At 42.5% G+C, this 72,089-nt stretch overlaps 1 long non-coding RNA gene across 1 annotated transcript; it reads right to left on the bottom strand.

The window, feature by feature from the left end:
- Window positions 1-20,887: 20,887 nt before the first annotated feature.
- On the bottom strand, window positions 20,888-71,549 carry LOC135320560 (uncharacterized). The gene is made up of 10 exons (XR_010379739.1): window positions 71,390-71,549; window positions 71,033-71,226; window positions 49,320-49,505; window positions 46,624-46,848; window positions 43,419-43,590; window positions 41,240-41,423; window positions 39,856-39,979; window positions 37,885-38,045; window positions 34,333-34,428; window positions 20,888-22,938 (listed from the first exon to the last, which is right to left on the bottom strand). It is a non-coding gene; the product is annotated as an uncharacterized LOC135320560 (long non-coding RNA).
- Between the last annotated feature and the right edge of the window lie 540 nt (window positions 71,550-72,089).

Here is a 72,089-nt window from a genome sequence, read left to right as displayed (position 1 = left end):
TGAATGCCGTCCTGCAGCTAGCTTGATGGGAACACAAAGTTCCTTTTCAGTTGGAATCTACACTACAAACATATATATGAGGAGGTACTAGCTCCAACTCGATTTTACAGTGAAAACTGCAGGCACTTCAAACAGACACAAGGAAACAGACTGAGAAATCACTGTAATTGTTTCCCAGCAACCTGTTCCCTTTGTTCTAGATGAACGAAAGTAGATCCACATGCTCATTTCTGAGAGATAATTGTGTGTGGAATCAGTCCTTCAACAAACTTTCGGGAACACAAATTTCTTTCCCTTTGGAAACTACCAAACATAAATATATACAGGGAGGCACAAGTTCCAACTCAGTTTGATAGGGAAAAGGGCAGGATATTGAAACCTGCACTAGGAAACAGACTGAGAAACGAGAGTAATTGTTTATCCTGCAAAAACTTCCCCTTGTGCTAGATGAAAGAATGTCTCTCCACATGCTCTGTTATGAGAGATTAGTGTGTGTGAAAGCCGTCCTTCAGATTGCATGTTGGGAACGCAAATATCTTTTCAGTTGGAATCTACTTTTCATACATATATATTGGTGGGTTCAAGCTCCAACTCGGTTTTACAGGGAAAACTGCAGCCATTTCAAACAGGCACTAGGAAACACTATGAGAAAACAGAGTAAGTGATTTCCCTGCAACCCGTTCCCTTTGTGCTAAATGAACGAACGTCTCTCCACGTGCTTTTTTCGGAGAGATAAGTATGTGTAAAAACCTTCCTTCACCTAGCTTGTTAGGAACATAAAGTTTCTTTACATTTGGATACTGCACTTCTTACATATATTTGGGGAGATAATAGCTCCATTACGGTTTTAAAGTGAAAACTGCAGGAACTTCAAACCGGCACTAGGGAACAGACTGAGAACCCAGATTAAGTGTTTTCCCTGCGGCAGTTCCCTTTGTGCTAGTTGAATGACCGTCTCTCCACAAGCTCAGTTCTGAGAGATAATTGTGTGGGAAAACCGAACTTCACAAGGTTTGTTGGGACCACAAATAATCTGTTCAGTTTGAAACTACAGTACATACGTATATATAGGGAGGTACTATCTTCAACTCGGTTTTAGATTGAAAACTGCAGGCACTTCAAGCAGACACAAGGAAACAGAGTGCGAAAACTGTGTAAGTGATTTTCTTGTAAACGTTCCCTGTGTGCTAAATGAACGAACGTCTCTCCACATGCTCAGATCTGAGAGATAAGTGTGTGTGAAAGCCGTTCTTCACCTAGCTTGTCGGTAACATAAAGGTTCTTTTCAGTTGGAAACTACACTACATACCTCTATAAGGGTATTTAATAGCTCAAACTCGGATTTACAGTGAAATCTGCAGGAACTTCAATCCGGCACTAGGAACAGTCTGAGAAACCAGAGTAGGTGTTTCTCCTGCAATTCGTCCCCTTTTTTCTAGATGAAAAACTTCTCTCCACATGCTCACTTCTCAGATAATGGTGTAGGAAAGCAGTCCTTCCCCTAGCTTGTTGGAAACACAAAGATTGTTTTCAGTTGCAAACTATACTCGATACATATATATGGGGATGTACTAGCCCCAACTCGATTTTACATTGAAAACCGCATGAACTTCAAACAGGCACTAGGAGGCAGACTGAGAAACCAGAATATTTCTTTTACTAGAAATCACTCCCTTTAAGCTAAATGAACGAACGTCTGTCTATATGTTTAATCCTGAGTGTTAAGTGTGTGGGAATTCTTCTATCTTCTATCTTGTTTGGAACACATTTTCTTTTCAGTGGGTAACTACACTGCATACATATATATGTGGAATTACTAGCTCCAACTCGACTTTACAGAGTAAACTTCATGAATTTCTAAAGGGCACTAGGCAAAGATTCTGAGAAACCAGTGAAATTTTTTCTACCTCAATCAGTTCCATTTTTGCTAGATGAAACATCGTCTCACCACATGCTCTATTCTGAGAGATAAATGATTTTGCAAGCCATCAAAAACCTTACTTGTTTGAAACACATTTTGTTTTCAGTGGGTAACTACACTACATGAATACATGTGTGGAGGTATAGCTCCAACTCCGTTTTACAGTGAAAACTGCATTAATTTCCAAGCGGCACTAGGAAATATACTGTTTGTCCAGGGTAAGTGTTTCTATTTGAACCCTTTACCTTTGTGTAGATGAACGAATGTTTCTCCACTTGCTCAATTCTGAGAGTTAAGTGTGTGGGAAACCTTCAATCACCTAGCTTGTTGAGATCACACAGTTTCGTTAGAACCGGGAAATTCACTGCTTACATATATAATGGGAAGTACTATCTCCAATTCGGTGTTACAGTGAAAACTTCATGAACTTCAATCTGGCACGAGGAAAACATACTGAAAACCCAGTAGAAGTCTTTCTAGTAGAAACCATTCCATTTAAGCTAGATGAACGAACTTCTCTCCACATGCTCATTTATGAGATTTAATTGTGAAGCCATCAATCTCCTTGCTTGTTGGGAACACACAGTTTCATTTATGTGGGGACTACACTTCTTATATATGTATATGGATGTACTAGCTCAAACTCGGTTTTATCGTGAAAACATCATGAACATTAAACCGGCAGTAGAAAACATACTGAGAAACCCGAGTACGTGTTTCTACAAACCCGAGTACGTGTTTCTACAAACCCATTCCCTTTATGCTAGGTTATCGAACGTCTCTTCATATTTTCAATTCTGACTTTTAAATGAGTATGAAAGCCGTCAATCACGTAGCTTGTTGGGAACACACAGTTTCTTTTGTGTGGAAAATTAAGCTAAATAAATATATTTTGGGAGGTACAAGCTCCAACTCTGTTTTTCATTGAGAACTGCATGAATCTCCAACCGGCACTAGGAAAACATACTGAGAAACCAGAGCAAGTGTTTCGACTGCAACCCATTATTTCATGCTAGATGAATGAACGTCTCTCCACTTGCACAATTCTGAGAGTTAAGTTGTGTGAAAGTCTTCAATCAGCTAGCTTGTTGGGAACACACAGTTTCTTATGAGTGGGTAAATTCACTACACTTGTGTAAATGTGAAGGTACTAGTTCCAACTGGGATTTACAATGAAAACTGCATGAAATTCAAACCAGCACTAGGAAGCTTACTGAGAATCCAGTGTAGGTGTTTCTACTGCAAACCATTCCCTTTATTATACACAAACGAATGTCTCTCCACATTCTCAATATTCAGAACTGAATGAGTGTTGAAGCCATCCTTCACCTACCTTGTTGGAAACCCAGAGTTTCAGTCCAATGGAAATTACCCTTCTTTCATATATATGGGGACTTTCTAGCATGGACTCGGTTTTACACTGCAAACCGGTTTTATTTGAAACCGGCTTTGAGAAACATGCTGACAACTCAGAAAATGTGTTTCTGTATATCACTTAACCTTCAATGCTGGATGAAAAAACGCCTCTCCACAGGCTTACTTCTGACATCTGAATTTGTTTTGGAGACGTCCTACACCTATCTTTTTGGAAAACCAGATTTTCTGGTATAGGGGAACTACGCAACTTACATATCTAAGGGGAGGCACTTGCTCCAACGTGGTTTTCCACACTAAATCGCTTTTACATTGAAAACGGTGTTAGGAAACATGCTGAAATTTTAGAGAATGTGCGTCTATAATACCTCTGCATTTTATGCTGCATGAAGGAACTCCTCTCAACATGCTCAATTTTCATAACTGTATGAGTGTGGAAACCGTATTTCACCCAGCTTGTTGGAAACCCAGAGTTCCAGTCCAAGGTAAACTACGCTCCTTCCATATATATCGAGACGTACTAGTACGAACTCGATTTTACACTGCAAACTGCCTTTACTTGAAACCGGCTATGAGAAACATGCATAGAAATCAGAGTATTTCTTTCTGTATGTCCCTTAACCTTCAATGCTGGATGAAGGAACGCCACTCCACAAGCTCACTTCGTATATCTGAATGTGTCTTGGAGCCATTCTTCAACTAACTTGTTGGAAACGCAGAGTTTGTGGTATAGAGGAATTAAGCTGCTTACATATCTAAGGGGAGGCACTTGCTCCAACTTGGTTTTCCACAGCAAACCGGTTTTACATTGAAAACGGTGGTAGGAAAACTGCTGAGATTACAGTGTGTGTGAAGAATACCTCTGCATTTTATGCTGAATGAAAGAACGTCTCTCCACATGCTCAATTTTCAGAGCTGTATGATTTTGGAAGCCGTACTTCACCTAGGTTGTTGGAAATCCTGAGTTACAGTTAAGGTAAACTAAGCTGCTTTCATATATATAGGGACGAACAAGCACAAACTCGGTTTTACACTGCAAACGGCTTTTAGTTGAAACCGGCCTTGAGAAGCATGCTGAGAAATCAGAGTAAATGTTTATGTATGTCACGTAAACTTTAATGCTGGATAAAAGAACGCCTCTTCACAAGCTCACTTCTGACATCTGTATTTGTGTTTGAGCCGTCCTTCACCTAACTAGTTGGAAACCCAAAGTTTCTTGTATAGGGGAACTACGCTTCTTACATATGGAAGGGGAGGCACTCGCTCTAAAGCGGTTTTCCACAGCAAACCGCTTTTACATTGAAAACGGTGTTAGCAAACATGGTGAGACATCACAGATTGTGTGTGTAGACTACCTCTGCCTTTTATGCTGCATGAAGGAACGCCTCTCAACATGCTCAGTTTTCAGAAATGTATGAGTATGGAAGCCGTACTTCACCTAGCTTGTTGGAAACCCAGACTTTCAGTCCAATGTAAACTTCGCTGCTTTCATATATATGGAGATGTACTAGCACGAACTCAGCTTTTCACTGCAAACCGCTTTTACTTGAAACTGGGTTTAAGAAACATACTGAGAAATCAGAGAACGTGTTTGTACATCTCACTCTGACTTTTATGTTTACTGTGAAATGCTAGTTTCAAAAAAATTACTTTGCTTTGGTAAACTGTTTTGAATCGTGTTCCTCTGCTTTGATATGTAAATTGGGTAGTTCCCGTATTCCAGAAACTCTGGTTTTCCAACATGTTAGGAGAAGGACGTCTCCAACACAAATTCAAATGTCAGAAGTGATCTTGTGGAGAGGCGTACTTTCATCCAGCATTGAAGGTTAAGTGACATACAGAAATACTTATTCTGAATTCTCAGCATGTTTCCTAATGCCAGTTTCTAAGGAAGAGTGGTTTGCTGTGGAAAACCGCTTTGGAGCGAGAGCCTCTGCTTAGATATGTAAGCAGCGTAGTTCCCCTAGACCAGAAACCCTTGTTCTCGAAGAAGTAATGTGGAAGAATGGCTTCAACTCACATTTAGATGTCAGAAGTGAGCATGTTGTGAGGCGTTCCTTCTTCCACCATTGAAGGTTAAGTGACATACTGAAACACTCACTCTGATTTCTTAGCATGTTTCTGAAATCCGTTTCAAGTAAAAACGTTTTGCAGTGGAAATGCGAGTTGGTGCTAGGACGTCCCCAAATATAAGAAAGCAGCGTAGTTCCCCTAGTCCTGAAACTATGGTTCCCAAAAAGTTAGGTGAAAGACGGCTTCCATACATATACAGATTTGAAAATAAAGCATGTGTAGTGGCATTCTTTCATCCATCATAAAAGGCAGAGTGACATGTAGAAACACATTCTCTGATTTCTCAGCTTGTTTACTAACGCTGGTTTCAAAGTAAAAGTGGTTTGCTTAGGAAAACCGCGTTGGAGCAAGTGCCTCCGGTTAGGTATGTAAGTAGCGTAGTTCCCCTAGACCAGAAACTCTGGGTTTCCAACAAGTTAGGTGAAGGACAGCTCCAACACACATTCAAATGTCAGAAGTTATCATGTGGAGAGGCGTTCTTTCATCCAGCATTGAAGGTTAAGTGACATACTGAAACACTTACACTGATTTCTCAGTATGTTTTTCAGAGCCGGTTGCAAGTAAACGCGGTTTGCAGTGTAAAACCTTTTTGGTACTAGTGCATCCCAATAGATATGTATGTAGCGTAGTTTCCCTATCCCAGAAACTGTGGTTTCCCAATTAGCTAGTTGAAGGGTGGCTTCCAAACTCATACATATCTAAAAATTGAGCATGTGGTGTGGAGTTCTTTCATACAGCATAAAAGATGGAGTGACATATAGAAACACTAACTCTGATTTCTCAGCATGATTCTGAAAGCCGGTTTCAAGTGAAAGCTCTTTGGAATGGAAAAGCCTCCTGGAGATTGTGCCTCCCCTTATATATGTAAGTACCGTAATTCCCCGAGGCCAGAAACTCTGGGTTCTCAAAAACCTAGGTGAAGGTTGGCTTCTACTCACATATGTTTCCAAAATGGAACAAGTGTAGAAGCATTCCTTTATCTTACCTAAACAGCAAGGCTTCATCTCAAGCACTTACCATGATTTCTCTGCATGTTTACTTGAGTAGATTTAAAGCTAAAAGCATTTTTCGCTCAGAAACCTAGTTAGAGCTTATTCCTGCTGTTATATATATCGGTCGGGCAGTGCCCCAACACCACAGTTCTGTGCTTCCAGCAGTGTTGGTGAAGGATGGCTTCCACACACTTTCGGTTTTCTCTTCTCCTCACTCTTCTGCTTAGACATCAGTGCAGGTTGTGTATTGTGGAAGCCAAGGATTTTTTTTTCATTTAGGATCGGCCTCGGAGAAAACTGAGACCTGCTTCTGCTTCTTTTCCCTGCTAGATTTCCCCTTGGTGCATTTCAAATCCTCAAGAGTGAGTTCCTTTAACCAAGTAATTATTCAAAAAAATGAGCAGGTTTCCATAAGGCCATTTCTTCTTTTATATTCTTGCTTTTTAATACCTCTCTTCCATCTCTTTATCTCCAGTTGTCTTATTTCTATGTCCTTTGGTTTGGGCTGATGGCTAATCAGCATTAGTGTAGAAATTGTTGCTTGATATTACTGATCTATATTCTTTCCATGGATATTTGATTTATCATTGGATTTTAGGGAAGATAGTTTCTTTAAAATAATTCTGGTAAGTAACTTATGGGGGATACTGATTCTCTTGGCCTAGAATTATAATGCTTAATTTCTGAATAAGTGATACTTTCATAGAGCTCAAAATTCCAAAGGTTTGTGTGCCACCACTGTCCCGAAGCCTTTTATACTTTTCTTTGGGGGCACTCAGAACTGAGTGTGTGTGTGTGTGTGAGTGTGTCCTTCTGAACTTAGTTTAGCCTGAAATGAGCAAAGACAAGTACCCCCCATTTTACACAGATGACTTTCACAAATTGATACCTTTTAAAAATATATGAACTGTAATGTTGTAGAATTTTAGAAGAGGCAGTGACCTTCAGGGCTGTCAGCAATGGAGGCAGAACAGTTGGAGGGACAGCAGGTGCTCGTGCTCAGAGGCTGAAGTCACACAACATCCGCGGCCACCTCTGGTTAATCTTATAGAGTTGTTGCTGTCTGCAGGCATTCAGGGCTGTGCCCCCCTCCCCACCAAACATAAATATTAGGAAAAGTGTTGAGACTCAGTATAAGAAACAATAAAGAATTAGTAAGGGAAATTGAGTTTATTGTTTTTAAAAAGAAAAATTAGCATCCAGGTAGTTTAATTTCAGCTCCTAATAGACTGATGTGTTGACATTCACAAGGATGCATAAACACCTGCAAGATCTTGGGTCAGCACCGGAGACTCTGAAGCAGCATTCACCACACACAAAGTTCACTGCTGCCCTTGACAGCCTTATAGAATTACTTGATTAAGAAAAGGCCATAGATGTTAAATATCATCATTTTGAGAAACCAGTTCTTTTGAAATCTTATATACAAATGTAACTGAATTGGATAAAGAAATGCTAAATGTGTAATAAAGTATCCAAAGAGGTAATGATTACTGAAAACACCACAAATTGAAGAGGACCACAGCATAATGTGCATATATATTTTAATGATCTGGAAGAATCAGCTCAGCAGTATATTCAAGACATCTAGAGATGATGTCAAAAGGGGGTGTCTTTGGATAGCTTTTTGTGAATGTTAGAGTGAAGTCAGGGTCAGGTACACAAATTAGGTTTAAAAGCAAAAGGTGAACCAGATTTCTTTTCAAAAATCTATTGTGTCTGTTTAGAAATCATCAAATCCATGGGTCAAGGTAAGAAAGGAAAAAAAAACTAGTGACCACGTGACAGTTTCAGGAGCTGGTAGTAAAATGACAGTTGACAATTGTGTAAATTAGATATGATCTTGTTGCCCAACTGACCCAAAGATTTTTAGTCCATGTGCCAAAAATATATCAAGGAATAAATAGTGATCTATGTTTTGTCAGATCTTTTATCCCCCCTTCAAGCCTGCATTGTGATTGGGAAACTAAGAACTTCTACTGCAGGGAGGGGGATTTTCAGAAATGGAATGTCCCCCAACTGAGAAAATAAAGAAAATGTAGCCGTACACTGTAGAGACACAGGGAGATCTGTTGAGCCAGATGACACTTGCTTTACTGTCAAATAGTAGGAGGTGCAGGTTTTGATGAATTGGGTACCATGTTGCTGCTTTTCTCAAGGTATTGCCCAAGGCTCTTGAGAAGCGATGAATTGGGGCCAAGGAATTAGCCTCCGATTGCCCTTTGCCATGGATGTTGTCTGTATTCTCCAATTTTAAGCTTTAGCTTAGACAAGTTGTAGCGTCTTGCCAAGTGAGCTACAGACAGGAAGTGAGTCTTGAAGCATACGGCTCTTTCTTCCTCAGTGCAACAGAGAACAACTGCATTGGAGCATCCTGAGATGTCATCGATGGTCATTTTTCATGTTAGGAATCAGTAAGGATGCTATGTCCACATGTATGAGGAGGGTAAGATTTCAGTCTCTAAAGTGGTAATGATGGGTTGACCTTTTCACTTAAAGAGTCTCACATCAACAAATGGGTGTCTGTTCTGGACCAAGAAGAAGCAAGTGTTTGAAAAAGAATAGCTTGAAAGGTCAGTGGGACATGTCAGGCATCTTCTTCATGTCTTCAAGTTCGGGTATCAAAAATGCTTTTCCTATCCTGAGTGATACTGACAATTTGCCGTGCTCTGTGCCTCATGAATACCAAAGGATTTCCTAAATAATATATCTAGAAATGGTAACATTCTTGATATGTGTTAAACCGGGGGAGATGAAGGAATTAAAATTAGTTCCATATACTGATTTTTTTAAGGACATCAATTTTATAGAAACTTTTGAAGAATTAAAGTGACAGAAAATTTCAAAGCACTTTTCCTTCTGGTAAGAAAGGGTTCTGTATTCCTTTACTGATGAATGTAACATAGAATCAGTACTAATATTGTTTGTATTGTACTTAGTGTTTACAGAGTGATTCACAGATATTCTCCTATTTCATCTGTGCAATGACCTCTGGAAGGTAAGATTTCCTAGTTATGCTTTTTAATGTCTATTTTTAGCTCTGTCTAAAAGCAGATTGATTGAGCTCCATTTGCTCAGTTTAGAAGGCTGGACTGATTAATTGTGTCAGAACATTCCAGGAGGCAGAGGAAAGGAAGATACATGGGTTCTACATGATGGAAACTGCTCCTGAAATGATTTGACCAGCAGCCTTATCCATTTTTCCCAAGGCTGGAAACAGAACACAACCCAAGACATGGAAAACAGGGAGCCCATGTGACCACAGCCTTGGCATGTATAGTCACGGCTGTACTCCTGTGCCTTAGAGAGGAGGATGCTTTTGGTCTCTGTTCTACAAACTCTGTTTTGCTTCATCTCCACAGTGTCTTGTTTTATTGGCATATGCTGAAACTTGATTTACATTTCATAGCATTAAAACAAAAATCAAGATCTCTTTATCATTTATTAACTATTTGGTAAATAGTTTTTGGTGAATATTGAACTTTATTATTAGGTCTTACCATGGCAATGTACAACACCTAGTTCCCCAGATAACAGCAGTGGCTTAAACATGCTAAAATTGTATTTCCCTCTTACATAAAGAAGTCAAGCAATCGGTAGCCCAGGGCTGGTTTGCATGATGGCCACTGGGTCAGAGAACAAGATGCCTGTTATCTTCAGCCCATCAACATGATGGCCCAAATTGGCTGCCTGAGGGTCAACCATCAGGTCCAAATTCCAGGAGCAGAAAGGAGGGAAGAAATGTGCTTTAGTTCCCTTTTGTGATGGTTCTGTAAAGTCCCTTGTAGCTTTCCTGCTTTTATTTTGCTTTAGACAGAGGGCTGAGAGACAGCTTTCTATGAGGTAAGCTCAATTCAGGACCAGCAATCTCCCTTGAGGGGAGGGGAGGGAGTGGGCGGGAAGGAACCGATCATCCTGCACATGGTGTAAGACACCACGATGAGCCGCCGGGGGCCTCTGCAGTCCGTCCATTGCTTCGGGCTGCACTGAGCAGTTGGTAACGGTTGAGATTTTCACATAGAGGTGCGTGTATGCTGGACCAATTGCTCGGTTCATTTAAACTAGTGGCGACCATAGCACGTTGGAAAACACATTTGTTCTCACCTTCTAGCCAGTGACCCTCCCGCCAGGTTTCTGTCCTGCTGTTCATTTCCACGTTATTTTCCAAGACTTCCAGAGGAAATGTAAGCAGCCTGATGCTCAAATGCTTTTCTGTGTGATTCCCCCCTTGTTCTTTGCAGGAACAATAATTTGCCTAGAAAAGAGTGGACGAAATTCCAACCCTCCATTTCTTTAAAACTCTGAGATTTGGTGTTAGGAAATAGAAGAAAATTCGAGAAACACCCTTAAGAAACATTATTCTTTCAAATGTGATTTGGAACAGCAAAGGACAATATATTTTATAGAACAATTTTTAAGACAACTGAATTGGCAGTAAGTTCACATAATGAAACTTCCAACAAGTCTTTATATTTCTCCTGGAAATTCCTTGGTTCTTGGTGTAAATTATTAATAATTAATATCAGCTTTCTATTCTTTCTCTTCCTGTAGTTGTAGAGTTCACATGAAAATAGCTCCTTGTGTCACTGAGAAAGCCTCCTGGTCAGCCTTCTAGTTAAACAGCATGTGTGCTTTTCGGTGGCAGGTGTGCTAAATAGTAGTTTTCAGGCACTTGAGGGATGCCCATCACACCAGCACTGCGGGAGCCTATTTCTCACCCACGACCAGGTGAGACCCTCCTTCCTTCCGCTGCCTCGCCCAGGCCCCAGCATTCTGGTTCTTTCTCATGACCCATTTTCATAAAGTTCAGCCCTGCACCAGCCGAGCAAGTCTTGGTTTCTCAAAGACCAGGATCTTAGTTCTAGGCTTTCTGTTAAAGGACAGTGTATAAAATCAGGAAACTTTATATGTCTTTTGAGGCCTCAGGATCTCTGCAATTAAAACAAGAACTTGAGTTACAATACTATTCTTTTCCAATTCTGAATTTCTAAAACTCCACACAATAGCTTTTTTATTAAGTAGCTAAATATTTCTCCAGAATATATCATTCGAAGATTCACAAATATCTGTTAATTTATATTTAAAGATGCTATATTTAAGAAATGGAATAATTATTTACTTTTAAAAAATAATTTAAGTCAAGAAATATTTGATACTGAATGTTTACTATGAGTTCAAGTATGTAAGCTTAATTTTTGTGGTACTGTCGTTAAAACACACAACGTGAGAGTTGTGGGTTAAGTTTTATCTGGGGCAAAATGAGGACCAGAGCCCAGGTGACAGCATCTCAGAGAGCTCGGAGGAACTGCTCTGACGATGAGGGGGAGCTCAGCATTATATGAGATTTCATTGTATGCGGACGTGCAGTCAAGTATACGTTAAGTCCGAGGCTGCTGCTAGTCGAGGAACAGGTGTCTCTGTTAATGATTTTAGTGCTTTTCTAGATAGGAGGAAATGCAAGAATTTGGGCTCATAAAATTTCCTGAAAATGTCTAAATATCTGAAAGATTTTCTGCCCATTTTCCCAGAGCACAGAGCGCCCCATTCCTGAACTCCACACAGAACTACTTTCAGAGGGTGTTGAATGTCAGCAGCTGCAGTGGCTCATGACTTAATCAAATCAGAGGCAGATGGCAAGTGCCAATTTTTAGTTGACAATATGTATATATTTTAGGAAAAAATTTGCTTTTCAACCCTACCCCTGTTTTACTTTTAGTTAGAGATCACCTGATAACTGTTAGATGACTTAAGTCAGACGAGGGGTTGAAGGAGTCGTCTCTTGAGCCAGCCAGTGCTCTATGTCAACCTCCTTGATCACATTCAATTTTCTTTCTCTTCAAACAGCATGCATCTGATTTTATGAAGTTTGGAGCCTGTCCTGAGCACATGGGGTCTGGAAGTGGCCCTGTTCCTGTGGTCTTTGTTTATTCTGTGAATTATGGTGTGAATCTTTATGTGCCCAAGCTTCATCATAATTTCAAACTTAAAGGATTTAAATATGGGAGATGGATGCCAAGTTCTGGGAATAGATTTTCAGGATAACAGACAGGATTGGTAAAAACTAGGGAGAATGGATACAGCCTTTAAAAAGAAATGTTATTTTACAATTTCTGGCAGATAAATTAAAGTGCTTGTTGGGATTCTGTCAGGAATGTTTAATTGGGAGACCTATCTCCCATTTTTATGAAATAAAATAATTTTATTATTTGTTTAGTGTCTACTGCCTAACAAATAAGTATCCCCTATGCATATAGTTTTATCATTTAATCTCTACAAAGATTCCCTGGAGAACACACGTGTCACAGGTGAGGGAACCAAGATCATCCAGGGTATGTGGCTGGAAGGCAGATGGGCTGGATGGCTTACCCTCCTTCAGGCTGAGACAGAGGCACCAAGGTTTATTGACAAGCTTGTTGTTGAAGTTGTTTATTTAATACTTTGCTTCCTTGATGAAGTGGATCTGTTGAAATTGTTTATGTCTGGACTATCTTCCCCTCTCTCCTCTGCCTCAGGACTTCTCCTCATAAATAGTATGAATTCAGCCTGAACTGATTCAGGAAAATCAGAAAATAAAAAATTAGCCCACACAAATGTCTGATAAGTCTTTGTATTTCAGTACTTCCTAAAACTCTTAGAAACACAAGGAAGGTGTGTTACCTCGGGGACTGAGTGCATTTGAAGTGTGAGGAATGTAAGTGTGATCTGGTAAAGGCACAGGCTCTATAGACAGTGATCCCTGTTTGGATCCTGGCTCCCCTAAGTACTGGAAACATGACCACCCAGAGCCTCAGTTTCTTCAAGTGTTAAGTGGGCAGATGGAGCTCACCTCCAAGTGGCCAGGTCAAAATGAGATGGTACGAGTGACTCTCAGGCAGAATGCTTGTCAAAATGCTAGTTGCTCTTGCTGCTTTATAATGTCTCATTAGGTAATTCCGTTGTCCATTGGCTTGCGAATACCTCCTCATTTGATTTAAAAAAAATAGCATGCCCTAAAAATTTTAAAAATAAGGAATGAAGATTTACTGATTAATGCTGGTTGTATTTTTATAGGTCATTTATTAAAAAAAATGTAGGAGTTCCCTAAAGAGAAGTTATTCTGTGTGCCTAGAATAAGATTCAGTTAAAAATGATTTTCCTTTAAATGCTTTTCAGAAATTTTCTGTGATATTTTTCTTGAATAGTAGTTGAAGATTTCTGAGAAGGTTTTACATTTAGAAAAGTTTATTCTTGTAATAATTGACACGTTAAATAAATGATTCAAACCCTGGACAGCATAAAGCCCTGGCTTTTTTTTTTTTTAATATATATAATTTTGGTGGTTAGTGCTATGACATATTATTATTTATTAACGGTTTTGATTTTGCTTCTGGGTTGTCCTAGGTTTCGGCACATGTGCCTTGGAAGGTCTCTCGGGCAAAGATGCTTATTTAAGAAGGTTGTCATTGTAAATGCTCTCAAGAGGATTAAACAAATTCCACAGCAAATAAATGAACATGTTTGGAAGGTTTTCCACCCTCATGTAATTTCCAGAAAACAGACATGATTCACTTGCTAAACCAAACACACAGGTACAGTAATGAGCCTGGCTCACATGACTGGACAGCACGGAGGGAGCCTCATCTATTGGCGTGGGTTACGCTGCAGGAAGCGCAACTGAAATTTTAATTAGAATTTATTTCCAGCGAGTGCTGCTTCCGCGTTTTTCTCCCCAAATTAAGGAAGCGCCCTCTTTGCCTGGCCATCAGTCTGCAAAGCCACACGGCTCACACACTCCCCTGTTCATCAGAAGGCTGGTGGAGTCAGTTTACTTGGACACACTTAGCTACACTCGCAGCGGGGATCATCAGTCTCTTCTGTGTGTTCACCTCCACGTGCAGAGGAGAAAATCGACTTTTGCTGCCGACAAACCCTAATTGACTACCAGTTGTTTCAGAGGGACTGTGATGTTGAAAACTGGTATCCCTTTCATTTTTATATGTTGGATGCTGACAAATTGCACGGCCACACCCCCACTGTAAGTACACCCACCAGGGAGGGTGTCGGAGTTTGAATCTGTGTGTTTTAGTATTCAGATCCTGGCACTGGTCAGCTTTCAGTGTTCTCGTTGGGTTTGGGAGACTATTTCTCAAGCGATTTCTTTGGCTACCAATAAATTTGCAAAGCCGTCTCCTTCAGTGGAGTTCCGATGAGTTGAGTTGGGAGGGGCATGTGAAATTGAGGAGGGCAGAGAGGTGCAATGAAAACTAGCCACCATCTGGTTACCTCTCATTTTTTATGGGCCAAAGATGCTTGTCTTCTTTTCTTTCCTCCTCCATCCATCCCTTCAGGTCAGGGAGTCGTCTTCAAGAATTTCATCCTAAAATGTAAAGTAATGATGAAGGCAGTGTGTTTCTTTGGTTGATTTCATTTGATTTGCGTTCATTGTTAAAGATTTTCTGGTGAGGTTCTTATGAGCTCTTAAAAGCTGGAAGAGCAGCACAACCAAGGAGAGAAAGTCAGAGGAACGAGTCTGCGGCCCCTGTGAGGTCTGCGGGATGAAGGCAGGAGATGGGGCAGAGGCAGCACCGTGGCCTCCCCTGCAGCCCTGAGGGCAACGTGCGCATGTAAAGCCAGCGTCTCTTGTCACCATGTGTTCTAACAGGACTCCCACTAAAGGAATGCGAGATTTGGGGAGGCCTTACCTTTTACCCTCTGGTCAAACATCTTTAATGCTGACTGTATTTATTCAAGATGACACAGAGATCACCTGCAGAGCGTGAGGGAGTGGTGCTTGCTTCCTGTCTTGCCCGCCCCAGGCTCACTCATCAGATACCTGATTCTCGCAGGCACTGCAGTGCCCGTTGGGGGAGCTCTGCTCCTGGGGGTTTCTGCTCCTGTGGGGGGAGCTCTGCTCCTCGGGGAGCTGGGCACTGGAGTGCGCACATTGGAGCCGGTCGCACCAGCGCTGATACCTCTCTACGTGTTGTGCCTTTTGTGTAAGTAGTAGAGGTGGGATCCAGAGTCTTCCTGTGTCTACGGAGCTCTCCAGCAAAGCCAACTTGGAGGAAAGAAAGAAAATGCCTACTGTTCCATGACTGTGTCCTAAGGGTTTAAAGCTCATGCGGAGCACACGTGAGATCTCATTCAGTAAATACTCTGGGGTCTTTTCTCTGACTTGTCATGAATTTGGCATTCTCTTAATGTTATTTCTCTTAAAACATGTCTAAGCAACCATTTTTGTGTGATGGTTATTGTGCGTAAGTGTCCTGAAGAAGCTGTTGTGGATGGAAGTGTGGGCATCAGTGGTACCAGAATGTTTGGTGGCCCTGGGGGCTGCCCGAGCTCCACAACATTTGTTACCAGCAGTCTTTCAGATTGCATCTTATTCCAGAGCTCACTGGGGCTCCCATCTCTCACTACGTATCTTGAGAGAATATTTGTTCAGAGGGTAGGGGACAGGATGCTTCCAAGTCTGGGTTCTGGGATTCCCTGTCTAAAGGTGGCACTGGCACAAATCCTTTATTCATGGAGTAATGAAGCCCCCCAGTCTCGTGGCTAATTGGGACTCCCTGTCCTTCTTCATGTTAGGAGCCGGAGGGCTTGGGTTAGGCCCCCAAACCTGTTTTGGTGAGCTTTCAGCCCTATCACACCACCTGTGTTGTCCCGTTTCAGTCACATGACTTTGATTTTTGCTGGTAGGTGTGACTCCTGGACAGTGCCTGGGACTTCCAGGTTTCCCCTACAGTAGGGACACTGAAGAAAGTTCACCCCATATGGTGTGTTCGGGGGCCTCGAGGACAAGTAGGGACCCATAGACAGATATCTGGATGGGTGGTGATCAGGCCCGAGTCTTGGAAGAACAGAGATTCCATTACTGTTTTAACAGTGAAATTGAGGGAGTAATTCTGGAATGTCTGATGCAACTGAGATTAAAATTATTATATGGTTTTATTGTTAGCAGGAGTGGTTTTTAACCCTTAGACCCAGTCCCCCCTATTTATAATAAATATTTTGTAACAATTCTTTTCTGGTGCCCGGAAGTGAACGTCATAGAAAATGTAACCTAAGTATAAATATGATAAACAAATAGGTAGATGGAAAGATGTGGTGCCTAAATTCTTATATTATGGGGTATTTTATATTCTATGCTAATTAGTGACCTCTCAGGACAAAAGGCACATACAAAGGGAGTCACTTCTAATAAACTATTTTTTCAAGCCTTACCTAAATGGGAAACAAGTGGCTTCAGAATGTTAGAGCACCTCCCATGTCCCCGGGGAAATCTCCTTGTCAGAGTTACAATTGCTGATGGTGTCCTGTGCTAAGTGCAAGCAGATGCGGTTCGGAAGCTGCCCGGAGGCTGACTCCGGGGATTCCTTCTCCGTCGCAGCAGTGATGGAGCCTTGCCTTTGCTGACCTCAACCACAGAGGCGATTTTGAATCTCTGAAAACTGCCATACCAGTGTTTATCACAACCCTCACAAGATACATTGAATAAAGTAGAAAACTTTAAGTGTCTCCTTTAGGATAGAAATAGGGTATAAAAGAAATAAATTAAAAATTCTAGTGCCCGAATAAGTGCTACATTACACTGGCTGCATCGTAAGGTTAGAAAACTTCATTACCACTTTACATACCACATCTTGCAGTTAGATTTTATTTATTTTTTTTCCTAAAGAAAAAACAATCATTTGATGAGTTCTTGTGTCAGAGGTGACGAGCAGAAAGCAAGTGTAAAACCAGGAATCGTGGTGCTGGTTAGTCTAAGGCCATCTACGTCACTGTGCAGATCATCTTTACTCATTTTACTGCACTTTTTGGAATCACCTTCTCACTTGGAAAAACCCCTGTGACAGTTGGATTTGTTAGTAAAACAATTCTTTTTCTTACCTAGAACATCAGTGATGTTTTCAAGATGATAAAAAAAATTTGCCCATGGCATTTAAACAGTTGCTTGTTCTCGTAACTCATGGCTCACGGTCTCGTATTTGTCACAATTGGAGAACTGTGTTTTCTTTGTGCAAATTCTCATTGCTTTGGTGACGCAGGGACACTTGTCCTTACTGGATGGAGTATGATAGTAGTTTTTTGCATTCTCTCCCTAAATCTGGAGTCCTGTGTTATGTTTCCTGTTAACTTAAAAAATAGGAATATTGTTATTTACCTAAATATCTAACCTCACACCAGTGGTGCATATTAAATTGGTCCAAATGGGAATTCCAATATTAAATGAGACAGTAATTTCACAACCCACTTTTCCAAAAATTTGGATTGATGGTTCAATTATACCAGGGACATTAGCTGTTTTAATTGAATCAATCATTGCTTTCTTCAATAAAATTTTCCATTCCATCTGCTCTTTCGGTTTATTGTTCTTCAGTGTTTCATTTGCTTTCTTTCCCAAAAATATATGATTTTGGCTTTTGTCATTGAAAATCCTTGCTGGTTTTGCTACCTCATGCTGGAGAGGAAGGCTTGTGACTGTTTTATAGTCACTGGTTTCATGGTTGTATGAGTGCTTAATGCCACGTTGCAGGGGTGTGGAGACCTAATGAATTGTGTACATAAAAGGCTTATTATACACTGAGTGCAGGGTTAGTGTTCGCAGCCCATGTCATCAGTATCATAATTAATCCATTACAATCATCCTCTATTAATCAGTGTTATCCTTCTAACGTCTCCAGGAGAAGAAATGTAGTAGTCTAAATGCAAATCTTTGCCAAACTTTGTCAATTCAAAACCTTTAAAGCTTTGCTGTCAATAGGACTGTGTGCTTTCTGTCCCTAATTCTACTTCTCCTGACCCAGGACGCAGTCTCCACATCTGATGATCCGTGAGACACTGGATTCTTGAACCCATGGCTCTGTGTGTTCTGAGACATCTGGGGACTTCAACACTGTTTTAGGGTCTTTGGTTCCCACCTCTTCATAGCATTGCTGAGATGAGATCTGTGGGTTCACCCTCATTCTTGAGTGTATTGTGCATTTTTTCTAGAACCAACACACGCCATCGTGGCAGCACTGCTTTGACCACGTGCTGGGACAGCGTGTGCCTGTCAGTTCTTGGGTTTAAATTTTCTGTTCTAATTTCTATAATGGGGTATATTGACAGATACACTCCATGTAAACAGAAGCTCTGTGGGGTTTTCAGCAACTTCTAAGAACATAAATATTCCTGAAGCAGCTAATCTTCCTCCCAACAAGTGACGAGCAAGCCGGCAAGTCCTGGGTGCCTGTGGCGGCCAAGCTGTGCAGCCCAGGCTGCTCACCGAGGAACAAGGAGAAAATTTTAAAAACCTACTTCCATGCTGTCTTTCACAGAATCTCAGAAATGAACGTTTTAATATCTAAAGAGGGGTGATTTTTTAAAATAAATTTTTTATTTTTTTCCTTTTTCAGTTTTATTAGGTAGAATTTTTACAGTTCAAATTCACATACACATATTGCATGCAAATACATGTATAGAGCATACTGCATTTTTTGTTTACATATATGTACTAATTATTGTTTCTAAGAACAGATTAGAGCTTTAGATTTTTAAAATTAGTTACCAGAGGTTTAAGGACATCTACAAAAGAATAAACAGAATATGGTAATCCAATCACAAAGGACAGTCAGATGTGCTTGCATATATTTAAAAAATCAAAACAATATTTAGTTCATTTGTGGTCTTATTATTATTGCTATTAATTTTAGATTCCCCATAAATGAAGTCATATGGCATTTTTCTTTCTCTTTCCACCCCACTTCACTTAGAATGACAGTCTTCAGGTCCATCCATGTTGCTGCAAATTGCATCTTTTATGGCTGAGTAGTATTCCATTGTATATATGTATCACCTCGTCTTTATCCAGTCATGTGCTGATGGACATTTGTGTTGTTTACATGTTCTTTGTTCTATGTCCCTTCTGGCAACAATTACGGATTTTAAATATTTTCCACCTTAAAATCCTTCCTCAAGGAGATGTGGTAACTGGAATCAAAAACAGTTACAGCACAGGGTTGTGTGTGATGGGCCCTGGGGGCTTGGTAGAAAGGTTGGCAGAAATGATTTCAGATTCTGATCAAATGAGTCCTCCTCTTGTAGCCCTGCTGACCGCCTCTCTCACGGCCTGCCCTACAAGTCTGACCAGTCCCTTCTGTGAATCCTACTGTATTGTGCACAAATTTTGTCCAATTGGTGTCATCCAGTAGGGACCTTAAGTGAGGCACCCAAGCTCCTGTGTTGATTTCTTCCATCAGCCCTTAAATTCCTTGGGAGCCAGGACTGTCTCATTGCCCCAAGGATCCCTAATACCTAGTGAGATGCCTGATAAAGCTGATACTTAACAAGCACATGGGTCAAATGGAAAAACCTGATCAAAAAAAGGCCCTCATTTTTCAGACATACCTACTTGAACACATAGTGTAAAATGACATGTCTTCTTGGATTTGCTGTCAAATACTTCAACAAAGGAGAAATAAAAGAACAAAGGTCTGAATAAAGGAAATATGGAAAAGTTTGTGAATTCCTTAATCTGGGTGATGGGCTGATTGTACTATACTTACTGATGTATACATAAGTTAGTTTATAATTTTACTGTCATTAGCTGAATGGCAAGTATTAATACGTATTAATTGAAATCCTTAGAACTGAATAAACTTACCCCACACAAAATCATTAATATCCTAGTAGTTTTTCTTTCAGAAATCTTTTCCCACAAAGACAGGAAAAAAGGGAAAGGCAGATCCGTGGAGTATTTCCACGTTTTCAAAAGACCAAAGGCCGATACAAAAGAAGAGATTGTAAAAAAGATAAAGAGGCTGAAATTAATGTCCGGAAAACCTAGCTAACAATCCTAAATGGCCCAACATATCTAACCTCAGCACTGCTGCATCAAGAATTGGGCAAATAGCACCTAGTGGATTTTGTTTTTAATAAATAAATAATGATCCAGTTCCTACCACAGGCAATTATGAGAAGACTGTGTATAAGTTCTAACACCAACTAGTGTACAAATCATAATTTCTACTTGATTCAAACTGCTTCTTCTATAAAATTTGAATCTTTTTATTCTTAAGACAGATTTGTGGCCTATGACCTAGTGATAAAATTTTCAACTGGCTTGTATTAAAAAAGTTCACCATAGTGAGAGTTTATTACATCAGGTATTCCTTTTTGGGAAACCCATGTGCCTTGTTACCATCTTTCATAAGATTTCCTGTGGAAAATTCAATCCTTCATTCAGGAAAAGGCTGAGCAATATATTTCATGGAAAACCTTCATAAACTGCAACACAAGAAAATGAAAATGAAAGTGAGCAGCCCGTGAAGCCGGCAGACACACAGCGGACAGCTGTGTTCCCGCCTCGAATTTCTGTAACCAGCAGGGAAAATGTGCATTTCAAGAAATAGACATAAACACTTTTCAGGACCTGAGCACACAATTTCCCTTTCAGGGTTTAGTGGGCTTCCATTTAATTCTATGAGAAATGTTTAAAACAACAGAACAACACCTGAGATAGGGTTTAAAGTAACTTTTATGTCTTAGTGAAAATAAAGCCAACGGATAGTTATCATTTTTACTTTATTTAATCTCACTCTCTTATTTTACCTCCCCAACCTCCTCCACAAAATGATGGTGAACATCCCCTCCTGGGTCAGAAGGCTAAGTGGAAACTACCAATCAAATGGAGGTGTGCTTTGTTGTTTATTTTTCAAAACAAACAAGTTTCATTCGTATGATTTAATAATTAAGATCAGAAACAAAGTCTACTCAATAAATGGAAGCCAACACATGTCATCATAGCTGCTCATCAGGTTTGGCCCCACATTACACACTTTTACATGGACATGTGCCTTGTGCTGTCATGGGAAACGGTGAGTGGGGACAGGGCCTCTGCTCTCACAGGGCACACAGCCTGGTGGGGGAGGTGGTGTTCAATCATTGCCCTTTTTTTAATGTACTTACAAATTATGGGAAATGCTATTTAAAAAGAACAAAATGAGTCAATGAAAGTGAAAAATACAAGGACAGTATTTAGGCTGAGGGAAGACAGGGAACCTCTTTGAAGAGCTGACACTCCACTGAGACCCAAAGGACAACTCCGGTGCTGCAGGTGAAGGGCAGGGACACATTGATAAAGGGCTGATATCCAGAATATACCAAAATCTCTTTAAACTCAACAAGAAGGATGAACAACCTGATTAAAAAATGAGCAAAATGCCTGAACACACACCTCATCAAAGAAGAAATCTACATGCCAAAGAAGTCTATGGAAAGATGCTCCACAGCATCTGTCATCAAGGGGATGCAGACTGAAACAGCGAGGTACAACTGCACACCTGTCAGAACTGCCAAAAAGCAGAACACTGACAGCACCGAATGCTGGTGAGGATGTGGAGCGTCAGGAATTCTCATGCATTGCTGGTGGGAATGTAAAATGGCCCAGATATTTTGGAAGACGGTCTGGCAATTTTTTACAAAACTAAACGTACTCCTAACATATGATCCGGCAACTGTGCTCCTTGGTGTTTACTCGACGAAATGGAAACTTATGTCCACACAGAAATCTGCATACAGATGTTAATAGCAGCTTTATTCATAATCACCAGAACTCAGAAACAACTAAGCTGTTCTTCAGTAGGTGAATGGATAAACTGTGGTCCAGCCAGAAAATGGACTATTATTTGGTGCTAAAATGAAATGAGTTATCAAGGCATGGAAAGACATGGAGGAACCTTAAATGCTTATTACTAAGTGAAAGAAGCCAATCTGGGAAGGTTCCGCAACTGTCTGATTCCAACTGTATGGTGTTCTGGGAAAGGCAAAACCACAGAGACTAAAAGATCAGTGGCTGTCAGAGGCTAGAGGGGAAGGAGCAATGAATGAGGTGCAGCACGGAGCATTTTAAGGTCACTAAGACAGACTACTCTGTATGATGCTGTGACGGTGGATACATGTCATTGCACATCTGTCCAAACCCACAGAGTGCACACAACCAAGTGTAAATCCTAGTGTCAAGTCTGGGCTCTGGGTGATGATGACTTGTCAGTGCAGGTTCACCCATTGTCGCAAATGCACGCTCTGGTGGAGGCGTCAATAGTGAGGAGCTCTGGGGACAAACTGCAGTTCATACACCGAATCCAGCCCCAGCCAAAGCTGTTAATAAAACTCTGTGGGTGTGTGGAATGTCCGGCTGCTCTGGCGTCTGAACAGCAGAGCTGAGCAGCCGCACTAGAGATCAGGAGGTTTGCAGACCCTGAAATACTTACTCCCAAGCCCTTGACAGAAAAAGTCTGCTGAGCCCTGTTCTAAACAATCACAATTCACCCTGATGAGACAGGACAGCAGGGCCCAAACCAGGCATGGTTAATGGGACTGAAGCAATGTTTTAGTTCCAACACCTTTGCTGAAGTCCTGCAGATCCAGCGACAGACTGTAGCCAGGAAGCGTCTGCAGAAGGAGTCGGTAGCAGGCCTTCCCGCCAGGCTCCGGGATGCCGGGGGCCGCGCGCTGCACGGGGGCCACCCGCTTGAAGAAGGCGGACTTGCGGTGGAAGCCGATCAACTCATAGCGCTCGGAGAGGATGCTGCACTGCTGAATTCTCTCCTAGGAATGCTGAAGCACAGGGAGAAAAGCAACAAGCATCTGAACCAAACATGTAAGTGAAAAAAGACCCTTAAGAAATTTTCCCTTAAAACAGAGACGCAATGACACAGGAAGGAAGAGGAAGGCTGACTTCGTGCACTGATGGGACCGGATGCAGAAATGCAGGGAAGCAGCGCTGTGCAGACGCTCCAGACCTCCTCTGGGCCCCACCTTTCCACGTTCCGCCTCTCCTTTTACTAGAAAGGCGCGTATTCCCTGAAACAGATGAATCTGCTACCTAAACATGGGACACAGAGAAGGGAAAGAGGAAAAGGACGGGAAAGTAAAGGAACAACAGTTCATCTACACCCTAATGTTTGGGCGGGAATTTCACCAAACACACAACCTCTCAAAGCACAGAGCACAAAGTGAGAGGCTGACAGAGTGACTGCGACTTCTGCTCCTTAAACACCAGCTACCTGCCAGCACACGCTGTGCCCGTTACTGAATCATTATAATCATTTCAGAAACTATTACTACCCCGGCTCACAGGCAAGGAAATCTGAATCTCGGGGAGGATTTATTATCATCCTGGACAAATTCCCACGGCCAAGAAGTGTCAGAGCCTCCGGCAGACACTGGACTAAAATGCTCCTCATCACCACGGGCCCTGAGCCTCAGGCTGAGGCCACGTTAGGTCTGCACGGGCCCAGAGCATGAGTCTGTGGGACAGGGAGTGGTCCCACTTGAAGTGCCAGGCCAAGGCCCTCAGGAACCTATGTAATGAAACCAAATACCCAAACTGATTTCCAACGCACTTCCCTGTCCGGTAGGACTGCTCGGCACATCTGGCTTATCACCTGTGCACAGGCTGTGCAAGGGGCCCAGACAGTGACGTGACGTCCCAATGGAAGTGGCTCAGAGACCGCTTCATCACAGGACAGACTCTCCCGGCTTCCAACTTTAACTCTCCATTCCATTTCCAACTGGAAAGTAAGTTTAGACTTGTTTTCCTCTCCAGAAACAAAGACAGTGGTAACATCAGCGGGAAACTCAAGACTGAGGAAGAGTCTCTTGGCCATTTGGAAGGATAGGCTGGGGAGGGAACAGAGATAGGGATCAGAAAGACCAGTGTTCCAGTCCAAAGTCTGCACATCACTCGCTTTGACAGTTTACTTATTAATACAGGTGATAAAATCTAATTATGATTGTTGGGAAAACTAAATGAAATAACGTATGCCACTAGCATAGGTGTAAAATCCTAAATGAATGTTCCAGAAATGGACGTGACCATTGTTAGATACTGTCTGCCAAATCTTTTGTGCTAAGCTCACATCAGCCAGCCAGAGATGTGCCAGAGAATGCCTCAACAGCCAGCAGCCTTCTCCAACTTGGAAACTCACAGTGTCCGAAGAACAGGCAGTGGTGGATGCTTTGGGACACTGTGGAGGTAGCACTCCAGTGATGACTTTAAAAAGCTGGGGAGAATTTAGGGGACCATACAGTTCAAATACAGTAAACTCATTCCATGTCTACAAATATTCATCTGTAGCCATGATGATTCAGAGAGGAAATACATATTCAAACGTACATCATTTTCCCACATAAGTGCATCAAAACAATTTGGAAAGAATGTAACTTTCTTCTCTAGATCACACAGTGGGGATTACGAGGTTTGTACTGAAAGCCCTACGTGTAAATCATCTGCAAAAGTAACTGGGTCCATTATCAGTCATCATCATTTGAAGGGAAGGATGGAAAAGAACAAAGCCAAGCTAATACGCTCCGGTATTTTGTTGGGTTATGATGTCACAGAGGAGACGGACAGGTCATCAAGGAACCACTCTGCCGTGATCACGGAGCCAGGGAGCGGGATGGGCGGCAAGATGTAAGGCGCAGCCGTAGCTGTGCCCGCGCTTCTAGGCAGGTACCCAGTCACTTCGACAAGGTGTCAAAAGTGTATGCCAACGTCCTCATCACCTGTCATGCATTAAAGAGAAATGGAAACCTATAAACGGCCAATAACCTCGGTGGGTACACCGTCCAAAGAGCAACGTCACAGTTTGACAACTGGCCATCCCGTTTCCCTGGGCTTCATTCTTGGAGAACCTTAAAAACCACTCCTCTGTCCTCAAGAAGTGCTGCCTACTTGTCCTATCTTTGGCTCAGGGATACAGCACGTTCACGTGGACTTTAATGTCTGCACAGATTTGACTGTCTTTCTCCAGGTTCACTTGTCCATTCTGAAGAGGCCTGAGTTAAGTCCAAATTCCATAAGATCAATTCCCTCCAGTGACAACTCAACGAGCCTGCAATTACAAACCAACTGAACAGGACTGTCCTCAGCTAAAAATGTCACCCGCCCTTCACTGCTTTCTTAATCTCCTGTCCTGGCTAAATGCAACAGACTAACACCACCCTCCACCAAGTTCCCCAACTATGTCAAATAGAAAGTAAGGTCCATAAAAGAGGAGACAACTCCATAGTCACCTCTGAATTCCTAGCATATATTAATGTCAATAAATAGAACTATGATTATGGCTTCTTTCCTTTAAAACCTTTCTGGTTATTTAAATGAGACCATGGAAGGGAGGTGTTTGGGTCCAGTATCTTGATCCAGAAGACTCTGGAGACCTTTTTCGGAATGGCTGCCCACTGATTCATTCAAAACACAACTTCTCTTTCCGGCAGGAGATTTTCTGCCAGGAGTTTGTTGTCACTCTCATGCCAGAATAGATTTAAACTAAATACTTACATTGGATATGTTATTTTCCCCCGCTTCCAAAAAAATTGACTTTCCTTACTTCCTTGCCTTGAGGAATGCTTATTTACTTTTCTTTCTAATTCACAATTTATAAAGCAGGATTCTCAGGATGTGCTTGGCCTTACATAAGAACAGCCATCCAACTCCCAGTGTGAGAGGCCTGGGGCTCAACCCTACCCTCCTGTCAAGGCAACTGAAACTCAGTTCAGGAGCCAACTGGCCCCCAGGGCTTCTAAGGGTCACGTATCTCCCAGAATCCCTGCTTTCTGGTTTGACTTGGCTTCTGAGGATTTCCCCTCACTTTCTTGACAATTAGCTGTGCAGCTTGAAAGATGAGGAAGGAAGGTCTTATTTCTTAATCAGCATTTTAAGGAACTTATGTAATGAAGGTTTTCAAGAGTTTCTAGAACCCTCCATTGCCGAGACAGAAAACACACTAGATATATTCTAAATCTAGCTATCATGTGCATTTTTTATTTGCTTTTGTTTTCTAAACTGCTAACAGACATTTTTTAATTAAAAAATAAAATAAGGCCCCAAATAGGATAGAACATTGAAGAGGAAACAAAATTAAAGGGCAAAGACAGAAAAATGATAAGTACTCTACAAAGTTAATAGAAAGAATACACTATAGATCAGATCAGCAGTTCTCAGTAACAGCAAATTCAAACCTGACCATGAGGTAAAATGTCTCTCCTGTGAGGCGACGGCCAACAGAAAACAGAATTAAATCAACAAACTAAAATTCTAAGTCTGGCGAGGTAGAGAAGTCTACCAGCTAAATGTGTTTTCTTCTGGTAAAGAGGGAGACTCACAAGATCTTTCCTGTGGAGCCTGAGCCCAGGTGAGGATGGTGAAGTGAGCTCTGTAAGTACCCAATTAGCAAAGTGAGTGATGAATAAAGAGACGTGAGCTTTGATGACAGAGATGATGCTACTATTCACTTGTCCTGTAAGTATGTCTTCACGTTCAATGATCAATACCTTGGCGTCCTCAGGGATTGAGATTATAGGAAAATGCACAGCCCGGGCCTAGACCTCCTCTGTGATTGTGGCACTGCACTTAGATGTTTCAAGGGCACCTCCAACTCCACCTGCAAAGAGCTGACTTCATGGTGCTCCTCCCATGGCCGTCCTGCCCAGGGCCCCTTGTCGGGGTCAAGGTCTGTCTGCCTCTCCCAGCTCAGTCCCATCACTCACAGATGTGACTGGACCCCTCCTTCAGGGCCCAATTTCCTCAGTCAACGAGTCACACCACCCACACCTCACCTACTAGGTTCTCACTGGCACTCCCTCAGCACTGACTCTGTGCTGGGGACCACGCTGTACATTGTGTACACGTTATCTCACTGGATCTCCACAGAAGTCCTGGGAAGTCGGTATATCACTGCTTCAATTAATAAGATAAATTGTTTCACTTCCTTGAGTGCATCATCCAAAGTGACACGGCTACTGAGCCACAAAACTGGGACTGAAAACCACTTGAAAATTGAACACTGCTACACCTCACAGCCACCCTACTCTGACTTATCACATCACCTCCTTCCGAGCCTTCTAAATGTTTCTAATCATTCTACAATACAAAAGTGATCTATGAGAGAACCCCTCTCCCCTACTTAAAATCTGACAATGACGTTCCACTTCCCTTAGGAGAAAGCCCCCCCGGCCTGAGTACAGCCCAACGGCCCAGCATCTGCGTTCCCTGCGAGGCCGTGCCACCTCACCCACCACGCAGCGCTACACTTGCCGTGTCCAGGACAGGGATGCTGACTCCGTACAACCCGGGGCTCTTCTCACTCAAACAATGATCACCCTCTTCAGTGCTGACTCTCAGAAAAATGTTTTCTCTGGATGAATCAGTATCTTTTTCCTTACAACTTCCCATCATTGATAATGAGCTCCCCCCAAAAGAGAGAAAACCTAATACTCAGACTCCTTATCTGTAAAGTGTGAATAACAAGGAAATATGAGAGGTTTTAAGCGAAATAATATTCATGTGAAGCTAAGGGACAATTCCCAACATACAGTAAGCACTCAATATGTGCTTACTTAATATTAAAAAAATAGATTCCATTCCAGCAACCTTAAATCAATGCTTTATGGCTTTGTCCAAAAGACTACCAACAAACTATTCGACGAACCCCTTTGAGCAGATCCACCCAAGCGTACTGGGATAGGTAAGACTTGACTCCAGTTATAGCTGCAGCCAACCAGCACTACGGGGCGGGGGCAGTTTGCTCAAACTCTTACATGTTGTTTGAGCATTTAGTTGTAGTTATTGAATAAAGACAGGTATTATATAGTCAAAGCTCCTGAAACATAAATCTTCAAAGATTGATGCAAATTAGTTTCAAGTACAACACTCTCACTAGAAATTATTTGAAAATTATAGTCTTAGCTCCTCCACACATCGAAAGGGCATTTTCTTAATGTATCTGACTATAAACACTGAAAGGATTGTTTAAAAGAAATTAAGATGAAGCCATAATGAATAAGCTTTCAGTATAATCTGCACAAAGCCCCAACCAAGGGTCTCACTTCTCACTTCCACATAGGTGTTCAGGTAGCTTAACCTGGGTCTTGGTTTCTTATGACACGGGGGTGGGAAGAATTGTGGATAGATTTATGTAGCAAATATAAATCTAGGGTATTTGCTGTGTAGGAATCCTAGAAATAAATAAATTGATATATAGTCCCACCCTTAGGAAGCTCAACCTTTCCAATTACAACAGCATTAAAAATAAAATGAGAGATACATTTAACAAAATTTTACAAGATTTGCACATTGAATATTTTGAAGTATCACCAAAAAAATATTAAAATATCTACATATATGGAAGGTATCCCATGTTCATGGAATGGTAGACAATATTGTTAAAAATGTTAAGACTCCCGAAAGTGATCTACAAATTTAATGGAATCCCTATCAAAATTCCAGCTGACTTCTTTGCAAAAATTGAAGAACTGATGCCAAAATTCATATGGAAGTGCAAGGGACACAGGTCAGCCAAAACAATCTTGAAAAAGAAGAGCAAAGTTGGAGGACTCACTCAAAGGTTACTACAAATCTATAGTACTCAAGGCATTATGGTACTGGCATAAGTTTGGATGCATAAATCTATGAGACACAATAAAAAATCCAGGGGGGAAACTTACATTTACAGTCATTTTTCCAGAAATGTGCCAACAAAACTCCATTGAAAGAATAGTCTATTCAACAAATTGTGCAGAGACACCTGAGTATCTGAAGGCAAAAGAATGAATCTGGAATCTGGACACCTCTATTTTATATAACAAATAAAATATTAATTCAAAATGGATCATAGACGGAAACGTAAAAACTAAATGTATAAACATTCTAAAAGAAGACATAGTTTAAATATTTGTGGTTCAAGGATATGCTATGGCTTCCTAGATACAATACTAAGAGCACAAGTGAAAAACAAGTAAGATAAAATGGACTTCATCAAAATTAAAAGCATTTGTTACAAAGGACATCATCAAGAAAGTGAAATGAAGGGGAAGGGGGTAGCTCAAGTGATAGAGTGCGTGCTTAGCAAGAAAAATAAAATGAATAAATCTAATTACCTCCCCTAGAAAGAAATTGTTTTAATGTTTAAAAAAACTAAAGTGAAACGACAATCTGCAGAATAGGAGAAAAATTTTGCAAAGCATATATCTAATAAGAGACTAGTATCCAGGATATAAAACAAATGCTTACAACTGACCAATACAAAGAAAATCGACCCAATTTTTAAATATGCCAAGTATTTAAATAGATACACAATTGGCCAATAAGCATATGAAAAGATGCTCAGCATCACTAGCGAAATCAAAATCAAAATGATATCTGATTTTACACTCACTAGTATGGTTATAATCAAAACATGGACAATAACAAGTGTCGGTCAGGAGGCAGAGAAATGGGAACCCTCAATACGCAGCCATTGGAAAGGGGCAATGGTGCAGCTTCTTTGGAAAAGCCTGGTGTTTCCTCAAAAGGTTAGAATTATATGGCACAGCAATTCCACTCCTACATATAAAGTCATCCCTCAGTATCCTCGGGCGGTTCGTTTCAGGAACACCCCACCCTGGATACCATAATCCAAGGATGTTCGAGTCCCTTTACAACCACCCATCTGGATCCATGAAGTGGAAACTACAGATATGGCGGGCCAACTGTACAGCCAACAGAATGAAAATATATTCTCACAAAAACTTGCACATCAATATTCATGGCAGTATCATTCAGAGTAGACAAAGGTTACAAACAATATCCATCCATCAATGAACGGATAAACAAAATTACCAAGAATAGTCCCACAAACTGTTGGTCATTGAATCTTTGACAAAGGAGGTGAGAACATACAATGGAGTAAAGACAGCCTCTTCAGAAAATGGTGTAGGGAAAACTGGACAGCTGCATGTAAATCAATGAAGTTAGGCTACTCCCTCACAGCATACACAAAAATAAATTTAAAATGGCTTAAAGACTTAAACATGTAGACAAGACACTATAAACCTCTTAGAAGAAAACATAGGCAAAACATCTGACATACATCCCAACAATGTTTTCCTAGAGCAGTCTACTCAAGCAATAGAAATACAAGCAAAATAATACAAGTAGGATCTAATTAAACTTACAAGCTTTTGCACAGTAAAGGAAACAAAAAGACAATCTATGGAATGAGAGAAAATAGTTGCAATAAATGAAACTGACAAGGGCTTAATTCCCAGAATATGTAAACAGCTTTTACACTTAATAAGAAAGAAAAACAAACAATTCAATTCAAAAATGGGCAGAAGTCCTAAAGAAACTTTTCTCCAATGAAGACATACAAATGGCCAATAGGCACATGAAAAAAATGCTCAATATCATTATCAGAGAAATGCAAATCAAAACTGCAATCAAGACTCACCTCTCACCAGTCTGAATAGCCATCATTCAGAAGTTCACAGACAGTAAATGCTGGAGAGGCTACGGAGAATTGGGAACCCTCCTGCACTGTGGTGGGAATGCAGTTTGGTGGAGCCATTGTGGAAAACTGTATAGAGGTTCCTCAAAAGACAAAAAATTGACCTCCCATATGACCCAGCAATCCCACTCCTGGACATATATCCAGAAGGAACCCTAACTCAAAAAGACACTTTTACCCCAATGTTCACAGCAGCACTATTTACAATAGCAAGGCATGGAAACAACCTAAATGTCCACTGAAAGATGACTGGATAAAGAGTCTGTAGTATATTTCTCCAATAGACTACTATTCAGCCATAAAATAATAATAAAGTAATGCCATTTGCAGCAACATGAATGGACCTGGAGAATGTCATTCAAAGAAAAGTAAGCCAGAAAGAGAAAGAAAAATACCATATGAGATCGCTCACATGTGGAATCTTAAAAAAAAAAATCAAAAAACAAAGACACAAAAAGATAAACTTATCTACAGACCAGAAACAGACACAGAGACATAGAAACCAAACTATGGTTACCAGAGTGGAGAGGGTGTGGGAAGGAATATATTGGGAGTTCAAGATTTGCAGATACTGAGTATGTATAGAATAAACCACAAGTTTATACTGTATAGCACAGGAGAATATATTTAATATCTTATAGTAACTTATGTTTAAAAGAATATGAAAATGAATACAGGTATGTTCCTATTTAAGTGAATTGTTGTGCTGTACACAAGAAACTGACACAACATTATAAACTGACTAGACTTCAATGAAAATATTTTTAAATAGACCAAAAATGAAAAAAAAGAAAAAGGATATTATGAAACCAAAAGAATAAAGTACTGACTCAGGCTACAATATGGATGAACCTTGAAATTTTATGCTAAAATAAGCCAGACACAAAAGGACAAATAGTGCCCTTTAAAGTGAAATGTATCTAAGCGTTTACTGTACTACTTCTGTAAATTTTCCGGAGGTTTGAAGTCTATCAATATCAAAAAAAAATGTATTATTCATTAAAATCATAAAACGCTTCCTCACAGGAGGGCTTTAATTATTAAATGCAGAAATGCATGTAAAGCTCCTGGAAAAACACTTTGCACGTCCACACACAGACACTGCTGTCACTGCCGCTCAGAGGGTGGTGCCAGCGCTGATGAGGGCTGCCTCCACTCGCTGCCCTGCAGACAGGAGTGAGGGCCTGGGCTCTGACAGGCAGGGTGAGCGTGACCCTGGGTCAGACACAGCCATGCCCCAGACTCTGCGTTACCCAACTTTCTTATACAAACTGCAACATGTAATGTAAACACGCTACAGGGATGTATCTTACAACACAGGGAATACAGCCAATGTTTACAGTAACTATAAATGGAGCATCTATTGTACACCTGAAACATATCATATTTTAAATCAGCTATATCTTTGTAAAAAATTAAAAAATAATTTAAAAATGTTATCACTTTAATATTCAATTCGGTTTTTAAGTAACAACTAAACAGCTTAGAATGTATAAAAGCATTTAAGTGTGCTGTTTGTTTACATATTTATTTACTTTCAGCCTCCTGCTAAAAGAGAAATTAAACAATTTTTTTTAAACACACCTTAACAACCATAACAACAAAAAGGCAAAACTGAGAGTGAAGAGAAATTGGAGATTCAATACTTAAATGAAACCAGGGGGAGGTAAAGTCATAAAAATGGATTCCCTGGAGTCAGGGCAAGTGTTAAAGTCCGACTAGAAATTCAGCTGTAAGATTCTTGGCAGCTAAAGCAAAAAGAAAAGATCATGGGGGGGTGGTAGATGGTGTGCTTAGCATGCACGGGGTCCCTGGTTCAAGCCCCAGGGCCTCCACTAACAGATAAATACACCTAATTACCTACCCCCCAAAAGAGTCCCAAAGAAAAGAAAAAGAGACATTTCTTTCCAAAAAAACCTGATATTAAATTTGGATTAAATACTTAAAAAAAAAAAGAAATATAGAAAAGATGAATGACACTGTGAAGGAAAAGCCCAGCTGGGCTAACGAGCTAAGTCACAAATCTAAGTGTGATAAGTGTCGGTTTACTGATCTAAGTATTGCTGGGCTAACTCGTAAATCTGAAGTTTAGTGTCAGTTTACTGGGCTAATAAGCTAACTCGTAAATCCAAGGTCAACAATTGTCAGTAACGTGATCTGTTCCAAATTCATAAGCTTCAGTGTACTGATTCCTTGCTTTTTGTTGTTTGAGCCTTATTGGCTAATAGCCCCTTACTTGTAATTAACCCTATAGAACCTCATGTGCAGGTCTTGGAGGTGCTCAGAGCTTCGGAACAGGAGCCCCTCTGAGCCCGCCAGCATAATAAATCTCAGTGCTTGTTTCTTGGTTGGCCAGTTCTTTCCGTAACAACACAAGCGATAATGCCCTTGAGATAAATCTGTGATGGCTGCTGGCAGGTCCCCATGTCTCACGTGGCAAAATCTGAAACATCCTTCTCACCACTCAGAGTCATCATAAGCCCACTCCACACTTCCCGCTGTTAAATGCAGGAGCACAGGCAGGGCCCGGCCTTTGCTCTCTCTGTGTCATCACAGTGAGACAGGATGGAAGGGGCAGAGCACAGCCATTCAAGGAAGGCCACAGCAATTAACATCAAAATGGTGAAGGATTCAACCCCCAGTAGGCCTTGAGGCTCAGGATGAAGAGATTTAACTTCTAGCAGAGCTTGAGCTTCATTATACACCCATTGTAATAGTAACACGGTGAATATCATGCCCCAAGGTACCATGGCAGTCCCAAGGCTAGCCACAAAATGTCAAAGGGTGGGAAATGGCCAACTCCCTGGGAATCCCAGCCCCTTGCCCTTAGGCTGGTTCTTCTACATATTAGCAAATGAAACCACCAAGCCCAAGAAAACGAGCAACACAGCGCCACCTCGCGGTCACCCCTCTCTCTCCCTCTTCGGAGAAAGCCCACACTCTGTGGAGTGTGTACCTACTTTTAATCTGAGCACCCAAACCCCACACCTCGTGGCCTTTCTGTTGCCTTTCAATGTGTCTCTGTGAATAAATCTATCTTTTCTCAACACTGGCTTGCTCTTGAATACTTTACTGCATGAAGCCAAGGAACAAAATCTGGTGGGACACATCCCAGGTGCTCAACCAAAGCCTGGGACACAGCCCTTCTCATGCCTCACGTTTTTTTCCTTGTATCAACAGGACTGGTTTGTGAAGGGTGCTCTGAGGCCCCAGCTAAGGGACAGAAGTCGCCCCCAGGTCTCGAATTGGCAGGCAGCCTCTTCACCAGCAGGGGCCTTGGGGTCTGCCTGGTTCTCTGTGTTTCTCTGTTGTGCTGACTCCCCAGCCACAGAGCGTTCTCCCTAGCCCTGTCCCCACAAAACCCTTCTCTCCAAAATACAAGCACATCATGTCACAATCCTCTTGTTCAACCAGGAAATGCTTAACCCACTTTTTCCCTCCACAGTAAAGTACCTAACTGTCCTCCCTCCCATCACAACACTTCTTTGTTTGTGAGAACTCTGCACTCCCCACACACCATCCTGAACGCAGGTGCCTTGCTGGCTGGGAACGAGATGTTTCAGTCTCACACAGCCTGCATCCTTTCACTTTCCCCTTGTTACCATAAAAAAGCCTTTCCTGAGTCACCCACAAATCTGATTCTGAACTTCATAATGTGCTGAGGTTGCAGTCACTGTGTGCATACCTCCCACGTTTTGACTAAGTTTCCTTCACGAGATCTTCATTAAGGAGCTGCATCAAGAAGTCGAAAGAGGATATTCTTACATCTGAGCGGAGGAGCCTGCAAGAAATTTAAATGGCTTTCAAGAGACAGTTAACCAGGGACAGAGAGGTCGCAGGTCCTAGTCAACAGTGTCATGAGGCAAAATGTTCTTCAAAGACTCAGAGTGGCTTCTGAACGTAGAGTCGGCAGGGAGGAAGTGACACACAGTGAGTGGGGTGAGTGACACAGGGTACGCTCCCCCAGCTGGGGAAGAATTGGATTTTGTTCTAGTTTTCCAAACAATTTCTTAATACCTTTTTCTCCTATTGTCACATACCATTTCCTATGAATTAAGAATATCAATGTCAGTCATTTGGGCCGCTTGAGGGAGGCAACATGATGCCATTCACAGGGCTGGGACATGACAGCCACACCAGTCTAGGTTGAAAGACCAGTGGGGGTATTTCCATGGTGATCACGGGCATGCAGCAAACTCCCCAGCTTCAATGACCTCATCTCAAAAGTGGGGCAATAAAACTACCAAGAAAAGTGCGTGATGATTATGGAAGACATCTGTTTACTAGGTAAGTGCCCGTGACAGCTGCAGCTTAATGGGGAATGTGTATGATTAACAAGGCCCTGTCTACCTGGCCACACGCTCCCTGCCTTCCTGCCTTGGTGGAGCAGCAGAGTTTGTTTAGCTGAGATGAACGCCCCCAGAGCAGCCCCGACGGGAAAGCTCGCAGCTCTGCTTTGTGAGGCGTGTTCCTTTCCTTCTCAGTGCTGATCACAGTTTGCTGTCATCTGTTTTTATGTTTATCCCTTTGGTAACTTCCTCTCCTCCGGAGTTTTTGCTCAAGCAGCGCAGGGCCAGGTGTGTCTTGCGGCCTGCCCGACATTCTGGGCTGGGAAACAGCCGACCACACATCTGGCTCTGGTGCTGAACGGAGAGGGCAGAAGGCCCTGGGGCCCATGCTGAACCGAGGCCCATGCACCCAAAATTATGGTCTGACTTTGGGCAAATTACACAGTCTTCTTTACCCTGAGATTCCTCATCTGTCCATGAAAATAACTGCCCATGGCACACAGAGTTACCAAGATTAAAGGAAATCACCAAATTCACAACATATTCAAGGGGCTACCAGTGCATCCTCAACAGACAAATGCTGCCTTTACGGCTCTGACACACGCCAAGCGGGGTGGCCACACACAGTGAACACTGCTAAGTGCTTCATGTGTGCTACAATACTCTTTAGAACTTACAACAATCCCAGGAAGAAACGAATATTATCATGCCCATTTCACAGATTCACCAACAGGTTAAGAGAGGTTACATTCTAGTCCAAGGCCGTATGGTGAGGAAATGGTGATTTAAACCAGAATCTGGGCCCAGGCTTAGGCTCCATCTCTCTCCCATCCACCTGACCACTTGCCTATGAATTCCACCTGTCCAATACACAATTTTGCAGCCGGCCAGCACTTAAATGCAATGTGTGCCACCATTTGTCAATGTTGGTTAATTACCATAAACTGTTCTCAGAAACCACAACAGAAAAGAAACGTGGACTTAAGGAATTCTGCATTGCGTTCTCCTGTATTGTGCAGTCACCCTTCACTACACCACCAAATCCAAATGTATGCTTCCTCCATGTTTATGTTTGCACACGGCTTATTAAAGTAGAAGGTACCTGCAGTAATTCCATCTCGGTTGCTTTCCAAGGTTGCAGATTATCCATAATCAGTCCGTGAATGAAAATACTACAATGTGAATGAAAATACTGCAACCATGTCAGTAAACAACGAATGCTGAAACCAAGTCATCAGCTGCTGCTGCCACCCCCCAGCGAGTGCATGCCTGCAGCCCAGCCTCACAGCCACTCACAGTGGTGCCCTCTGAGTGGATTCAGAGTAAGAAAGGACAGGATACTGGCCCTAAATACCTAGGTACCTGCCAAAGGGATGAATTCAATGACACAAATGTTTGCTTCCTCCCATACATAGAAAAGCACTAAATACTTGATCTTGAGATATCTGGTTTTCTTTAGATAACAAGCAATATTTTATTGTTCCAACTACCTGGTCTTTCTTGTAAAACTTCTATATATCCTAGCTCTTCCCCTACCTCTTGGGAGCAGTCCCTCAGAGTGATCTGAGAGGTTGCCATCCCGGCTCGAGTCCTCCAGCCAAATAAAACATAACTCTTAACATTTAGGCTGAACGTTTATTTCAATGAAGTCCCAGAATAGACACAACTCATCAATTCTGTAATGGAACACACTGGATCAGGAAACAAAAGCGTGTTTTAGTCTGGAAAAACTACGGTTTCCTCTTTCTTCCTGTCATTATACAATCCCACCAGAACTCATTAATTTGCTGTCTGCTCATCTGGCAACCAAACTCAGAGAAGAGTCAACTCAGCAGAGTGCTCTACTCGGGAGAACACCCCGCAGCAGCACTGCAGGCTGCCTGTCCTCCCGCACGCTCTGCTGACCCATGGTGTCCTCCGTGACGACCAGGACAACAGAGCTGTTCCCAACAGCTGCGAAGTCCCACACGTTAAATAAATCATTTTATTTTATACGATATGTTACGTATATACCCATCTCTGAAAACAGCTTTGCTAGAAGCTCAAATCTTCAGCATCAATCTGCAAAGGCAAATCCGGTCCGCAAGGGAAACACAAGACTTAAGAGGAAGCTAAGGCATCCAAAGTACTCTCAACAACCTAAGGCCTCCAAAGTCCCCGGCAGGACCTTCAACCAAACTGCCTGCAGGCCTGCAGCTGCAGGCGGCAACATGTCTGCTTTTAAAGCAACTCCTTCCTGCCCTCGGGCACTAAAACGTCCCTCTAGGCCCTCCCATCTCAGGGTAAGAGCAGCTGCTGCAGAACCTCACAGGGCAGCACTGACAGGACTGGACAAAGAGGATCAGAGCTAAACAAAGCCTTCTGATGACACGAGCTTGTCAATCAGTCACTTTACCGATGAAGATATATATACAGAGAGGTGGGGTGATCTTGCTCAAAGTCACACAGCTAATAAGTGGCAAAGTCTATAACTCTGTTCCTCCCTCCGGCATGACGCCCCAGCTGGGACGCCCACAGGGTTCTCTCCTGCCTGCCGGACCAGTCCTTTACTGTCACTCATAAAACACCACAGGGTGTGACCCTAGCCTACAATTTCAGCATCTTTTCCCTGCAGTCTCGCAGGAACAAGGCGGTTCGGGCCATTGTATGACTTCTGGCTCCCAGAAGCCTCCGTGCTCAGGCTGGTCTTGCCTGTGCATCCAGCACCCTTCTCAGAGGCTCTTCCTCCCCTGCAGGAACACGTTCCCACTCTCTGCATGACACCCCATCAGGAAAGCCCTCTTCTCGCCCTCATCTCAGCAGGTGTCCCAGGCCACATCCCGAGCTGCCCCAATAGGACTGCGGGTGCCCAGGTTTGCTAGTCAGACCAGCAGCCTCAGAGCCATGGTTTATGCCCGGGTCACCCTGCAAAACTACTGACCGCCATACAGACCTAGCCAACAGGTCACCTGAAAGTCGCAGCAAGTGCCCCACCCAATCCCGAAGTCTCTTCATTTGCCAGCACCGCTGATGACTGGTCTCCAAACTTTGGTCAGTTTTGCACAAAACAGCAGCTTCCACTGTGAAGCAGGGGGTTTTCTCTTCTGCTCCCCATCCTTACTGGAAACGTCTAGGGAAATGAAAAGGCCTTTTCTCAACCCTTTTCTGATGACACCCACCCACCCACAATACTCACATGCTCAAGAGCTTTGGCTCAACCTGATTTTGTTTCCCTTACGCTAAGGGGCTCAAAACACTGAGGGATTCTTTCTCTTTTGAGGGTATTTTTACTCAGTTTATCGGCTTTAATCTGTTTTTGTCTCTCTCTTCAATATCCCTAGAAGTTGCGACTTCTTATTCCCTTCAGCAGCCTCCCTCCCAACATCTAGCCTAGGAAATCAGCTGTGATGAGGGGCCCGGGGGCAGTCACAGAAGATGCAACTAAGGCACAGAGAGGTGACATAATTTGCCCGAGAAGATCAGCTTCAAGCCCCAACACTGTGTGTCACTTCCCTCTGTTTAACTCTTATGCTAAGCAAGCGAACTTTTTGTAGATTATGGTTATAAACAGATGAGGTATGAAAATACATACAAGGACACACATCAACTCTAAGATGTTCATTAACTCCACTATTTTGTTTCTATTTATTTTATTTCTATTAAAAAAAAATTAAGAACCTCTGCAGTCAATATAGCAAAATTTTACTGGGCTTTAAATACAGAATATAGAGGTTTTAAGTGTGTCATTACTCATCCTTATTTGTATGTTCACAAGACAAACTGATTTGAAAGTCTCTCTCCCCTCCCCCTACTCACTACTGGCTCTCACCTGAGCTCCCAAACCACACATCTAACAGCCTTTCACTTTACCCACAGCTGAACTCATCAGTTATCCCCCAGATCTCCCTCTACAGATTTCCCTCTTCAGAGCACAGCAGGACCATCATTTACCTCATTAATCCACCCAGAAACCTGTTCCTTACTCCATCCTACCTTCACAGACATCATTCATCCTTTCCTTTTTACCATCTAAACATGCCTTCAATCTGTTCGCTTTTACCCGCTGACCATCCCACCGCTCAAGTGGAAGCCACCAACACTGCCCACCTGGACTCACGAGTCTCCCAAGTGGCCCCAAAGCCACTCTCCCCTACTTGAGACAAATGGGATTGTGTCACTCCCACGCTTTTAGGACTGTTTTCAAACCCACTGTTCTTAGAAGAATCTCCAAGTTCTTCACCTGATGAATGTCTTTGCCATCAAATTGTCAGCTCAGGGGGGGGAGGACACGCCCTCTCCCCTAGGACCTGCCCTCTGCCAGAGCATCAGCTTGGGAGGACCTGCTGAGCTACACCAGCCTGTATTCTAACCCTGGTCTTGAGTTCTTAGCAAACTGCTTCAACTATCCATACAAATCCAAGGTAGATTAGAAAGATTTTAGATGTTGAGCTAGACTATTGATCTGGGGATTTTGCACTAGCAACCTGCAAGTACATGTTCTAATGATTCTGTCTTCTTAAAACCACACCCAGATTTAAGTAGTAATTGTGGAATGTCTTCGGAGTAAAAGGGACTGTACTTTTACAGACTTTATGTTTTATACCATGAACAACCCGGACAGGGTCACAAATGGAACCGCCTCACAAGTGACAGAAGACAGGTGACAGGCATATAGCAACAGGTCACAAAGATGGTAAGAGCAAAGTTGTTTCTCCAACCCAAAAAATTTTTGAAAGAACTGAAAACTCTGAATTTTGAAAGTAAAATACTATCATATAAAGAAATAAAATAATCCTCTTCATCAGGGTTTCAAGATCTGACTCCAGAATTTTTAGCATGCCATATTGAATCCTAGCACAGAAAAATCAGATGGACTAGTGGTGAGTAAGTTCCAGGAAAACTGCAGTAATTCCTCCACTTGTAAAAGGACATAAACTCACCTGTGGAAGATGAATGTAAACCCCATTCTGGAGAAATTCGGAAGCTCCCAGGCTCTGCTTCTGGATGGCAAGGACACGGACAGCTTTGAAGCATGCTTCTAACTCAGTCACCAGCATTCTTACACTGCAGGGGGAAACGGAGGCCCTCAGTCAAGAGCAGAGGTGTTCCTGTCGTGTCTCGCAGGCCGTGCCTCGGGGACTCAGTGCCCTGCAGCAGCCCGGCCCCAGGCGAGGACCCGCAGCATGGCCCACCCAAGCAGCAGGTGCACTGGGCTTGAGAAAGCCCATCCCCGATGGGGGCAAGAGTGGCTGGTGGGTTTGAGTGAACATATAAATGCCCATAGCAATATGCCTGCATTCATTCAAGTGATACAAGCAACAGTAGCAGGCTATTTAACAAAATTTCAATTTTCAGTGGAAATTTTGCCATTCCTTTCCACTTGTCCCCTGCACTCTGAGACAGGCTTAGGCTCTCTCACACCGGCAGCTCTGATGCAATAGTTGTGAAGTCGTTTTACTTTGCTGCAAGTGTCCTCGCTCCCTGTGTGGCTATGACTGTCGTCTCTTAACACAGTCAGATGTCTTACTGGATCTCTCCCTGCGTTCCTTGCTCCTGCTTCTCAGATCCTAAGATAAAGGGCAAGTGAAGACACATGACCAGAAAAGGCACCGTAGACTTGAACTAAGTCCTCAGTGATCCCCTAGGTGAGTGCTGCCCACCCCTTACCTTCAATTCTCAAGGTTCTGCCCAGGGTGACATCCAGACAGGAGAGCGTCCTGGGCCAATTAAAAGCTGTGTGACTTGGGCCCTGGGACAGCTGCAGGAGCTGGTTCCAGAGCCATGCCCCTCCCCACCTCTGCTCCCCTCTCTCCCAAGGACCCACTGCCAAGCCCCCAGGTTCCCTGATATTCTGTCCTTCTCTTCTAATCTAATCCAAGCCCTTTTCCTCTTCCTTTATTCCCTAATTATCACCAGCTGAAGTGGTTTTTCAGTCACAGTATCTGAAAAAATTTCCGGCAGCTGAAAAAGAGGTCTCCAGAGGTCAATGCCCATATGCTGGTTCCTGAAGAGAGCCCCTGGTTATGGGGTCCCTCACCAACACCCACGGGGCATCAGACATGTTGCAGAGTCGACCACACCCAACAAGAGTTTGCTGTGACCCCAATGACCGCACAGCGTCCCTGCTCTCATAAATGTATTTGGCCCACTTATCCGTTACTAAGAAGCAAAAGTAAAAAAATTGCTCATGTTTCTTACTAAAATTATTTATGAGGTGGAAAAAGAAATTGTAATAGAAAAGAATAAATTTGACTGCATGTTAGATCTGTTCCTTTGGCTTTAAACATTTGCTGTTTTCTAGGCTCAGACTTGGTAGCTCTGTACCTTTTGTAAAAGAAAGTTGCCTTTAGCCTGAAATATCCAGGAGAGCCTATTCTCCGGGCTCTGATCTTTCACGATGTTAACTCTTCTGCACTTATATAGAGATGGCAAGTTGCAAAATAGAGAATCAACTTTGATTTTTTTTGGAGGTTTTAGAGGGGCACCATGATTTGACCCACGTGGACAGCTGCAAGAACAAAGAATTCCAAGGAGAAACAATTCGTACCGCAAGAAGTTTGCAACAACCAACCACATCCCCGCCCCTTTTTAGTATAAAAGCGGATTGATTCCTGACTTGGGGGAGACGGTTCTCCAGCATGTCATTCTGCCATCTTCTGGGTCTGCCAGCTTTTCAAATAAAGTCACTATTCCTTGCTCCAACACCTCAATCTCCCAATTTATTGGCCTGTCATGCAGCAAGCAGTACGAGTTTCGACTTGGTAACAAGATGACTGCATTGGAGGTAGTATGACTCCACTCTTTCCTCGTTTCCAATATGTAACATGCACATCATTTATGATCTAGTGCAAATAATTCATCAAAGACTACCACAAAAAGAAACTACACTCACCTAGCTATCAACACTGAAGTCACAACCTATCAATTTTATATGCTGTTTAACAACACAACTAAAAAACCTAACATAGGGAATTGATTCCACAGAAATAAAATTATTTCTACTCCTTCAAAACCTTTTTTCTTTTCTATTTTATTTTGTTTTGCATATTGAAAAGAAAATAAAAGACAAATCATTTTATTTCACGTATTTTGTTATAGCTACATAATTTAATTACTACAAAGAGATTTAAATTGCAATAAAAAATTGTTCATATATTGTACAAAGATATATACACAATCAATGTGGATAAGGAAAGGAATGGACATTTACTAAAAATCACCTGCACATCCAGTCTTTTACAAGCATATCCTAGAATATAAGCTCTATGATCCAGGGGTCCCCCACCTGCATTCTCACTGCTGAGTCCCTTAGTAATCTTCTACCAAGGCACCAGCATAGAACCACGCGATCAGTATTTTCGGTATAAATGAGGGAATTAGCTCATTCAATTCTAAAACAAAAACCCTAAAGTAAATACTGAACTTATTTACAGATAAAGAAAATTGGGCACAAACAAGTACAGTTTCTTCCCCAAGTTCACAAAGCTAATAACTGGTAAAGGCAAGATTTGAACTCGTCTGTCTGATTCTAAAAACTAAGGTGGAAATCCCTTATGACTGGGGAGGGTCCAGCAGCACAGCCTATCACCCTATCTTTGTTCAGATCTAGCCTTAGACAGCCTGAGACAGCACCCCATTCCTATGGAACTTGAGGGCAAATGATAACAATAAGGATTTTATATCCAGTAGTTTCTTAGGTATCATTTATATAAACTGTCAGCAGGACAGCAGAAAAACTCTGGGAAATATGAGTGGGTCCAGGGCTTTTTGCTGATTAGAAACTCAGTCTATCAGGACAGAGTGACCTTTCCATGAGAGGCCACACGGACCTAAACTAAAGGCAGCTGAGCAATGAAAACTAGCAAGACCCTGGAACTCAAGCAAGAAGGATCCCTGCCATCTCCCGCCCTGTTGCCTCTTCATCCACGTGGACACGAAGACAGAAGACCTAGGTTCTTGTCCAAGTTACACTATCATGAATTCTCACCCATAAAAAGTTACGACTCTATGCTGTCCTAAGTCCTTTCCAACTCAAATATGTTGACACCAATATCTCAGCAGAATGTCTATGTCTCCACATCCTCTCTTCTATAAGGAGAATAGTTCTATGGCCACAAAGCAGAAATCCAATTAAAAACACCATGCACTAAGCAAGGTGAAAATCTGCGTAAGAGACTTTGCTCTCACGCTCAGTGAATGAAAACTCAGAAAAATTGGTCCTTCTCCCTCAGCAAGTGGGAGGTAGGCTGATTGTGTGTGTGGGTGGGTGTGCGTGTGTGTGTGTAAATCAAATACAATGACGTCTGGGATCTGTACAGATTTTTTTTAAGTTACTGTCATTTCATGAGGATGAGACACCCTTTAAAGTAATTTGAATCTAGTGTTCTGAGAGAGTCTCAGGATCTTTTGGTGGAGGAGGGGAAAGGAAAGGAGGAAAGAAGTAAATGAAGCAAAGGAGTAATAATACTGCAAGGGAAAGGCAAGACATTAATTTTGTTCCTACTTGCATCACAAACAAATTACGGACTGGCTTTGCCCCGATGTCCTGTCGAGCACTGAGTTGCAGATGAAGAGGTGACAGCCCATTTCTCACTGAGATTGTGACTGTACGTGGCATCTTATAGAAACAAATCATTTATCCTGATCAAACACTCTAGCAGCAGGCCGTAATTCTCCTATTTTGAGAGACAAGAAAATAGGAGTTCAAACAGGGTAGATAACTTGACAAAAGTCAGAGGACCAGTAAATAAGAGAGGATGAATTCAAACTCAGATCTGAATGCAGAGTCTGATCTTCCCACTCCCAGGACTGGAAAATCATTAACACACAGACTCCCCAGCTCCCCTGCAGTGTTCCTGGCACCAAGCATTTCCCATGGTGATGGACTCCAGTTCTCACAGACACAGTGCTCTGTGCAGCCAATGACCTTGATCAGACCTTGATCATCTACCTGCCACGCCCATCAGGCTTCACCATAAAGGTAGGTAAGCTGGCTTTCAAGTGCATACAAAGCCACCCCTGGTCTAATGTGGGCTCTTCTGGGGCTTCTCCAGCCTAAATGCAGCCATAAAAGTGCTCAGAGTTTGTACATGAGCCACACTACCTCTCTCCATCTGTCTCCACACCTATACTTCTTAGCTATGACCATTTTGATAATATTGGAAAAAATTTTTAAAAACACAAAAGAAAGGATCCTCGAACAATTACTTAATACTTACAATTTTAAATGATTTGTTACAAAGTGAGTATTTACAAACCGAATCTGCCTTCCTAGGTGTCAGTTTAAACAGTTAAAAAATATAATAGCAAAAAATTCTCTTACAAAATTAACAAAAACATCAACAATAATCTGGAATAAACTCACAATTAATGCCCATGTTGTACATGGAGAAAACTACAGGACTGTACTGAGGGGTAAATAAGAGGTGTGAATGTAGAGACATCAACATATTGCATGGAGGAAAACAGTTTTGTAAATATGGAAGTTCTCCTAAAAATAATTCAAAACTTAATAAAAATCCCATGAATACTCTTATCTGATTTTTTTTAACTTGAACAATATATTTTAGAATTCTTCAGGAATAATAAAGTCATAATAATAGCCAAGAAAATTTGGGATGGAAGAAAAGAACAAAAAAAAATCGCACTGTCAGATAATAATTAATTTTTACAATATGTAAGATATAGCGCTGGAGTAAGGAAGTAAGATTGACAGAAATAAAGCATGAGCTCAAAAAGAGACTCTAGTGTACATAAGTATTTTATACATGTGGGATTTCAAATCAAAGAGCAAAGTATGAATTCAATAATTGTCCTGGGACAATCAGAGAATCACCTGGAAAGAACAAATTCTATTCCTGTCATAATGACCACAAAAATAATTACAGATAGTGATGTAAATATTAAAATACTAATTACAGCAAATACAACTCTTTGCTCACATTAATTCAACTTCTCCTCACTATAACAAGTACTATTATCATCTCCATCTTAGACATTAAATAAACCTACATAAGAGATTTATACCATTATAAGAAAGTATTTCTAAGAATAATAACAAAGATAAAACACAAAAGGAAGACATTTACTATCTTAAGAATATTTTGAGCCACAACAAAAATAAACCTACTAAACAAAATGAAACGAAAGAAATGACAAGGAAAAACTCTGTGATAGATGTTGATGAAGACAAGGGATTAATGTTCATAACATACAAAGAGCTGTCACAAAGCAAAAAGAAGCTTCCTCACTTAAATTTGTGCAAAGGACAAAATGGATCATTCACTTTTCAAAAGTCAGATGGCTAATCAGTGAAAAATGCTCAATACCTCACTGGTCATCAAATGCAAACTAAAACAATGAAAAAGCACTTTTGCTCATCTTATTGGTAAATATTTTTAAAAGATTTTGTAGCTAGTGTCCATCTGTGGGAGAAAAAACTGTGAGCGACCTTTTTGGAGGATGACATGTCAATGGATATGTAAACTCTGAAAAACGTGTGTACACACTGATTCAACCCCACTTCTAGGAATCGTTTCGTTTAGAAAAAAATCAGTTCAAATAGATATACTGTTTACACTGGTGGGAAGAAAAGCTGAAGTGAAATCATATCCAGCGATAGAGAATTGGTTACATAAGTAATTCTACATTTCTCATTCCACACTGGAGAAGGAATTTCTAGTCACTTGAAACTAGCCTGTGATGAAAGTAAATGTCACATCCAGGGACTAAATTTCCAGAAGACTTAACTAAAGGCATGCTCATACAAGATCACAGGAATGTCTGTTAAAGAAAGATGCCAGTCAAACATCCTTTCTGACAGTGGAAAATGGAGAAAAGTTAAGTGTCCACCATCAAGACAATAATGCGGTAAATCACGGTGAGCTGTGGGCACTGAGGGGGCCAGCGTTTCCCCGTGGCCCAGGGCCTTGTCCACAGCACTCTCCCACCAAAGGTGTCCTTGCACAAGAGACCACACCTGCACATCAGGAGACCCCTCCACTCTATCTGAAAGGACCGGGTGAGTCTGGAGTGAGAGGACGTCTATGATATACCCCTGAGTGAATAAAGCGAGCTGCAGAAAACATATAGAATGGCCTTATTTTTCAAAAAAGAATATATACACACATATACATAGATTTCTCATATGTATGTATGTATGTATGTATGTATGGGTATATATATATGTCATAGGCATAAAGGTCATGAAATATATACACCACAATGGCAACAGCTTTTACACTCAGGAAATAAGGGGAAGGGGGGTAGGGCTCTTTCGGTACCACCACAGTTCTCTTTTCAGTATTTCAGTTAAGTACACTTGGAATTTAAAAGTTTATTTAAGCCCGAAGTAAAATGGACGATGCCTCCACAAGACATAATGCTATACTGGTCATTAAAAATCATGCCAGGGGAGATAGAATATTGTAGAAAAACATGTAATAAGCCGAATGGAAAATGGAGGTCTCCACACAGTAAACAGGCACAGAGTGCTCACTGGTTTTTATGACAGAGCTGATACACACTGATGAAAAGAACAGAAAGTAGATGTTAAAGTGTTAATTATTATTTCTGACTAGTGGGACCTGGATAGCCGTTTTTGTCCCTTTTTTCAGACTTATTGCATTAAATATACATTATTTTTCATCTAAAAAAGCATTTTTAGATGTGTAGTACCACACATTGGAGAATAATACACGAGTACTTACAGAAACAAATAACTAGGAGACACTGCAGCAGCGCCACACAATGTAGAACGGGAGATCCTGATTAACACTGCGCAGTTACATAAGGACCCACAAAGTGAGAGCACCTGCTGTAACAGGGCGCGGCCCCCTTCTATTTGTCACTTGTGTCTTCAGGGCTGAGGCAGTTCTGAGCATGGCCAGTGTCAGTGTTGGTGTCTGGATGGATGCCACTGGATGTGAGGGCACCTGCAAGCCGAGAGGAATAACAGAAATCATCCTCTGCCTTTTCTGTCTTGTTTCTTTGTTACTTTAAAAGAGAGGCATAAATAAGATAAACTGTGTATCTTCCCTACTGAAATTTCAGTAATGAAACCGTTTTCAAAGTGTTCACAACTTATATTCTGCCTATAACCGTCTTTTCATCAAAGCTTCATATTTATTAAATGTTAATTAACTCAGTTAATTAACTCCCTGTTGAAACATTCTACTATAGAACATGAAATGCACTATGTAAAAGAACCACTCCTGCAGTGACTAGCTCGGCTGTCTTGACGGCAGTGCAGTCAGCCCCCAACATCCCGTGGCTCTGAGCTCCTGATGCTGCTAAGAGAGCACGCTGCCGCCTCAGATGGAGAGAAAGTGTGAAAGCATTTCCTGAAATCTACAGCACTGACAAAACATAACTGACAAATCCCAGGCTCCTTTGAAGATGTCATTTTCGGTTTCTGGCCAACCCCAGTCAATGAGCAGAACCACCTCATTCCCGAGGAATGGCACTCACTTGGTAAGGAGTTCTGGAGAAATTTCCAGGTATAGAATGTAACCAACTATACATAGAACTCTGACAAAAGAAACAATGCAATACCCTGATTTTGGAAGACACTCAAAATATTCTCCTAAGCCTTTGTAGCTGGAAAGGTTGGGCTTCTCCTTGAGCCACTTATTTATTTCACAGAAACTGAGCATCTCCCACAAACCATGTTAACCTGTGTCTGCTGGGTGCCTCAGGCACACTCTTGCTGTCGATCTTATAAGTCACATGGCAGAGGTGTGTGTCTCATGGCTGCAACCCTCACACAGGCTCGCCTCCTAGCCTCACAGTTTGAACTTGGCCCCATTTTCTAACCTGTTTATTTGGTATCTGTTCTTCTGTAAGCTGCCTGAAATGCTTTTTGGAACAAGTCAGAAGAATGAGTGGGTAGATAAATGGACAGATGTGCAGGTGAGAGCTGGGCAGACCGAAAGAGAGACTCCAAGAAAAGGGGAACAAATAAAATTTCCTGTGCAAAACCCTCTCCTACTCAGGGAAGAAAACCACCACGGAGAAGAGTGAAGAGGCAGGTAGGTTAGGACTGTTTCCTGGATTCCATGAAAAGTCACACCAAGAGATGAGAAGGTAGAACTATAAATAATAAAAGGAAAAAAGCACACATGCTTGAAAAATATATCTACAATATGTACTTTCTAAAGAATAGATTCAAATCAGCAGGGCCCAATACCACAATCCTTAGGTATTTACAGAAATGAGAATCCCATCTCCAAACCACAAGGCATCCCTTTGGAGCACTGAGAGTCTACACGGGGCAGTCATAAAGCCATCACCGCAAAATTTATGCTATCCTGCACTTACGAGGAACGAGCAGTTGTGCACGCGTGACAGTTACATCCCACAGCACCTCTACGGGGGAGGGAAGCCTAGCAAGCCCCATCTCTGCAGGACAGAAAACCAGTCCTGGAGAGCCTAAGCCAACCTACCAGTTCTCCATCTCACAGGACTGGTCATTCCAGAGCAGGACTCGAACTCGGACAGACGTCTGTAAGCACGATATTATCATGCTTTGTGTGATTTTTGTGTGTATAATACATTTGTTTCTGGCATGAAAGGATATTTAATAAATAATTGATTGTCTTGTCTATCTCATTAGCTCACAATCAATCTTTATACTGTTGAATTGTACTCTTTTCCTCTGGAGAACAGAACGGAAAGAGAGTGGGTCAGAATGAGGTGGAGCTCCATTCTTTATCTGGTATCTCATCTCATCCAAGTCCCCAACCAGGGAGAAGGAGCCAATGTTCTCTTCATCTTTTAAAGAGAGGGCTCCACTGATGATGACTTACTCAACCCAAAAACCAAGGCTGGGGGAAGGGCATATGTAGCACCCAGAGCAGTATCAGATGTAGGAAAGTGAAAAGAGCTCACGGGAGGGCTCAGGGGGTCAGCCTGATTTAATTTCAATCGATAAAAAATACCACACTGTAAAAATACTAGCATGCAATAGATTTGTTCTTTCTTGACAAGTTTCCACAGCCCACATGTAACATTATCGTGAACCAGTGAAAGGAAGAGTCTACAGATAGGGAAAATCAATGCCACAGGCAGGCTGAAACCCAGGCTGGAGTATAGGAAGAGAAAGGGCACAGTTAAGAATTGGGGAAAGGCTGGAGGAAAAAATCACAAGGACTCTCAAGCATCATCCTACAATCATATAATCATTCATTCAAGAGAGAGTTACTGAGGTCCTATTTTGTGCAAGATTGTACACAAGGCAAAGCAAGAGCGCAGCGACCATGTTGGCAGCAACGGGAGGGGCTAAAATACACTTCTGATCCCGGTACCTTGCACACTTGTCCTCAGTATAAAGGCAAAGAAAAAAAGTAAAATAATATTCTGTAAACTCAAAGCATTGCTGAAAAAAAATTAAAGAAGACCTAAATACCTGGACAGACTCTCCACGTACATTCCTGGATCAGAAGACAGTGCTCTTGGAATGGCAGTGCTCCCCAGAGTGATCCGTATATTCTACGTGGTCTCGATCACAATCCCAGCGGTCTCCTCTGCAAAAACTGATTAGCTGCTGTTATAATTCATATGGGAATTCGAGGGTCTCAGTAACCAAAACGATCTTGAAAAAGAAGAACAACATGAGAGGACTTGTAATTCTCAATTTGAAATTTTACAACTGTATCTCTAGGTGAGATTAGAGGCCATTTTTAAGTTATTACTGTGTTTATCCTTATTTTCTAAATTCTCTAGAATGAATATAATTGTTATAATAAGGAAAATAAAAAGTAAGGTATCTTTTAAAACATGCACACCGATTCATTCATTGGAAAAAATGTATTTTAACTATAAAGAGGTAAACAAATATCTAGTGAAAAAGGACTACTTAAAAACAAGAGTGCATTTACATTTTTAAGAAATTGAAAACTGAAAAGCACAAACACATCAAGTTTCTAGGGAGACAAATACAACATATTAACACTTATTTTCAAAAATTCTAATTGAACAATGAAAACTCAAGAAATGGAAAATCGCGATTGACAGCCAAATGCAAACACATGGAGAGCAAAGGCCTAGAAATCACAGTTCCTTTAACTCTGCTACTACCTCAGTAGGGGAGGAAATTCCTCCCTGAGGAGACAGTGGAATCCCATGCATAAGACAGGATAAACAGTACAAACTGCGCTAGAATTGGGGGTGACTTTCTTAGAAGAATTCTAAAGATAGAACATTGCTGAAAAACTATAAATACACTGACAGACACATTAAAACACACAGTCATATATATTATATAGAAACATATGAAGTCTGCTCCCATGTTACATAGAAATACAAACATATTTGTTCATTTATGGGCACTGATTACTTTTTCCCAGGTAGAATATTTCAACTAAAACAAATAATCAATAATACACCCCTCTAGTCAAATCTAGTTGATAAGTTACTCTGCTATGTAATCATAATATGCCTAAGATAGATCTAAAATAAGTGAAAAAGATCTTTGTATGGTTTCTTGAACTCTTCTCAACATTCCAAACTTAATTTTAAAATAGATCTGAGCAGTATTTCTATATTATCTTTTCCCTCGTGAAATGACCAATACAGTCTGTTGTCAAAATTCTGTCCTTACAATGATTCACGAACACCGTATCCTCACAAAATTGCTGGACAGCAAGTCACTATCCAGACACTGTGACCAAACAAACGAAACACAAGGAAGACAGTGACCCTATTCTGGAGGGCTTACCATCTGCGTCAACACCGGGGTTTTTATTTGATTGGTTTGATTGGGTAGCAAAATAAAATCAATCAATTATTTTCTTCTCTGAGCATTCTGTAAGTCATGACTCTTCAGTGTCATGAGCAGGAAAGACTTAAGCATGACTTGATTAGGTCAAATAGCAACAATCATCACCGGAGAGTGAGTAATAAAGAAGTTAAATGATAGCAATTCTTCTGCCTACATGAGACCTAAAATAAACCTACACTGATATCCGAAAGGAAAATGAGGAGATGAGGTTCCCAATGAGAAAACAAACAAACAAGAAACCAAAAAATGAAAGACTTTTTCATTAACGATTCCAGGCAGTAGTGGAGCATGGTGGTGAGGAGCATAGATGCTGGGGACAATCATGATGCTCTGAACTCCCACAGCACTGGGTAGCTTTGACACTCATAAGTCAGTGAAATTTTCTGCATCTCAGCCTCCTATCCATAGACTGGGTATAACAACAGCACCCGTCTCCTAGGACGGTCCTAAAAATTAAGATATTTTATATGTAAATTTTAAATAAAATACCTCAGATTTTAAATATTGCCCCAAAAGCACAAGGAAAAAAGAAAACAGAGATAAATTTGAGTTCATCAAATTTAAAACTTTGCTTCAAAGGACACCATCCAGAAAGTGAAAAAAGCAACACTCAGGAGAAAATATTTTCAAATAATTTATCTGATTAGGAATTTGTATCTCCAAATAAAAAAGAGCTCCTACAATTCAACAAAAAAGACAACTAAATTAAAAAATGAATAAAGGATCCGAAACGGTATTTTTCAAGGAAAATATACAAATGGCCAATAAGCACAATGAAACGATGTTCAAAATCATTAGCTGTAAGGGAAATCATGTCAAAACTACTAGGAGGAACCGCTTCAAACTCACTACATTAGGTTATAATTAAAAAAAGAATAACAAGAACTAATGAGGACACTCAGGAATCAGAGATAGCAGCCCTTGCTGGTGAGATGTAACGCTGCGTGGCTACTTTGGAAAACAGCCTGGCAGGACCTCAGAGAGTTGAACAGTTGGTTTCTGAATGACCCAGCAATTCTGCTCTGTGGGCACACACGTAAGAGAACTGAAAACAAATGTCCACATAAAAACTCCTACAGGAATGTTCACGGTGCCATTATTCATCACAGCCAAAAAGAAGAAACAACCAAAATGCCTATCACCTGATGAATGGGTAAACAGAGGGGCCCAGCCATACAGTGGAATATTATTCAGCAATAGCAAAGCATGGAGTACTGACCCAGGCAACAACATGGACAAACATTGAAAACGTTACTCAGTGTGAAAGAAGTCAGTCACAATAGACGGTTCCATTTACATGAATTGACTCGATTTACATGAAATGTCCAGCACAGGCAAATCCACAGAGAGAGAAGAGTGGCTCCCTGGGGCTGGGGGAGGATGGGGAAGATGGGAATGAGTGCTTATGCATATGGGGTTTCCTGTTATGAGGATGAAAATATTCTAAGATTGACTGGGATGCACAATTCTTGGCATAGAGTAAAAACCGGTGTAAATATTAATGGGTGAATTGTATTAAAACTGTTAAGAACAATAGCACCTCGGGCCAGTACCTTCCCATAGTAGAAGCAAATTGCTAACTTTTATTACAGGAAGAAGAAACTGCCCTCAGCATGAAAGCAGGAGATCAGCAAATGTGAGTTAACCGAAATTGGACAAGAGCAGTTCACTTGAAACAGTTGCTGAGTGTAAACGAAATATTCAGAATGAAGAAAATCAGTTTGACATCAAGATGAAGCATTCTGCTTCAAATGCAGATCAAGGATTCGGCAAGCCCACCTGCTAGAAATAACCAGAGAAGAAACCTGGTTCTTAAAACAAGCACCATATCCAACAAGGAAATGGTGGTGAGGAAAGCAGTCAGCCAAAAAACTGGAACAGTTTGCTACAAATAATTTCTGCACTGAAATTTCAAAAATAAAATGAAAGTGATGCAATGCTGCGCTGCCCTCACGTGAATGGGCTTCCTCCGGTTCTCGACAGTTCTGTAACCCCGAATGAGAGACTCAGGAGAATCAGCATGGCTCCTGGGAGTCCCCAGGTGACTGCCCACCAGCACGCTGACCACCATCACATCTGCCAGGGTTGAATTGCAGAGAAGAGACCAACTTCTGAAAGGCACAGGAAATGTTGGCAAGGGAAAAAATGGCTGCAGTCAGTCCTGGGACAGAGGCCCTGACAGCAGAGGCCAGAAGGCTGCAGGTGAACTGGAGTGGCCCTGGGGAAAGAAGGGACCACAAGGGAGCAGATCTCAATTCTCTTCTCTCTCTCCCTTGGGTAGGAGAAATAAAGCCTGCATCATTCTCACCTGGAACTGTGGGTTATGGCTGGCAGAAGTCGTACCGACACGGAATGATTATTCAAGACTCTGTGGGAAAATTCCAGAAAAAGAGAAGGAGTAGGGAGCCAACTCCACAAGCCTCTCAAATGCTCCTATATTTACTGTGTATAACGAAAGGAAAAAGTCATTAACTGTTGTTTGATAGTAAGTAGGAACTTGAGGAAAGACGGGAGGAGACAGAGATTGTAGAATCCACAATGAGTACAAAGGCTTAGTGTATCTTTAGGGAAGTCATGGGGTGAGGGGAATAAGATACATTCTTTAGATTGTGAATTACAAAGCAGACCACGAGACCAGCCAGGTCCTTGTTTTCGGGATAATAGACTATCTAAAAGCACACAAGCCCAGCTTTTATAGCTGAGGGCCTGGGTCCTTGCTTTGAAATGAGCAGAGTGCTATCTAAAGCATCAACTATGCAAGCAAAGCATTGTCTCTGCTTTTTAAGGCAAGGAGACAGGAGTGAGGATGCACAGGCTCCTGCTTGCAAAGCAGTTACTAAGCACACATTTTTCTTCTGAACATTGACAGGCGGCTGGGGTCTGTTACAATTTGTTAACCTAATCTTGGGCTCCCACATGTAACCATTATGGAACCATTATGGAGGACACCCTAGGATAACAAATCCTAGCCCTGGGTCTTTTCCTGCCACCTTCAGACACTCTAGCAGGATCTAGACACATCCCTGACTAACGATCCCACAGAACAACCCAGACTCTTAACTCCTGGCGCTTGAAACTTAATTTTAGCTCTACACAACTTAACAAAGAAAAGTTTCAGAAATAGAAGATATTACATTCTTTTATATCTCATCATATGAAGTAATTTTTCTGATTGCTCTAAGCTGCTTCTAATTGGCAAAGCACCTAATTCTGCAGGTGAATTCAGTACTTTCCATTGGGCATAACTTGCCAGTTTGGGCTCGCTGAATTCTATTGGTCAAATACTGATACACTTAATTGATTTCATTGTTCATCAGTTTCAGCCGGGAGGAGAGGGAGTGTCACTCTGTTCCTCAGCCTACCCTCAACTCTTTTCTCATCAGCAACTCAGGCCTCCTGAAAATAAAACAAAGAATTTGTTTCCCTTCAACGCTTTCCACAAACCCAACAGGAAACATCAGCCTGGAGAAAGAATTCAACAAAAATGTTCAAACAAAAATCTATAAAACCTGAAGCAACTCCATCTCCGAATCATGATACACAATGACATGAATGTAAGTGTGTCAAGCACAAAGCATGCGTGAGCCTGACCACCTCATTTCTATTCTTCAATGGAAGGAAGGTTTTCATATTTTTTATTATCACTCTTTCTCATTGCTTCTGATTAAGCCAAAAATTAGTTTATGAAATAATTAAGCACTGCAATAACAGATTTTTGTTGTATCAATTATAGAAGGCATTCAGAGGGGATAGGAAAACCCACCTTTGTAAAAAATGTAAAATTTCTTCCCCTGTTAAAAACACGTATACAAAATGCAACAGAGAATTCAAATTCTTGCGGAGAGGAGCAAAGCCACAGAATCTAAGCAAAGTCATTACTATGAGTCAATTCAAAATTCACTAGACAAGCATGCTCAAAGCATTCAAAGAATTTTAAAGGCACACTGCAAACCATTCACTTAATGATCTGCAGGCTAGAGGAAGAATTTCCCTCTTTAACAGACAACATAAATCAAAAGGGTGCCCCTCCAAACAAAGAGAAAAGATCAATCAGGTTTTTAACAGTTCTGATAAATCAGCATGTTCTAAAGAACAAAATTCAGAAATTTTAAACATTCATTCAAACCACAATGAAACAAGCACTTAAAAAAAAGAAAAAAACCCCAAAGAAACTAAGCACATTGATCATGCACTTGGATAAATGAGAACGTCTTTTACCCTTCGAAGAAAGAACAGGCTATAGCCTTTTACTTGAAAATTAACACTACTTTAAAGATAACTCCTAAAAAGGATTTCATCATTCATGTTGCCTTGAAAACTCTGAGGCACTTGTATCTGATCAGAAAAGCAATTCTGAGTAATAGTATGTTACAATTCAGCGCCAGTTTGCTTTAGAATAAAAAAGAATAGCTACTGTTCCTCAAATCCTGCACAGAGTGTGAAGTGCCTCCCGGCCTCTTTCTCCTCCCGTTTTCTAAGCTCATGCTCCCCAGCACTTCTGAAACAAGTATGACAACCTCTTATTTCCAATATGCCAAATGACAAAAGAATATCAATTTATTTGTGTAAATATATGCCTACATCTTGAACTGGAGGAGGAAGGTATCAGAGGGCTACAAGGAACTTATTTCTACCTTCCTGAAATCACACACAAACACGTTCACACAGACACAAACACATACACACTGAATTACTGAGCACTTCACAAGCTTAGGAATTCCAACTTCTAGAAGATAACTTTGCAGTTAGTTTAAAATACAAAACTGTCAAGTTTTGAAAGACTTGATCATCTGCTAAATCATCCAAATATCAACGAGACCCAATTTGCCTTCTCTGTAGAATGTAATTTCCCATGATGTCAAAGCAGACCCTAAGAAGTACTGGATCCAAGACTCGTGTTTATCACTAGCTATTATCGTTTTTAAACAAGTAAACAGATTCAGAAAGGTATGTCCCAACATTTATTCTTATTGAAATAGCATTTGTATTCAATTGTCTATACAGAAAATAGGTCCCATGATTGTGTTTAAGAGCTATTCTGTGTATTGCAATATTTATTTTTAAGTGAAGACAAGGAGGGTGGGTATTACTCAGTTGTAGAGCACTTGCTTACCATGCACAATGGGCTGGCTTCAATCCCCAGTAATCCCCCCCCCCAAAAAAGTACTTATTTAAAAATAAGAAAAAAGTTATAAAAAAATGCAGACTAAAAACCACTGCAATTTAGAAGCCAGAACTATAAAAAAAACATGTGTTTCTATCAAATACTGACTATATGTCAAACACAGGGACAACCACAAATCACCCCTGACAACCATCACGTGTGGTTCTCAGCAACCCTTCTAAGTAGACACGGATGAGAAGCCCAGCACTGCGGATGAGGAGACGGAGCTCGGAGGAGCCGGGGACGCTGACCGTCCTGCTCCCCGTGACACCACGTCAGCCCAGGACAATTGCTGACAGAGCTGCAGTGAGGGGACATGCAGCTGCGTGGAAACTTCGGGAGCTGGGAGTCCCAGAAAACACGAAAAATTGTTCAGTGAAAAACCAGCTCAAATATATTACACTGTGTCACATTCTTTAAACAGGGAACATGACTGAGACCTTTTTGATGCCTCCGTGTCCTTTATGCCATCATCAGTTATTTGCCCTCACAGCATGACCAGTGATGATCTGGACCCCTTATGAAGTGCACTCAGATGGCAGAGCTTTTAAAGCTGTTTTATGAAGTTTGTAAGACTCTGTCTATGCCTCACACAGGCGGTCATCCATCACTTCTCACCGGTGTGGACGTACCACCTGAAATCACTCCTTTCTGCTTTTTAAAATCCCTTCATCTAATCCAGACTTTTCAACAGCAATGAATCAGCTCAACCACAGACAGTGAACATCTTTTCACCAAATGGACTCGAACAGCCCATCGGACTACCTGGAAGCCCTTTTCTTTTATTAAACCAACTTCCGGGTACTTCATCATTTTCTGATTGGTGGACTTGGCCGCTGACTGGCCTACTCAGAGAGCTCCCAGCCTCACATCCGGGGATGGGAGAGGGCCCTGCTCTTGGGAGAAATCAGTGAGGAAGGCGGACATCCTCCAGTCAGGACTGCACGTGTAGAAGTGCCAGAACGTGCTCAGAAATTATACAGTCAGCACCCCTGGGCTCCCACGGACTGGTTTCACATTAACCAAACTCACGAGACACTGATGCAAGAAAACCAGAAACTTAACTTATTAATGTAACAGAATATGTGAAATTATGAACCAGACTGAAATATCAGAGTTCAACCATGAGTACAGATTCTCCTCCACGGCCTAATCCCGGGCAGGCAGTAACATGGCAACCATGGACAGAAGCAGAGCAGGAAGGGTTTCTAGATTAACTCAATGGACTAAATTTCTGTTATACCAACAGATCTACTGCCTGGAAAACAATTAACTCTAATCACAGTGCACTCTTCGTGGACAGTGGCTGAGACACGACTGTGAGCACCTGTGTAACTCTCCTTTCCCTGTCCTTATTGGGCATACTGATGCACAGAGGTACAGAGATCCAGGGATGCAGATACCTATAAACACCCAAAGCCCATCCCTGGGAGCCTCAAAACCAGACAGCCAGGGTTTAAATACCAGCTCTGCCACTTACTAGCTCTGTGACCTTGGCCAACTTACCCTCTGTGTGCCTCAGTTTCCACACTGTAAAACTGGGATAAAAATCAAACATTCCTTACTCGATTGTTGAGAAGATTGAAGGATTCATTTCTGTAAAACTCTCAGAAAAGAATGTAGCACATTATTGGTGCTCAACAAATGTCAACTTAATATTAAAGTGATTTACAAGTCTCCTTTCTAATCATCTTCTGTGTTTCCTGGCTAGACTAAGTCCCAAAGAAAATCCTTATTTCTCCTTTTATAAACTCTTGGGGAGCTCCCTTCTGTTCCATACCACCACCTGTTTAAACTGAGGGAGGGGATGCCTCCTCCCCACTCCTCTTGGCCACGGAGAGTGCTTCTCCACACCACAGACCCATGGCTCACAGCTAGCCCTCGTCACACTAACAGGGTGAGGTGTGAGTCCGGAGAGACAAGCAGTGTATGTGAAACCGTTCCTTTCCTTCCAGTGCTGGCCACACTTGGGAAGCACCCGGGATGCTCAGCTCCATGGCAGGACAGCCCTGTGCATGATGGGGCAGGTCCTCTCAAGGGAAGGCTCGGTGTGGCCCAGAGTTACCTGGGACAGGGTGAGTCTCTACTTCTGGGACACAGTATAATGACACGCATTTTCCCACAGCCCTGAAGTTCATGGAGAACGTGGCTTCATCAGTAAAAATGAAGACATATATCGCCTGCTTACTCTTTTCTGTCATCTCTCAGTTGGCTGCTGGAGACAACATGTGTATAAGTATTGGATCCCCATAAGCCCCAACATATTTGAAGTAACAAAAAATTCTGTGGCTTAACGTTGGTTCAGGGCGACTGTGTAACAGTTCTGACTTTGCTGATGCTAAATTATGGGTATAGGAACTATGGAACCTCCTCAAATATCTTTCATCATAAAACCATCTTTCCTTATTTTCCTGTTTCTTAGTAATTGCCAAAGACTATCAAATGATGGATTCTCACAAAACAGTAGCTAAAGTTTACGAGCCCTCTTGACATACACACTGTGGCAAACAGTTTACATAATTTCTAATTCTCACAATTCTACAAAGCAGATATGAGCATCCCCATCTCACAGACGAGGGAAATCTCAGAACGAACTGACTTAGGCTCACGTGGCTCAGTGGCAGCGCGTGCACGCAAACCCAAGTCAAAAAACTACACCCCTTCGTATATGTACCAAATCTCCTACCACCAATTAACACACAGCGGCGGGGTCAATACTCAGGGAACCCAGTACACTTTTCAGCTTTAAGGTGCTACAGAGGCCACTTCTAGCTGTTTTATAAATTCCCGGCTCACTGGTTTCTAGCACTGGAAGAAAAGTCCGATTTTGCCATTGTTTGCACAGCAAGTCTGAGATGTTCACAGCGAGATGACAGAATAAAACTAAGATATAAGGAGAATAATTTTTCCAGGTAGACAGACATAATGGAGACTGTGCTATTCTGAAGCATTGAGCAAAGTAATCAAAATAAATTAACGTTGTTTAAGCCTTCTTTAAGAAACAGGAAAATTAAGACTGTAAGAAGGTGCAACAGAGCCACCTATGGCTAAAAAGACCTTCCAGGTTACCGGGAAACATGCAACACAAAATTGCCTGTAGGATCAGAAACGAGAATCAGATAACTAAAAGCTTCTGTAGCACATACTGCACTTTGTTTTGGGGTAAGGGAAGGGTATTCAGTATTTAATCTGATATTGCTAATACTCCTGAATATAAACAAAAGACATAGGCTTATGGAAACTCATCTTAGAGGAGGAAAGAACCAGTCCAGCCTCTTCAGTTTACAGGAGGGGAGACTGAGACCTGGGATCTGTCCTCCTGGCAATCGGCAGCAAAGCTCTCCTAGGCCTCATGTCTTGCAGTGTAGCAAAAACCAACAGAATTTTACTAGGCCTATAATCATAAAAGTAACGTCTGTATTTTTCCAAAAGTAGGTAATCTAAGTATCTTGCAAAATACTTCTCAAAGAGCCAGGAAATCGTAAAAGTTTGTTGAAATTCAAAAACATTTATTTACATATTAAAACAGCATGAGATTAATTCTATTAAAAAAAGTTACATGTCAAATCAACGTTTTGATATTTTAAACCTGTTAAGAGTGCAGGAAAAAAATCAAAATTTTCTTTAATCACAAAAGAGAGAAGATTATTCCCTGAAAATGATAAATGTGGATTTTTCTAAACTTAATGGATCTGTTCAGAATCCACGAATTTAAATGTCTGAGTGGATGTTACAAGGCAACATGAATTCTGAGTTGTAACAATACACATTCTGTGTAAATAATCTTCAAGGTCGTCTGCTTAATGCAATTTAACTAGTCCCTGTCTCAATAGAATGATAAAGATTTCATTAAAACTTCATAGTGCACTAAAAAAAATAAATGAATCCTTGTTACTTTAAGCCATATTCATATATATCATATATATACATATTGAATATGCATCAGAAGTAAGCCACCCCCTTTAGTATTCAGAGTTGATCCTTCTAAAATACCTGTCATTGTGACAGCACATTTTTATTAAGCACCTCTTGGGTGCTTTGTGTACAAGGCGTCTAACTCTCACAGTTAGACAAGGAAAACGATATTACTCAAATTTCACAAATGAGGAAATGTACTTAAGCCATAAAAACAACTTACCTATTCATCATCAGGAAAGAAAAGAGTAATGATTTTACTTACAATATTCACTGACAATCTTTTCTTCCATACAAAGACTACATAAAACCAATTCAGTGTTTCTAAGTATTTCTGTCAATAAGGGCCACTAGAGAAAAGCAAGTAACATCACTAGCAATGGTTGGAATTTCAAAGCCCACTTCTCTTTTGTACTATAATTATTTTTAATGTTTTGTTTTTAGTGCTCACAGAGCACTAAAATTAAAAAAAAAATTAACTTTTAAGTCATTACCTGAGAATAAAACTTTTGTAAAAATGTACAATTTTAATTTATGCCACTCTGTCTCACATTCTCACTGGTGTCTCTCCTTCGAAGTCCTCATCAGGTTGAGATCACTAAAATTGGACATTTATGGAGTCACAGGAGTTCGGGAAACCACTCAACGGGAGGCTGATTAGAAGAGCAATTAAAAATACATCCTGTGCATCCAGGGTTCCAGCACTGAGCAAGCCACTGCAAGCTGTGTGTAATTTGGAACAAGCTGCTCCATCACTCAATCCCTCAGCTGCAAAAAAGGAGACACTGATACCTACCCTCAAACACCTGCTATGAAGTAAAACATGAGGAAAGCATTTTAGCCTTAGGCAGGTGTCCACTCAGAGCTAGTTTGGTCATTATGATGATGAGGATGGGTGTTAATAAATTAAGCTAGACCAGAAAGTAGAAATCACCATAAAGGAGAAACATTTAAATCAATGAGCATTTTCTTTTGGATGGATTGCAGAATATTTTATTGATTTTTTTAATAAACCAAGATTTGTCCATTAATAATAGATTTACAGGTTCATGGAAAAGTCTCCAGAAAAAGAATTAGAGGCCTCTAACTTCTGAATACTAAGAAAGTAAAGTTTAGAAAGAATTATGGGGGAGATTATACCTCATTTTGGAGAGTATGTGCTTAGCATGTATGCGGCCCTAAGTTCAGTCCCCAGTAACTCCATATAAAACTTTTTTTTTTAAGAAATGGAGAATTAAAGCAAAAAGATGGAGGAATACAGAATTTTTTTAGAGACTCAACTCAGAATTCTGATGGGGAATAAAATATCCATTTCTCAGAGGAAATCTTGAAAACTATGTAAACTGGATCTGAGATGTCTAGTCTTTTAACATTATTCAAGAATTCATATTATCAAGTCTTAAAACTACCTGATAACCCACAGTGGTGATAGTGATCATAACAGCTGCCAACACGGATCGAGCTCCGGCTAGGAATGCTCTGTTCTGACATCTCTGCTCCTGAGGCCTCACCAGGCTGAGAGCACTAACTTCGGACATTCATGAGCATCTCGTGTAAGTCCTCAATTTGTGCTTCTCACTCCCCCCTCACCAGGCCCTCTGAGGGAAGCACTGTTATCATCTTCCCCACCCGCAGTTAAGGCCACTAAGGCACAGAGACTAAACTCGTTCCAGGTCAGACTGGCATTAAAGGACTTGTGTATTTCTGCTGTTTTACTTTTTACAAAGGAATCTGAGATATCAATTCAAGGGAGACTGTTAAATAATAAAGTCTGTCTGGTCTCCACTTCAAAGAGCAGATACTATAAATTCCTGATGTAGGATGAGGCTGCCGCCACAAACTGACTCAGCTTGAAATTAATATCCAAGATGAAGCAGCGAATACAAGTAAATATTCACGATTGTCAACTCCACTCTCGGGTCTGGGCCCTTCACTGCCTGAACGGCGGTGAAATCCCCACCCAGGTCAGGGAGGGAAGCGCGGCTCTTCCAGTTCGCACCCAGGCTTCAAGGGCTGTTTCCCCTCACAGACTGTCGTCAACGATTAAAAAGCTCTCAAGAATTTTACACCATGCAAAACTGAAAGACATTTCTGCAGATGGAGCACTTTCTCAGGCTTAAACCTTTTTTGCCTACACTCAGCAAGGGGGAGAAAAGAAACATGACTCTGCAAAGTGTCTGAGCCTCACCACTCATAGGAGTAGAACTGCCTCAGCACAAGATGATTGTTCACATTGCAGGGTGAGAACAAAATAAAGCCGCCCCAACCACAGGCACTCCCAGAGACAGCGCTCAGCAGTCTTCTGCACACTCACGGTTGTGCAGCCCTCACCACCATCTATTTCCAGAACACTCCATTATCCCAGAAGAAACCCCCTGTCACTATCAGTCATTCCCTAATCCCCCTCCACCCAGCCCCTTGCAACCATCACCTGCTCTCTGCCTCTGCATTTGCTTATTCTGCGCATTTCAGATCACTGAAGTCAACAATATGTGGCCGTTTATGTCTGGTTCCTTTCACTTAACGTGCTATTATCAAGGCTTTTCCATGTTGCAGTGGTATCAGCATCTCTCTCTGTTTTTTTTTTTTTTTTTTTTGAAAACGTTAAAGTTTATTAGAAGGTGGTAAGTACTATCAATAAGAGTAGAGTGGAGCATAAGGGGTGGGGATTCAAAGGGAAAAGGGTGGGTTGAGCAGTCAGGGTGGACTTCCCAGAACAGGTGGCCTTTTTCATCTTCCTCTTTATTTTTTTTTTTCCTTTTTATTCACCCTTACGTATGAATAATGTTCCACTACATGGAGATACTACATTCAGTTCATCCATTCAGCAGCTATATATGGACGACATCCAGAAGAATGAGTGTAAGAGGTGACTAGCAGGGATGGCATTTAAGCAAAGGGCAAGATGTGCTTTAAAAAAAAAAGCCAACAAACAGAGGCACAAGGAAATTCAGTCCGTTTCTGAGCAAAGTGCATGCTTGCGTCGGCAGGACTACCGTGCAGGGCTGGGGAGGATATTGGCAGGAATCACGGGGAGGGAGTCACCTAAGAAGACTCCCCACCGATATCAGCTCAGCCAATTCTCCTCCCTCATGTTTCTAGGTTTCTCTTATTTCATGTAATAGCACTTTAACTACACATCTGATCATGTGCATCAGACCACTTACCTCGAAGCCACAGAAAATCATTCACTGACCGGAGCAGCTCCAGGACAAAACTGTGATGGACCAGGGAGTCCTACAGCATGCCAGCCTGCAGGCACAAACCCCACATGTGCCTTGGTGATGTCCAGAAAAAAAATGCATGGAAATATCTCACTGCTGGTTCACAACATCTGCCCCCAAATTGCCCCTAAATCATGCTGGCAAAGCACTACTCAACCCTCTCACTACAAAAAAAAAAAAAAAAAAAGCTAAGAAGGCATATTTAGGCTCTGCCATTGAAAACCAGCAACCATCAATGCCAGTATCTGAGCTGGAATGCTCCTGACTTCAAAAACCACTGCACACTTATTTTTCAAACGGGAAAGCAAATATGTATTCCACGTAGATGTTATTACAGTAGGATTTTTATTTTCGAAATTTCCAGTTCAACATTAGCACAAGAAAGATTATGTTTCAGCTTTTAAAAAACTCAATTATCTTCCAATTTCTTAATTTTGAACCTATTATTATTTTATAAATGGAGCTATGCTTCATATTATAAACCAAGTGTTTGGCTTCTGCAAACAAAACTTTTATGACCTCACTATTTCAGAGTAAACTTTAATGATGTTTTGAGAGGTGGGGCCTGGGGCCCTAACAGCCCTTTAAATACTGACAAGGATGTGTTATTAAGTAATGCAAAGGCTCTAAGTCCACATTAACTAGGAAACCAAAGAAACTACACCAAAGTCTTACTTTATCATTTTTAAATATTCCTATTTTTGAATATTAAAGTTCTTAAAAGATATGATTTTTTTGAGAAAGACAACAGCTGTATTAAATTTCCTCTCACCAAGAAAGCAATCTTTATCAAGAGTAAAAACCCCTATTGAAATTCAAGAGATAAGACGTTTCTAGCTAAGTGAACATGCAGATCTGATGACAAACATAAATCCTATCAGATCTCACTCGGACGAGCTCAACAAAGTCCTGGGCTACCCTGGAACTTAGCTCTTCTCTTCCAAATGTTGGCTGAGCTAAGATCATCACACAAGGCAGGGAAGAAGAGAAGAGGAAAGTCCACATGGCGGCCTCCATCTATTTACTTCAAGCCAAAAGGCGCCGCAAGGGCGGCCCAGCTAACAAGCCCTCCCCATAAGGAAATCCGGCATCCACACTGCCCCTGCCGTCCCCAAGCAGCCCCGACGCCCCTCTACCACTTGTGGCCTCCCAGCCTGTGAATGGTCTTCTAATGTCACTCCCCAGTTGGTGGCAACACACCCTTCCCCGCTACACACACACACACAGACACACACACAGACACACACACACAGACACACACAGACACACACACACACACACACACACACACACACACACACACACACACACACACACGGAGCCAAGGCAGCCTTCCCAAAGCATAAATTTGATTACATCACCCCACTTCAAACCCTTCAGCGGCTCCCTGGTAGAGTTCTAGCCCCACCCCCGAACCTGCTCGCCCATCCTCACCTCAGTACCCAGGTCCCCAGTGACCTCAGGGGCCCCCTGATCTGCTCCTACTTCCCACTTGCCTCCAGGCTCAGTTTGACTGTTTCTCAAGGAAGCCTTCCCTCCCTCCAACCTCCGCAATTTGTTCCTCTGTTCCTAGAACATTCTAGGCTAAGTCAACTTCTGACACTGCTAAGCTCCCAAGGAATATTTTGCTTACTAATGTGGGTCCAAACTCTCTCCCCTAGACACTCAGAAGTGTGCATGTTATGAATAAATGAATGATGGGGTGGGTCTCAAAGGGACAGCCAGACCTGCTCTCGTCCGCCCCGACCTTTCTTACTGTAGAATATCAGAAGCAAATCCAGAAGTACCTTTCCTGATGGTCACTTCCTGGTGACATCCATCACTGCCTCCTCTGTCAGTTCTAGTAAAACCCAAGCTCTTCGAAAGCCCTCCACCCCAGGCCCTCTCCAGTGTCCTCCCCAGCAGGGGCACTCACAAACCTGGACCACACATGGCACTCTCCCCGAGTCCCCACCGCACAAGCCTCCAGGCCTCTACCTGGGCTGCTCTGCCACATGAGCCAAAGTCTTCATGCTTTCTACTGGCTGACCCTTACTCTGTCATCACAATTGAATGTAGAGCCCATTTCTTCCAGGAAGCCCTCTCTGATAATATCCTTTAGGTCTTGGCAAGGCTCCCTCTATAGCAGCACTGCATGGGGACCAACTGGGTGTTTGCTTGCTCCTTTGGGACCACGACCTATTGGGGGCCACTTGGGAAGGAGTGAGATATTACAAGAGGGGTGGGAGAAGCAAAAAGCAAAAATCACAGCTGAAGTCCCAAATTCAAGGATTCTTTCTCAGAAAAAGAATAAAATATTTCACATGTGTGCAATTTGGCTACTATTTTTGTGGCTTGCGGAAAGCAAGGACTTGGTGTTCTAGTCCAAAACCCAGGTTACATGCAAAGAAATGTATATATTCATATCCGAAGGAAACCAGAGCTGTTGAACAACAGTTTGCAGTCAGAATTGAAAGGAATTTTGATAAAGGCAATCTCTCTCTCTCTCTTCTTTCTTTTCTGGCATCATATAATTTTAGAAGTATTTGCATGACTAAGAGATGGCTACAGCCCGTGATTCTGCACTGGAGAGTTTGGGCTGAGGAAGCCCAGATTACATTCACTGTGTAAATGCAATCACACCAACAAACTGACAAGCGCCCTTGTGGAGGAGCTGATGTTCCAAAGCAGGCAAACATATGCAGTAAGAAAACTCTAAATAAAAAGTAAGAAATTCAATGTTCTGTACTCAATTTCATTAGCTATATGGGCCATTACCTGATAGTATATCTTGTCTAATGAAACCCAAAAATAAATTGTGAACGTTGATTTTCTTCATCTGACTATTTTATGCTAAATTTGGATATCAAACCCACAATCCATACGGACAGCTCAGGCCTATGCTGCACCACAGCTACATCCCGTAGAAGAAAGTCTATCAAGGGAGAATTGGAAAGTTTCCCTTCAGAAGCTGCTAAGTCTGGTTTTGCACCTGTACATCATTTGCAACCACTTCATCGTCAAATGAGTAAGACCTTACCTCTGTGGGGCGTAAAGCACTGCGGTGCTTCTGAACAATCAAAGAACACTGAGCTTTGTGAATCAGTCCTGAGGCATTTAAATCGTACTTTTTCTGAAAGGCCCCAAAACAGACCCACTTCACCATTTCACGTACAACAGTGAGGTACCGGAATTAGTAGAGAAAACACGCCCTTGAAGTCTGACAAGACCCTGCTTGAATCCTGTTACAGCATTTACTACCCTCTAAACTGGCCAATAACTTAACCCCTCTGAGAAGGCTTGCCAATCCGCAAAAGGGGGCTGCCACCGACCACCTGGGAAGCATGGATGTGAATGCAACATGCAAGTAGGGCGGCCGACTGGTACCTGACACGGGGCCTGGCTAGTTTCCCTCCGCTGCCCTTGTCCCCCTTTAAACTTGTGCAGTTTACCCGGTACCAAATGCCCGGAAAAGACTGCACGAATATTCTGTGTATCCCTGGATACATGCCTTACCCTTAGGAGGCCAGAAAAACAACTGCCTCCTCCCCAGTCACTATCAATGTTCTTAAGAGTCTGAATTTTTTTAACCTCTATTTTGCAGGGAGACTATTCCAGAATTTTTCAAGCACCATTCTCCAGGTTGGCTCCTCTCCCAGAGCCCATCCCTTCTCACCTCAGATACTCTGTCTGCCTTCTGTTCATTGGAAAGCGAGTCAGGAAGAGCGGGGACTCCCTAGGCCTTCTTCCCTCCCTGATATGTTAGTGTGACTACCTTCAACCCACGCCCCACTCCAACTCCAGCTTCTGAGGAGTCTACCCTCCCGGACCCTGCAGACTCTGCAACTTCCCAAGACACACACGTGGCCACGACCCTCCCTTCAGATTTCTTCCTGGCTGGCCCTGCCCACCCCCCGGCCCCTTAAGGATAAATGGCATTAGTCTGAATATCGCAAACGCCGCAGACTGACACACCAAAGCTGCATGGTCTGGGCTTTCCTCCAACCCAGGCACAGCCCTGCCCCCCCTCAGCCTCAGTCTGCAGCTCTCAAGATGATCTAATTCACATGCGCGGCTGTGAACACCAACTAAGAATGACGACTCCCAACGTGTATCTCTAGTCCGGCTCCTTCAACTCAGCCCCAGGCTCATAGACCCGAGTGCCTCTATGAAGTCCAAACTTGGACGAAAAATGGCATCTTAAAAATGCCTCATGTCCACCATTTACTCTGGAATTCAATTTCTGAAAGGTACCTCCCATGCTCCCCATTTTAGTAACAGACCCAGCACTCACCTAGGTGTTTGAGGTCACATTCAATTTCCCCTGTTCCCTCCCTCCAGCCCTGGCCTGGAATATTAGTCCTGTCATTTCCGTCGCTAAGCCCATCTCAAGTCTGGTTCTGCAGGGACCACGGCCGGATCCCCACAAGCTCACAGCAAGGTGCACTGAGTCACAGTCCTCCGAAGGGTGCTCCCTGGAGGGGGAGGCATCTCCTGCCGCCGGTCACCTCAGAAGGCACTGGATTCTTACAAAGGAGGCCCTGGAGAAGGGACTCAAATTTCTCCCGTGATCTGAGCTTTGAAGGTCCCGAGGTCTGGTGGAGCTCCTATTAGCAGACACACTTGCCACTGAGCAGATGAGGATGGAGGAGCCCAAGCAAGGCTGTCCTCACTCCGACCCCTGGGTGCTCGGGAGCCAAGGGGAAAGGCCTGTGTCCAGGGCACAGCCCACCAATCACAGATCCCAGCCTGCATTTGCCAACCCGGACAGCCTAGACTCCTTCTACTTGCAAGACTTACTTCTGTTCTGTTCCCCCCGAGAATGTGATGGACTCTTTCAGAATATCTAGCCTGTATCAAGCGAGACCAAGTCAGTGAAGGATGAAGTGTCCACATTTGGACTAGAGCATGAAAGGAGAAGCAAGGCCTCATGATCAGCATGATGGTGGTGGCCAAACCCTTCCCCTGGGTGAGATGAACAAGGGTGGGGGTGACAATCCAAGGTCTTAGATTGGCCAAAGCATCTTCCTTCATGGCTGACTGGGGGTTGGAGACTCACTACCGCAAACTAACGACACGGCCGTCAGTGGGGGACGTCAGCTGCAACAAACATGGAGTCAGCTCTTTAATGCCAACATGGGTTAAAAGTAAAGGCCGGTGCAGGGAGGCCTGCACGGCTGCTGAGGCAAACCACAGACCCGGATCTGAATGCCCACTGGCTGGAGCAGAGAGGAAGCTACGGTCCCTTTAACAGTCCCTGTGTCCACCAGATCCATGTAAGCCAGCTACTTAGGAGAAGTACATGTTGTCCTGATACTCAGAAAAACCAGCCTCGTAAAGGGAACAAAAGAGTGGCATGGATTTTAGACCCACTTCTGCCCCTTTATGAAGGCAAAACAAAGTAAATGGCACGGGGAAGTTGAATGCAAAAAAAAAATTAAATAACCAAACGGTGACTGATTCCTCCAACATTGTCCCCTGCAGCTGCTCACCCCCAAGCCTGCCACTTCCTCACCAGTGACCGCCGGTCAGGAAGCGCCGTCACGCACGTCACACAGAGACAGCCAGGAACCGCGTGCTGAGCACGTTTGTGTAAAAGCAGGAATCGAGCAAGATGCTGCAGACTTTGACTTGACAAGTTTAAATACTCCATGAAAAGAATCCCTCAACAGCCGCCTAAATCAATTCGCATCTCACTTCTTCAAAACAATTAAACTAATTGAATAAGGGTGCATTTGTCACCAAATATAAGGAGGACCAAACAGGTTCCTCAAAGTAAAGATTTTAACAGATATCAAACACCAGTGGGTGATGTGCTAACAAAGCAAATATTCCAAAAAATTAGAAAATAACAAGATGACTAGGATAATGCATGGATCAAGGCACCTGAAAAGTTTCTGCTTTTTAAAGCGATGGAGACAGCACGGAGGGCGATCTAGCTATTTCCAATGCAGGATATGCACAGCCACCTTTTCAGACGCAACTGAGCGGTACAAGAGAAAAAGGAATAAAGAAAAACGAAAGGAAGAACAAGCGAAAATTAGAAACACACAAGAACAAAAATGACTTTGACAGCATGTACAAGAATTTACGTGAGTGTGTGAGGCCAGGGACGCGGGGACGGTGAGACCCACCCTCACCTCCTGCTCCAGGGAAGGCAGGGGCCTGAGGGGAGCGACGCTGCTTGGGGACCCCAACGTGGTCAGCGCCCCTAACCAAAACTCCACATACATGCGTCTAGGCAGCTTTTAAGCCACAAAATGTGGTCGCATTACAGGCTGGACAGTTTTACTCACTCCCAACGAGAGTAGCAGGAGAGAATTAGTCTCTGCTCCTGCACCAAAGCATTGTTTTAAAAATTAATGACTGTGGAATAGTAAAAGCAACAATGGAGTAAAAGTGACTGGAGGAGAACGTGCTTGACCCGGGCTCACTGGCCGCGTTATCTCACTTACGTTCAGATGCTGGCTGAGCCCTTATGGTACCAAAACAGACAGGTCCACCAGGAGGGAGTTATTGCGCTGCTGTATTTTGATGCCGAGAGCCATGCCTGGTACACGAGGTTCTGGGTAAACAATGGTGACAGTGTCAACACTATGGGCTAAGCACACATCCAGCTACTCCGCCAAATCCCAAGGGCAGGCTTCAAAAGGCAAATACAAGCTGGAATTCTCTGGTGGGTCTGCAGACTCAGAACCAAGCAGTTGCTGAGCAAAAATGTCACCAGTGCCTCCTATGACAAAAGAGGAGGCACTGGCCATGGGGCTTGGGCAGGGCTCCAGGCTTCCACTGCTCACCCACCAGTCTGTCCAGGGGGAGAACATGGTCCCTGCTTACGTTGCACTGATGCACCTACCTTGACTAATGCCTGGGGGCTCAGCAGGAGGTGACATGTGAGGTGAATGGAGCCAGCCTCGGTGTAGCCCGGTGCTGGCAGCTGTGCCCACAGCAATGCCCAGGCACCTAAACCTGCCACCTCATCCCCAAGGATCAGAAGGGTGTGCGGACGTGTAGATCACAGGGCCCTGCGAGGACAAATAAAGATCATGGCCACTACATGTCTCACCCCTTACTAAAGTCATAGAGGTATGTCCGGGAGGAACAGAAAATTCATCCAGAGCCCGCCAGGCACCACACGCAGGTGGGACTCGGGCCCCCTGTGCCTCTCACTCACAGGGCTGGTCTGGACTTTCTTTTTATCAATTCTCTGGCATCTTCTCCTCCAACTTACCAACAACCAGAAAGTAGGATTTGATCTTAGGTAAGTTCAAGAATCACAGAGCACTGCCTCCACAGCGGGCCTGTGCCAGGTCCTCCGACCGTCACCTGTGGTACCGCCATGAGCACCCTCCAGACTCAAGGCCCGAGGCCGTAGGCCGTGGGGGCACAGCTTCCCTCAATCTCCCCAGCAAAGGGGGACCATCTCTGGGCAAAGGCATCTCACCTCTTCTGCCCGAGGGAAAGCATGATAGATACACGGGGAAACAGAGCATAAGGTGGGGAGGTAGTAAGCCCAGGAGAGCTCGTCTGCACTTCCTAGGCAAAAGTGGGGCCGTTGACTTAATCACAGGGACAAAGTGAGGATGAATCTTTCCCTGCTTTGTCTCATACTCCGTGATATACCTTTCCCTGCATAAGGAGTTCATCCGGAATTCCCTGGAGGTGTTTCTGATGTCCTAACTTGGCATGCTGGCTGTCGGGGAGGAAGAGAGGGCCTGAACCAAGCAGGTGCTGGGCCTGGGAGGCAGGAGACACCGGCTCCAGACACAGCTCAACCAGCATCTCGTTCTGCCTCTCGGGATTCAGCATCTCATTTATAAGCAAAGGGATGAGACTGTCCCAGGACAGGCTGCCTAACAAAATTGAAATGAGAGCCATGTAAAGAAAGCTTCCCAGTTGCCACATTTAAAACTGTAAACAAAGAAACAATCAAACAAACAAAAAAACAGATACTAGAATCTAATTTTAAGAACAGATCTTACTTAATCTGCTGTATGTAAAATACTATCATTTTGACATGTAATCAATATATGAAAGTAACAAGATAGTTTACATACTTTTTACTAGACAAGTCTCAGCGTCTGATGTGCATTTGACCTACAGCACATCTCAGCTCAGACCAGCCTCTTCCCCAGCGCTCATAGCATCAGTGGCTGTGGCTACTCTATTGGACAGCAACTCCAGGGGTCCCACCAGGGGTCTTGGCTGAAAAGCGGGAGGAAGTCTCCACACTGACCCTAAAAGGATCTCTCTGAAACAAAGGCAGATTCACTTTTAAATGTCTGTAAACCGTCGGGCTGCACCACCCTCCGCCCTTGGCTACAAGACAGGCCTCTTCCTTGCTGATCCCTTCCTGGATGTAGGGAAGGAACCCGGCACACAGCCAGGGTGGCCGGGCCTACAGGTAGACTTACCTGCTGTCTGTGTCCAGTCCCATGAAGTCCTCCTTCTCAAACAAGGTGCAGAGGAGGGGGTTCCTTTCCCCAGACTTGTCAGGGTCCCATCCAGCCACTTGGACTTGAGCAAGATTAACAGTGACTCAGTGAAGTCCTCGATCCTCTTCTCCACCACCCTGCAGTCCTCGTAAATTGAAGGCCACGTCGGTGAGTGGCTGCTCGGCTACCTCCCCATGCAGCACAAAGACAAAGAGCTGAGAGTCATTAAGCGTGGTGCCATACAGCTCCTCTGCACATGGAGCTTCTCGAAGGCCTTGGCAGAGAGGCAGTCGGTAATGGTGACAAGGCCCACGACCGTGCGGTGGGTTTGGAAGTCACTCCACGCATTCTCGAACGCATAGTGGTGCCTGTAGTGGATACAGAGTGCCCACTGGGAGCCGCACGGGCTGATCTGGCTCACCAAGGAGATTCGTTTATAGATGCAAAAGAAATTGTCCTCTGAAATGATCCCCACTGGTTGGACGACCACGGGGAGAGTCTCGTATTCCTCAGCACACTGCACTTAGTCAGGGATGCTCATGTTGCAGGCCCTGCCGAGAGGGGAGAGGAGATCAAGGTAAATATTGTGCTGTGGGCTGCGGGCGCCTCTGGGTTGCGGTGACCTGGTGTGTATCAGCCAGAAGGCAAGGGAAGCACAAGCAAACCCGGGGGTACAGTT

This window comes from Camelus dromedarius, unplaced genomic scaffold (assembly GCF_036321535.1).
Source record: "Camelus dromedarius isolate mCamDro1 unplaced genomic scaffold, mCamDro1.pat HAP1_SCAFFOLD_197, whole genome shotgun sequence".
Classification (NCBI taxonomy): Eukaryota; Metazoa; Chordata; class Mammalia; order Artiodactyla; family Camelidae; genus Camelus; species Camelus dromedarius.
Note: the sequence above shows the minus strand (reverse complement) of the source record. Positions and strands in the feature narration are given on the sequence as shown.